The sequence below is a fragment of the Neopelma chrysocephalum genome, unplaced genomic scaffold, assembly GCF_003984885.1.
Source record: "Neopelma chrysocephalum unplaced genomic scaffold, ASM398488v2 Primary Assembly neopelma1_23, whole genome shotgun sequence".
In the NCBI taxonomy this organism is placed as follows: domain Eukaryota; kingdom Metazoa; phylum Chordata; class Aves; order Passeriformes; family Pipridae; genus Neopelma; species Neopelma chrysocephalum.
In genome coordinates, this window is record NW_020897691.1 from 5,273,113 (window position 1) to 5,345,201 (window position 72,089).

Genomic DNA, 72,089 nt, shown 5'->3' on the forward strand with positions numbered 1-72,089 from the left:
AACAAGATAAACTGGCTTCCTTTTGAGAGAGGTGCAAAAATACAGGTTGAAATTGGAATAGTGATTCCTTGTAATAGTCAACATGTGGGTTTTCTACTGCTTTTATATCTCACACCTAGCAAGATGTGAGGTTAAATAATGAGATGTGCTTAAAATGCCAGATTTGACCACATGACCTCAGGGAATGCCTCACAGAGCTGCAAACGTGATAGTATTAGGACAGCATAATGTTGCTGATGCAATGTGTCTAAAAAACATTCAAAAATAAGCTTGTATTGCATTCAAGAAGGGTGGTATCTCCTGGATTACAAGATGACTGCAAAATGTTGTGATAAAAAGGTAGAAAAATAGCAGAAATAAATGGTTGTGTTAGCTATCCCTCTCGGTCAGTTTGGTGCATACACATTCCTCTGTTTCTTGGAATGCAGCAAAATTACCTTCTTGGGGTCTTGCTGAACTGGGGTTGGTGCTTCCCATTTATTCCTGCTTTTCTGCTCTGGCTACTATCTCTGGAAGGCTTACCAGGCTTACATTCTGCATCTGGGAAAAAAAGTCCTGGGTAACACTTGCCCAGGGGTTCTATTTTTGCTCAAGCATTCAGTGTCAGTCCTGTCCTCATATAGATGGATACATTACTCTATTTAGTCACCAAACTCACATCCAAGGGCATTCAGGACTAAAACTTTTCAAAAAACTATTGTTGAGAATAGTTTATATTTCAATGCATGACTTGCAAAGAAAAATCTGCAACCCTTATTAGCCTCCTTTGTGAGAAGATTGAGGCAGCAACACTTTCATCATCAAGATTAATACCAGTAGCTTGGCAGACATTCACATGGTTTTGGATTGTTTAGAGGTGGGGCCTCGGCACCTTAATCACCTCAGTATCTTGGAGTTAGGTCTCTTGCCTCATCTCTAATAGGAAATTGCAGCCTCAGCTGTATTTTAATCACAACCAGACCTCACTAAGGGAGTCGCTGCACAGGTGTCCCCATTGTGCACCACAGGGCCACTGTCTATCACAGAGGGATGCTACAGCCCTAGAGCAGCTCTGGCTAATGTCAGATCTTTTTTGAGCTGTACTCTGAAGTTAATAAAAATACACCTCCCCTCTCTGTGCAGTGCCCTCCCTGCAAGGTGCTTCAGTCCTGATCAAGGGAGCATTTATACATTCAGATGTGTGCTCAGCACCTTGTTGATGCCTAAGGTGCTGCCATGAGGGCAGGAGGATTGATGAGATACCCCTATCGCTTAAAATTAGTGCTTTGAGATTGTCTGAAATAAATGTGCAATTGATGCTTCTAGCAGTTCTGCCCATGTTTCTCTGAGCTCTGATAACCTCTTGCATCCTGAGGGTTAACACAAGAGGCAAACAGCTTCCACCCAGGAGGCTGGGCAGATGGGCTAGGAGGGGTTTACAAAGCTCCTGGCTCTTGTAGGGTGCAGCAGATTATGTTAAAAATCAATGTCTCTGTTTCAGACACTTAGGACCATGTAGGGCAGAGAGGACTTGATGCTGTCACAGCCTCTCCTGTCCCCATGCATCTCCCCCAGGGTAGCAGGGGTAGGGACAAGTACCAGCTGTGCCCTACAGGGGCTGGGTGAGGAGAGGGATGAAGGGAAACCTGGGGGTCCCCAAAGAGCTGGAAAGCATGGCGGTAGGAACAATGGCAGCTAATGCCATCTTCCCTTTTTACTCCCTGGCCACAGCCCAGCCCCTCTGCAGAGTTACCACCATGAGTACTGGCAGCAATATGGCACCCTGGTTTCAGTGCTCCACTGAAAAATGCATGCTGAACCAGGAATGAGCTGAGCTTTTGTCAAGATGTTTGTGTTCAGCACCCAGAGGAGCCTGACATGCTTTACCTACTAAAGGGGACATTGAGGGATGCTCTTCTTCTCAGGGCAAGCTGGTAGCTAGCGTAATGTGGTCTGTCACCTAGCAGACAAAAATATAACAAAGTCCTACAGAAATGCTGCTTTTGGAACAATTAATTAGAAATTGTGTAGCTAGCCAAAGGAAACAGGAAATTTTTAACTGGTAACTACCATCAGGGACAGAGAATGAGAGCTGGGACGCAGTTTCTGTCAGACCTAGAATTCTGATCTGCTCTAATACAGCTACTGCAAATACATCTTTGTTCCTGTAAGATGTCAGGGAAGAGCATCGCAAGGGCCATTTCTACCTTTAAAATGCAGAAATGAACCTTTTCGCTCCACACTTGCCAATTGTAACAGATTGACTAGTTCCTATTTCTCTCTGTCTCTTTGCAGTGTACTTCAAAGCTTCCCACACCTCAGTGTGGAAGATTAAAAGTTAAGTAACTCCAAAAAAGCAACATCTCCTCTTTGATAATCCTTCTGTCAAATTATTTTACTCCTTTCTGCACATTGCCTTGTGTGCAGGCTCCTTCCCAGGGCCTGGAGCAGCCTGACTTGCCCCTGCCCGCTCCAAGTACTCACCATGTACCCCCTTCACTGGGGGGGTAAACATCTTTGCTGTTTACCTTTGGCCTCAGAGCAGCTGTGGTCTACCTTCTTGTGTCCCATTAAGGCTGCTCTCGCCTCACCACTCCATCTTCTCGAGGTGGGGATGTTGCTTGCAAGCCTTCCTGGGGCAAAGACTGCCTGCCTCCATGCTCTGTATGGGTCAGGAAAGCCACGGAGTATTCTCAGCTCTCAGCAGGGATCAGCAGTACCAGGTCGAGCTCCCAGGAACGAGGGGTATGATCAATCAGTCTTTTATATTGATTTTTCTCTTCGCTGAATGTGCAGCAGGAATTTGAGTTAAATGAAGTGTGGATTTTAATTTTTGCATACTAAACTTCAAACAAGGACTTACTGCCCAATGCAAATAGCATTAATCTGCAAAAGTAGCCCATTAAAACATTTGCGGGACTTAGTCCTAAAGGTGGTGATATACTTTGTTACTAGCATCAATATTTTTTGCATGTCTGTTCAGAAAGCATTCCTCAAATCACAGCTTGCAATCACTACACAAATTTATCAGATCTTTGCCCATAATCAGGAACCCAGCCCAGGAGTGCAGAATTAGGATTTGCTAATTCCTATCTAAACTGATACTACAGTTTGCCATCTTCTGTTTATGCAAGCATTCTAATTAATTTTTGCTCATGTGTGCCTGAGATGGAAGCTTTACAGTTGTAGAATAAAATGGCATTGCAGGCCAGAATAAAATCAGACTAATGCTTATAAGCCCAGCAGCAATGCACTTAAAAAGAAAAATAAAACCATTTAATTCCTCTAGATGAGCTATTAGTTTTTATAGTCATTACATTACTAGCAGCATGAACCTTGGCTGTAGAGAGTGCGGACAAGTGAATCATACAGTCCTTATATACCAGACATTGGAATTGGTTTTGGAAATAAAGTGGTATTCTTAGTGGTGGTTGCAGCTAAAGTTAATGGGCAGGAATGGGGCTTTCCCAGGGATTGCCTGTCCCCTCACCTAGTCCCATCATCAGTCCTTAGGGCAGATGGTAAAGTTCCTTCTACTCTCTTAATCTCACCTTGCCGCCTAATGAAATGGCCCAGGTATGAGAGAGTGCTTAAGGACAGTCAGAGAATATTGCGGGGAAGATAAACTCAGAAGGTTGAAAGGGTCCACCAGTCTCAAAAAATTAGGCACAGAGAAAAGAAGTCACAGCTCTATGTGCTACTGTAGATACTTGCATATATTTACAGTACACATAAGACTGCAAGACCTCTGGGATTAGCACCAAATGAATTCTAGGAGCTTTGAGCCTCACAGAAGAGTATGTTTCTCACTTTTTAAGGTAGAGAGTTCACTCTTCTCTTTCCATTCAGCCTGGAAATTAAAAAGGAAGGCAGACCCAGGGCCAGGGTCTTGAGACAAATCTACCCCTGTGACACTGACCTACACCCCTGCTCATGGGTCTGAACACTCAGTAAATTTGATACAGGAAAACTTATGATAACAAGCAGGAGCCTGTTAGGAGTTTCCAGGAGCTCAGGGACTATCTACACCTGGGGAAATGCCACACCATTTTCCTGATTCACAGGATATATGGTGCAACTGAAGTAACAGAGAGCTGCAGACTATAGGCAAAAGATGAAAAAGCTACTTCCATTAAACACCATTTTTAGATGACTTTTGGCAATGTCCCTGCTCTTCCTTCCTCTAACTCCTAGTGACAGGCAGTGAAGCCTGGCGAAACTGTGTGGTCACTTAGCAGTTTGCCAGGATGGTTTTTTCCTGACACTGGCTGTCAGCTGATGCACCTGCTCCCAGCCACAACGTCATTTGGCCCCAGCTGACACACGTGAGGTCCTATCCTTATCAGGTAAGGCAATTGTTCTGACAAACATGCATCATCACTAGCAAAATAACTGCATCACAGCCCTCATAATCAGTGGCAACGTGATGACCTTTGAAGATAATTGTGATAAGAAATCTGTGATAAAAAGCACGTAGAATGGTAATTCAGGAAGGGATGATACTAACACTGTAGGCATTAAAAATGACATAGATTAAGTACCTAATATGCATTAAGCAAGCATGTGACTTTGCAGAACTAGTCTCCAGGATTTCAAAAATTACTATTTCTGTTTGAAACAAGCAACATGAAGAGACTTTTTTTTTTTTTGCTATCTATAATCTTTTTGATACATCTACAACAATGACAGTTACTAGTGCAAAGAAGAGAAACCCCATTCATCTGTACTGGTGCATATCTTGAATAACACTGCTTCCTGTTATTTATCTAGAAGAATGAATAATAATGGACTAACATAAGGGCAGTAGTATTTTTAGCAACTTATGGTTCATCTTGGTACATTTCTGACTACTATTTACAAAACGAATTGTAATGCAGAGATGTAAGATTTGGCATTAGCAAACAAGTTCTGTGCAAGTTCCTATCTACCTGGAGGACAGCACTGTCCAAGTTACAGTGCACAAAAAGCCTCCCACTGCCTTTCTTCCCTTTTTCAAGGGCCCATCCCATGCAGACACCTGCTTACTGCAAAGCACCTAACTTGAAACTGCTTTGTGGGAAATAACAGGTAAATCTCCATCTGGTTCTGTGTAGGACAGTCTCTTACTGACAAAAGCAGAGAGCACGCACATCAGTGCAGCATGTCTCCCACACACCATACCTACATTGGCTGTCCATGCCTCCTAGATACCGCCATAGATGCAGAAATGCACATTGCTGCGAGCAGGACAATATTCTGGGGAACACACCCATCTTCTCCTTACACAAGTTCACGTCGGCTCCCAGACATTTTGCCAGAGACAAAATACTGTGCTAGACAAATGTTTAATGTAATCCAGAACTTATAAATGTAAGTTCTTAATGTAATCCAGTCTTAAGAAATCACTCTGACATAAGCACCCAACTAGATAACTTTAGTAGGGCTGGCACTAAAGCCGCAAACAACTCCAGTCTCTGAAGTTACCTACTTGAAAATAACTCATTTCAATCTCCAGCAAGTCTTCAGCACCCACACAAGGTGCCACTGGTGAACCATGGAAGAAATTCTTAGGGAAGAGGACATGTTCTCTAAGGGACAACATAGCTGTCACTCAACTCCAAAATCAAAAATCAAGTGAGTTTTTCCATTTTCTTTCCTCCAACACAATGAATGGTTGCCAGTTCTTTCCCTCGAAAGAACAATAAAATATGTTTATATTTAATAACTGAAAGACAAAGAGAGTATGGCAAATGTCAGTTATAGTACAGGAATAAAGCTATTAATGGTAAATAAGCTATTAATGGTAAATATGGATCAACTGAAGACAGGAGAGTGAGGATAGGACTCAGGCAATTCTTTTATGTGTACAGGTAATTTGCTTGCATTTCTAACTCTCTTGCAACTTTTGTTTCAGGACCATTGCTTTATGACCCATGCTCTCTGTTTGGGTTTACATGCACCCACTTCACAGTTTGCCTTGAGGGAAGAGGTGCACTTTATACTACATTATCTTGCATGATAATCTTTCTCCTTCTGATTTGGATTCCAGTTTTAACTCCTCTGATCTTATATGTGTTGGTTTCACCTGAAGATGTAAAGCTGCAGGAAATGGTTATCAGTGGTACTGATAACCTGCAATGACAGTTTTTCAGATTTCCTCAAATATTGGAGCAGTTAGCTCATAAGGACATGATAAATGCAATGTCACTATTTTTATTTGCTACATTCAGTCAGCATCCAAAACAAAAACAAACACACCTTGAATTGCTTTTTTTTAATAGTAATAACCAGCACATCCCTAAGCCACAATTAATATCAAGGTTAATGTAACACACTCTGAAATTAATAGTCCCTTCTTGAGCTGGGAAAAGCTAACTAAAGGATGTACAAATGCAGACAGGATTTCTGCAACGTATGTGCACGCACACACAACACTAAAGAAAATACTCCCACTTCATTGTGCAGGCAGGCAAAAGCCAGACTTTATTTAAAAGAACAAATACTCACCTGCATCACAGTATACTGCTTAGTTTATCGCTTCTGCTTTGAATTTTGTGCTTTCTTTTCACGTGTCTACATTTTGCAATTGTGTACACGCTGCAAAATTAACTTTATATATCATTTAACATCTGTGTATATCCTTTAGAACTTAACGTTACACGGAAATTGAAAGAAATCTTGAATTTTAAGGTACTGAAAACAATCAATAAGAGTCCACTGAAAAAAACCCAGTATAAATGTTTCTTGTAGTACAGTACTCTCAATTTTATGTCAGTGTCATTTTAATGCCATAGTTTTCAAATACTGACTGTATAAAGAGAAGATTAGGGAAAAAATATGCCATTCCTAAGTGTGTTAAACTCTGGTGATTTATGATAGATGTACAGTATATAAATATATTTATGTATATATGTACATATATATTGTTTAACATTCATTATAAATAGAACTGTGTTAACTTAAGCAGTATAAAAATAGCCACTTTCCTGGGAACATGCAAACACAATATGCTCTCACCTAATCTATAAAACTCAAAACAACTAAAACCTTTAGCTTTGATTTTCTATAAATATAAATTTTAATTGAAGACTTTCAGCTGATTTAACCTTAAAGTAAGTTTTTCCAGTAAAGATATAAAAATCTGTTTGATACTAGCTATAATTAAGCTCAAACACAGTATATTTTGGGTTATTTACTTTCAAGTATTTTTCCCATGTGCGCTAAATCTAGACACACTGCATTTTTTTCTTTTACAGTAAAATATTATTCAACTCTAAACACTAAAAGCCAAATTACAAGCAATCTGGCATGCTTGCACTGCAGGAAAAAGGCTCTCCTCTACACTGTTTCTATGTGGGAGGCTGTCCTAATATGGCTATTTGTCCTCCAGATCTTTTGTTCATTGCAAAGCATTATCAAGATTCCCATATCGTAAGATTTTTAAGGCCAGAAGAGAAAGTACTACAACCCATAAGTCTCATCTCATGCTCACTGAAATTCACGCTGAGGTCCCTGCATTCAGCACAGTGACTGGAAGCTGGACCAAAACACCTCTCTTGTTACAGCCAAAGAGGTTCCAGCTTCAGAAGTTGAGCAGGATCTTGACTTTTTAGTGACTTTTCCCAAGGGGAAAAAATTTCGGTTCCATCGGTTCCATCTGAACCAAATTTTTCTTTTTTTCTTGCCATATGAAAACCTGAAAAATTATTTTGCCCTGAAACATTCCCTTCTCCTCCAAAGTGGTCTGAGTACTAGTTAGAAAAACAAAAGAAGAAATAGGAGTTATGTTCAAAGGTGATCCTATTTCTGTTCCTCCACACCTACCAACAGAGAGCGCGCACTGGGTTGTATGGTGGAAGAAACATCACCGAGTCCTTCTTCTGCTCAACAGATTTCAACCATCCACTAGGAGAATGCCATAAGCACATGACTATGCCAGCCATGGCATAGGCTCTTTTCCATTCCATTCCATTCCATGTAGCTCAAAACTCACTCCTGATAATTTCAGAGGCCTGAATTGCAGCTGCCTTCCTTCCCTACAAGCCCATCTCACCCAGAACTTTGAATTGCTTTTGCTATCCCTCAGAAAAGAAAACAAATAGCATGGAAGACTGAAGGCACACTCTCTTCTGGTGATCAGATGACCTTTCAAGGAAGTAGGAAATTTAAATGCAAATGGCATGGGCAAAGGAGGGACCACAGTCTTGTTTTTTCACTCCTAGAATTATTATTTGCACCTGTAAGTTACTGGGTAATAATAGAGGGATGATCTTGATATTCCCCCCTTCAGCAAATCTATAGCTATTGCTCTGAAAATGTTTTCCAGATTAAGATGCTAGCTATTGTATTAAATCTGTGACTACACTTCTGACAATCAAAAGTGCATATCCCAATATTGCTGTCACCTAGTTGGAAAATGAGGCATGCAACTCAATGAGTTGGATGTCAGTGAAGGCCTACTTTCCTAAAGATGTTCAGCTTGTGCAAGCCTTTCTCTCTGGCATCTCTTAAAGTGGTACAACTAATTCCTTATCCCTCTAGCAAAATGGCCTAATGTTCCCAGCCACATCTTTTTTTTTGCTTTTTCCCAGGGTAGCTCCCACATTTTTCCCAAAAGTCTTTTCTAGTCAGAAGTGATAAATCCTTGTTAAAATAGCACAGTCTTCCAGCTTTTATATTTTCAGAAAAAAAAAAGGGGCTTTCTATTTCTTATAGTAAGTAGCATAAATGCACCGAAACAATGGTATGGATATACCCCTGTATTAATTGTTTAGAGAGCTGTCATTGGAAGTTGGGGACTGGGAATTCACAAAAGGCTCATTTGCCTTCTGATCGTCCTTCATGGAGGCTGCTTGGTCTGAGATGGAAGAGAAGGAGAGCTGGTCATGTTCCATTATATGCACTTGGTCCTCTTCCTTGTCCTTCTTCACATAAAACAACTTTCTAAACTTTTTGAGCTCATGAAGTTCACAGAAAGTCTCAAGAACCACCAACATTGCAATTAGGCCCATCAACAGATAACCTGAGTACAAAAAAAAAAAAAGAAAAAAAAAGTGGTTTAATTATTAGCAAACTAAGTTGGGGCTGGAACAGTTTTAATCCTGTAACTTTTCTCACCACATCATCTCTGACTAGTATGTTAATTTTCTTTATGACACAGTTTCAGAGCTTTGGACTGTCACGTCCTCTTTTTTTTGTTCTTTTTTTATTCCACAAGGAACAAGATCACACAAAATCAGAAAAAACAATGCTAGTGGTTTCAGTTCTGTTACAACTGTACAGAAGAAAAATGTATAAAGCTATTAAATGAAACAGAACATGAAAATTTACAACATGCACACTCCCCCGCTTATGACCTTCATGATTAAGTCCCCTACAAAACATTTTGATCAAAAGACCAAAAAGAAATTTTTCCCTCAATATTCCTATATGTTACAAATAGAAGTAAAAATACAGCAGCTAATTATAGTAATTTGTTGGTAAAAAGACAGCAGGTAATTATGGTAATTTGTACCTGTTTAGCAGGACAAATCACTTGTATTGCATGAAAACTTTTGAATTCTTTTCCTTTAAAATTATAAGATATCCAACACCCTGAAATGACTGGAAAAATGAAACAACTAGAAATGTGTACAAATCCAGTAAAATCAAAATGAAAAATTACTGTAAAATTGCTCCTGGAATTTTAAAAACCTGACAAAGTTGCTATATTTGATGACACCTTGAGGGTTATTTGAATGTTTTTCTAACATATATAAACTAAACTTGGAAGTGTTACTTAAATTATATTACTGATGACTTTAGCCATGTACTGACTGACTCTGACTCTGAAAGGTAATAGTCAGCTCTGATAACTGAGACGTTTGGAAATGGAACTTCCTATGATAAGCAGAACATGGTGCTCTATTTTTTCTTTCCTCTCCAAACATATGCATCTAAAATTTAAAGGAAGCTGTTATAATGAGCATTTATTAATCTCAGTATTTCATTAGATACCTATTATTAATCATTATATTTAATGACGAGCATGACTACTTGATTATTTTATCATTTCAATGAAGTAAATCAAGCAGAAGCTAAGCGTATAACTATTCATATAACATGTTCATCCAAAGGCTGAACATTAAATGTGCTGAAAGATGGGCACAGACTAATGATTACAATCTACATATGGTCACTGTTCTATAAATATTTCACCTGTAGTTACAGATTATTTACTGGCAATAACACTCTCCTTTTCCTTCCAGGAGTACTATTAAATCAATATTGCAATACCAAATACTGACCTAAATCAGCACTACAGCTAAAATTTATGAATTGTTTTTAAGCTTTATATCATACATCAAATGGGAACTATGCATTAACACCAAGGAAGAAGTGACAAAGCTATGCCAATTAAAAGGCATCTATAAATCTACACTGAGAATTTGTAATTATCTCTGAAACTCAGTCCAGTTGATTGCCAGTTGATTTAGAAAGGACTGGTGTTCTCTTAAAAATTCCTGAAAAGCCTATAGTACTACTAAGCATTTTCTGATGTAGAACTCCAAAATATCTTGAAGAAAATTTAAGTTCAGCGAGAGAAAACATTTTATTTGGTTCCTTGAATTGTTCATATGAGAGGAAGAAGAATAATTTAGAAGGTACAACCTCAAAACCTACCGAAATTAAATATTCTAAGGTCATCACTTTGCCTAAAAACTATTTTTTCCTTTTAGTATTTCCTGCAATTTATTTCCTAATTGTTTTAAAGTTTGAAAAAGGATAATCTGAGCCATAATCAGTTTTCTACTGATTTTGAATTTTCAGAATAGCTTGGACTGTAACAAGGCCTTTGCTCTGTGTGACTTTCCATTCACTTCAACAATTAGCACCCCCAAATCAGCTCTGCAGATCAGCAGGTTAATAATTAGAAGCTACCACTCGTAAGATAAACACAATGGGTAAAGGAAAAATCTCCTGCAATGGCAACAGGCCTGGCAGGAGAATAAAATAAAGTGTTCTGTTGGCTAGTTCAAGGCCCTGCTTCAAGGAATGAAAATTCAAGGTCCAATCTTTCTTTGCATAAAACAAAAAGAACAAGTCAACAGACACTTTGCCTGCATTACCATTGCTGGATCATGCACAGAAGCACAGTCAAATGCATACTGGCCTAAGAAATGGACCTGACAGGAAAGGTTTGTTTTGGCTGTTCAGATTTTTCAACTGGTGCGTCTGATGATCAAAGGACTGCTCAGACTGAAGCTGTTTCCAAAATGGAATGCTTCAAAACGTTGTCACTGGAAAATACTGCCATCAGCACACATTTACTCAGAATACCTACATAAAGATCATTTCCTTAGCTTCACTTTCTTAGAATCACTGATCACTGTGAGCTCTTCTGTGTCAAACATAATGAAACAATTTAAATTTAACATTTATGGTCTCACTTTGCTATCCTCTCAGTCTACTTGTCTGTCTTTGACAGTTGGCCAGCTTCAACTACCTTCTGTTACAACTGGAGTCAAAAACTTTGTTATTCTGCCTCATTTCCCATTGCTCCTTGATTCATCTCTGTCCACCTGTCATGTCACCTTATGAGATGACCTTTGGTTGCACGGATCATCTTCTTGGCTCTATGATGCACTGAAATTTTAGCCCAAGATGCTCTTAAACCATTCACGTAACAGTAATGTGAGCTTTTTTTCCCTACTATTAATAAGAAAGTGAGTAGTTATGGTTAGCATAATGGGATTCTGGTTTTAGCTTTTTTTTCTTAACTAAGAAAACTAACCTTACTTAAAAGTTTCCTCCTTACAGAACTACCTAAATTAATGCTAGTTTGCTAACCGACAACTTACAGAACACTCACTATCCACAGGATGGAGAAGGAAAGTCTTGTGGCCATATAGAACTGTGCAACTTAAGACTATGTAGCTTATCAGTGTAGCTTAAACTATGTAAAGGTCAAGAGTTTCTCAACAGACAGGAATTTCTCAAAAGATAGAGGGTGTCTTTATTCCGTAAAACAGAACTGATAAAAGGAACATAAAGCTAACAAACTAGTCAAAACTGCCCTTATGGTTGGACACTGTTCCAAAAGGCATGAACGCTGTTTTAAAGGGCATGATGATGTGCCAAAAGCAAGAGAAAAGGACAGTGTGAGGAAGACTGCAGAACGACCACCAGAGGGTTTTGAATGACCACCCTAATGGACCACCAAATTAAAATGGGAGGCACGTCAAGGGGAGGAACAGTTTTGGGAAATGGGAAGGACAGATCTGTGGAATCCATGAATTATTCATTAGATAGCTAAATAAAGATATGAAGCTTTTGTAACTTGGCATGCACGATTTTTGGAGGATCCCATCTCCTCGTGCGTCCAACATCGTAAATAAAAGAATGCTGCTCCCTAATACTCACGAAGAGTCTTAGAGAGTTCTTTTATATCCAGTTTGTGGGCAACAGTCTGGTTGTTGTTGGTTTGGTTTTTTTTTAATTTAAAATGCCTTCTGCTTAGTTGGTTAGTTTGACACTTACATGTAATTCCAATTTTATATAGCTCTCGGAATTTTTGATTGTAGCCTTCTCCTGGCACATAGTCACCGAGGCCAATGGTGCTCAGGGAAATGAAACAAAAATAAAAAGATTCCAAAAAATTCCAGTCATCTTCCAGGACCGAAAATATTGCTGCTGGGATTAAGAAGAAGCAGGAGACAGTGATGAACCCAAGGACCATAGCGTGGATGATTGCAACGACCTGCTTGGAGAAGCCCCAGCGAATGTGGAAATACAGTACAGGCCACCTGGTGACATATACTATGATGCGCTGCACCACTGCTGTCAGGAACAGCAGTGTAAATGGGATCCCGATGACTGAGTAGATGATGCAGAAGGCCTTTCCTCCATCAGATAAAGGCACTGTGTGTCCATAACCTGAAACAAAGCAGAGAGGGCATAGGCTGAGTTAAAGCTAGGAGCTCATGTACCAATTTGATAATGGCTATATTGAGTGAGAAAAATAAGCTGCACTGCACTGTTACTAATTCTGAATCCTCCTATTATTGACAAATGCTGTTCAAAGGTCTGTTTTAAGCAGGCAAACAAAGCCTCAGTGAGCTTCATTAAGCTACGTGAGCCTCAGCCATAACTAAGTAAAACCAAATATTTTTATATTTCAGAATTGTGAACATCATTGTATAAACGTTTATTTTGGAGAATGAAGAAATGCCTAGTCAGGAGCAGGAGCTTATGCCAGAAAATTTCTTTTTTATCTGGGTTTTCCTGCTGACCTTTTTATTCAGTTTTACAAAGTGTTGTAACTTCTTCTACCCACACTGTGAATTAGAATAATAGATACTTCAGAAAAATGTTCCTACATCTACTTTGTAGTAACACACTCCAACACCTTTTGTGAAAATCAATTAAATTACATAGAAGTACTGTAATCAACATTCCATGCTACCTACTTCCATGCTTCCACACATTATAATCCACCAAAGATATCTAAAAGCAGAACAAACATTTTCACAGCAAAACTCCTAGGATCTATCCACTGTGGCTGCATTTTTGCCTCACCATTTACACACTGGAAGTATCAATAGTGATGTATTCAGAGTACAGGAGTGTATCCACCAGTGTACAGGCTGATGAGGGCCAGCAATTTCAATGCCACAAACACATGCAATTACGCTTGAACCCAGTGCAAGGAGGTACACTGCCAAAGCACACTCTGACAGACAGCTTGGTTCTAAATGTAAATCGTAGGAACAGAAAAGAACAGTAAATCCAGCATAAAACAGGAATGCTTTCTTCTGTTTGCCAACAAAAAAAAAAAGAGTATTTTGTTTTCATTGCAGCAAGGAAGAGGAAATCTCTTGAAATCTAGTGTGGGCAGCCTTTACACTGATATCAAACCAAGGAAGTGCAGACAGGCTCTCGCAATTCTGCATCCCCAAATCAGCTAGCTCATTTGGGTTACGTCAGTGCTGTACAACAAGGCATTTTCCAGAGCTACTGCAACTGGCTGTCCTAAGAAGTCCAAGTAGAGCCTAGTGCATACAGGATTATGCTGCTTCTGATTTCTGAACTGGGCTCACTCTGCACTTCCCCAGCCTGCCCAGTGCAGCACTAGACTGGGCAGACATTCCACGAGGGCTCCTGGGAAACCCTCTGCCTGCTCCCCTGTGAAAATGGCTGTTCTGCAAGTCCCTTCATTTTATAAGAACATGAGAGATTTCCTCTCTACATTAATGAATTTAGTAATAGAATCATTGCTTTTTAAGATTTCTAGAGAAGTAAGAAAAGGAAATGTTATTTTTTATTTAAGATGCATAGAGACACTTCCAGACAATGAGAGGCAGGCAAAGCATCTTATCATTACAATGTACAAAGTCTTGGAGAAGAAATACATGAGGTGTAATTTCTCTGTGTTAGCTAACCTAAAATTTCAGGAAATTTCAGTTGTATTTGAATTTTAATGACATTATGAATAACTTAACCAAGCTTAGTCTTTTGAACCCTGGAAAATCATATTAATTAATGACTTTTTTTCTTGCTCACCTCCTGTTTGCTTAATCTGCTTTGAGATAAGAGAACTGGAACTGCATAGAGCAGTTCAGTCAGATTTATGAAGTTGCAGAGAAGCGTTCTACTCTGTTCCTAATAATGTTGGAGATTTCTGACTACCAACAAGCTGACGCTTTCTTGGCCCTGTCTATCAGAACTCTTGGATCTTGCATCCACCAGTGCTGATCACATCACTTCATATGTGAAACTATGACTGGTTTTGCTCTGAGCATGACTTAACATTTTATCCACATTCATTTTCAAGTGCCACTTTATTGCCCAGTTGCCCTACGGCTCTTGCATCATCCTTATTGCCTTATTGTCTTTAGTAAACTTAGTTGCTTCCCTCTTCCAGGCCTTAGGAATAAGTTGAACAGCACAAGCCCAACACAGGTCTACAAGGAACAACTTTTGTGACATTCCTTGGGTGAATGAATTTACCATTCCAAGAACTAACCATTTCTCCTACTCTGTTTGCTATCTTTCCATATCTCACATCTGTACAAGGACCAGTCCCAGTTGCTTAGTTTTCCTGAAAGTATTTTGTGAGACAATCAACTCCAAGTTTGGCAGAGAAGATGAGTGATTTTAGTATATCATGGGGTAACTAAAACTGGCCCATGTGACACAAACACAAAAGAGGCAACTGCAATGCTCCATCACATCAAGGTGTCTCCAGTACAACAGAATTATGAATAGGTTATTTAAATAAGATGCAGATCAGGCCTCATTTGGAATAATTTACCTCATTCTGTATATCCATGCTTAAAGAACAAATGCACATTGGAAGAAGAGCAGAGAAAGGTTACTGAAACCATCAAGGAATAGAGACTATTTTATGAGAGGAAGATAAAAGTGGTTGACTTGCTCAGAGCAACTGAATGGAGGTTTGAAAAGTAATGGAGTATCTCCCTGTTAATGCATCAGCATACAAGTATTACCGAAGGAAAAGAAATTCTTTAGATGAAGAAGAATAATAGTGCCACACAAACAAACAGCTTTGATGTAACATGAATAAATTTAGTCTAGAAATTAGAAAAAGGTTTTTAAGCTTCAGAGACCAGCTTTGGAGCAGCCATACACTTCCAGTACTGGGGAAAAAAACCCCAGCTATGTTAAAGAGGAGCCCAACAAAGCTTGGTAACATTATGGATGTCACAATATCACAAAGCCATACATGACAAGCAGAAATTGAGCTTGCAGATCTAGAAAGTCCCTTGCAAGTTCCAGGTTCCTACATTTAACTATACAGGAACTATAAGGCTAAAGAGCACTGATAGTTTTAGACTGAGGAGAGAGTTTATGCTCCTCTCAGCCAGCAGCAGTAAGATGACATCTTCCAAAAACAACGGATGAGTGACCTGTGTTTGCTTGCTACTCAGGAAACAGAGTCACTGCTTGGGAATGATTATATGGAAAAGCTTGAGCTAATACAGTTACAATTTATGAGGCTATGGTAAGTGGGGAAGAAAAGGATTCCTATTTTTCCCCAGAATGCAATTGCTTTTATGTGACTTTTCCTAACAATGCCAATTATCTTAGTCATCACTGTACAAAAGTCATCAAAAAAATAAAAAACAAACCAACACAGCCATAATTTAAAAGAGAGGAAATTATGGATCTGAGTCAGGAGATACTCTATGTCTGCTTTCAGACACTTGTGTTCTATTGCCTCCCATCTCTGCTCCTGCACCTGTTTGTAGTTTCTTTTTACTGTACCCTCTTCAGGGAGATGTCCACTCGTCTTTCTCAGTGGAAACCACCATGATCAGAGGCTTTACAATTGCTATCCTAAGGTATTATTTTGCTATGAGAAATGAATGCTCACCAAAAAGGGACTACTTATGAAGACATTTTTTGATTCCATCAAGGACACTTGCTATGGGTGACCAGAATTAAATGGCCCATGTAACATGTCTTATAGCTCTATTACTGATTATGAAGACAGACTAGATTTATTGAATGCTGTATCTTCATATTGTATAATGTAAATACCAAAATAACAATCACCTATTTAAAAGCACTGGCCTTTGAAAAGCCACACCCTAAGACAACCTGTTACTTACAGTGACACCAGTGATAAAAGGATATCACCCACAAATAATCTCTTCTATTGTCTATTCATAGTTCAGAGGTATCGTTCCTTCAAAAAAAGGAATCACAGAAAAGAACACATTCAAGACCAGGCGATTTTGCCAAACGAAATAAGATCAATGACCCATGTAAGGTCAATGTCTTAAGATAGACAATATTTGACTGATCATACAAAGAGCAAAACCCCACAAGATGTTTGCAGATGGGTTTTATTTCTGTTCACACATGGGGATTTTTTTCCTTAAAAGTCATTTATTTTCTTATGACTTGAAGGATTTCTACTATTATATACACTTATATAAATATACAAAATGTCTTTATCTGTTCTGATGTAATTCTGAATGTTGTCATATACTAAAAAAGTGTATTTTTAGAAATCATTTAAAATATTTAAGTATTTTTACATTTATCTTGGTGCTGAATTATACAAGTCAATCATGCATTCAGTAAAAATTTTTCCACATGCTGTCCTTCAAGTTGGTCTTTTGCTCTTATATCTTTCTAAAAAGGCTCAGTCATGACTTTTCTATACTCTTCAGTGGTTGTATCCTCCTGTGCAAGTTCCTCTTTTAGTTATTTTCTCTCCTGTCTTACCTGTGTCTAATTGTTCCTGTTAGATCACTTTCTAGATAAATACACGGAATTGATCACTTATTCCAGGTAAGATATATTTTCTCCCTCCATTTTTTATGTACCATCACACTTTGTTTTCCAGAGTCTCTCAGTAGCTTACAACAATATCCAATTCATAACAGCCTATGTCAAAGCCAGCATTGCCTATGAGCATTTTACCCTAATCTTCCATCCTGTGTTAGCTTGGCACTTGTTGGCACTCGGTGTTTTCTCCTTTCATCCTTTTCAGATACTGCTTTGACAAATCTAAGCAGTTGTGTATTATCTCTGCTTTGTCTTTTCACAGTTCAGTCCCTCCTGTAGCTCATTAATAGGTCCTGCACTATATTAAGAGGCAGTGGCTGCCTTACAGGTCTTTCAGGACCCTGAGTTGAGCATTTAGTGCCAGAGTGCAGAGGTGCCGCAATTCTGTGTTGTAACAACCCAGCCTAGACTTCCACACAGAAGTCCCCGGAGGCTGCCCTGAAGAATGGATGTTTGAATGTTGGATCTGACATAGGTGAGGCAAGTACCAGGCAAACAGAGGTGCCATAGCCCTTGGAAAGCTTCCCTCAGCCAGCCTCTCCCAGGCTATGGTGATGAAGCCTGGCAGGTGTGTACGCAGGCTGCGGCACTGCCTCTCTCTCTCGCCCCTCTGTTATGCTCCCAGGGCATCAGCTATCCATGCCTGCTCTCATGGGCTGGTCCCCTGAATGGGCACCACCGTCCACAGCATCAAAGCTCACTACTCTTCCTTCATGAATTAAACCATCAATTAATGGTTTTGTGTCATCTTGTTTCCTTCTGCCAGGTGCTCTTCTCCCTCTCTTCTACTACAGGTTTTGTCAAGCCACTGCTCCCTCTGGCCTCAGGTGACCTGTTGCAACACCACCATGCTCTACGTAGAACCATTGAGATTCTCAGGGTGTGGAGAGGGTTCTTCTCAGCACATCCAGTGTCGTCCCCAACACACCCATTCAGATGGCAAAAGCATAACACGCAAACTCAATGTGGTGGCATAACGTGACAGGTGTACTCATCCCTTTGTTGGTCTGAGTCGGTGTCCTTGAAGAGAAGTCAGCCCTTTAAATTGGCTCATAATCTCAAAATGCCCCAATAAATTAAGTGAATCATGTACTACGTATTTTAGAGTTATGCAAAAATATTTCATTCATCCCAAGCATAACTGGAATGACTCACTGGAATATGATGATGATGAAGATGGCCAATGATAATATTTATATAATTTCTAGACTTTAATTTTTATAAACCTTTCACATTTTACACTATGTTTAACATCTTTTTTTCTAACTGGTCTATTTTCTAAGATAAAAAAGGAAATATCAGGTGATGGTGGATCCATGTGGTAAAAGAATTTGGTTGCTGCTATGTTCTTCCTTGAAACAGAAAAAATACTTGAGACTCAGTTTTATGAAGCAGGATGTATTTCACTGTTACACAGAGTGGAAAAGTTCACCAATACAGTTTTGCTAAACAAATCCGAGATTTTCAGCCACACTGAGATAAGCTACCCTACATGGCAGAAAGGAGGAGGAAAACTTCCACTATGACAGGCATTTTTAAGCAGAGGAAATCCATTTGGATGCTACATTTTGCTACCTCCTCAGTTGAGTTAATGGAACCGATTTTGTGCTCATCAGAGGAAGCAGAAGGATGAGGTGCTGTAAACTAAGATGATGATCTGTGTTTAAAGGGGAAAAAAAGAAAATAAAAAAGATGGAAAGTGAGGAGGAGGAGATTTGTTTGAAACCGAGTTCATTTCACTAATAAAAGCTTACAAGGCAGCCCTTAAAGACTTGCACCAGCATAATTAGGAAGGTGTCGAAGGGTGTGGTAAAAACCTCTTAAACCAGTTTTGACACTAAAGAAAACATTCATTAGATTCATTCTCACTCAGCACCAGTAAGGGTTTTAATTTCCAGCTGAGGTGATTTAGTATGGTGCTGAACCAGCTCTTTTCAATAATATTATATCCCTCAAACCTCACTAGAATAAAAGTAGTAAAAACATCTTTAAACAATTAATTTAACCATGAGTTTTAGATCTCTGTAACAATTTCTTGCCTAATCACTTCTCAGAATAGAATTGTTTTGCCAGTTTCTAGAATCAAGGGGCTTCTTTCAAAAATACCAAACAAACAAATGAACACAAAAACAAATCCCAAAGAGATTCCAACACAGTGACTTACATGTATCTACTAATGGTACATGGTTTTGATTTCTTCTGAGACTGTTCTCTGCTGCCATTAGTCATCAAAGCTGAAGACTATTGATTCCTCAGAATCAATGTTCTGCTAGCTAGGTTTGGAGTTGCCCTGGGAAGGACCAGCATATTTCATATATGATTCATACAATCAGCTCACAAATGTGACCTGCTGCACCAAGAAAGGTTGAAACGTCTTTTAACACAGTCAGTTTAGTAATAAGGTTGTATGAGTAATTTGGCTGACTGTCAGCAATATCTGAATCAAAGAAACAAGGCGTGAATATGTTGGCTTCTATGTTCAAAACCAGTTTCAAAATCAATTTCTACCAAAGCAGCTGTGTGTCAGAACACTTATATCTTGCAAAGCATATGAAGTCTGGCACATCTGTTCATGCACAGGAAGCAATATTTCACCTCTCCAAAGAAACCAAGCTAGAAACTGCATCCACAGATGTTGGGAAAAGGGGATGCTAATGAATTAAACCGGGGAAAGTGTTTGTATGAGGACAAGGGATACTCCCACACTTTATTCATATTTGTGTGAATACACCGAGAAAGCCAGCTTACTCTCTGTTCTTATGTTTGGTATTTTTTAAACTGCCCAAGGATTTGTACCAGTGCTGGCAAAACACTGATGTTCAGTTCCTGTTCTTATATCTTCTGGGTCAGCTTAAATAACTGGTGTGAAAGGGGGTGTAGCTATGTATGGATATGTAACACATCCACATTCAAAAAACATGGCAACTATTAATAAAAAAAAGATAACCCCAACATATACTGGGACGACAATTAATGCTTCCAACTTCCTACTGAGTATGTTCTTAGTCCTCTGAAAAGTCATCCCCTTTCCTGCAGTAAGCCCATTCCAACTCTATGCTTTTCCCGGAAGTCCAACATGAAGAGACAGCAAAGGATCTTACTGACTAGGACCTTTGCACAGAGTGGCACTTCTGGTGGAAAACCACTTCTATAGTAATAGAATAATTACCCACATGGAAATACATTAAAAATTTAGTATTTAACAAATATTTTTATATAATATTTTAAAACAAATGTAATAAGCATTTAGAACTTAATACATAAATGTTTAAAACTAAACTAAAACTGATATGGAAGTATTTTATACATCCCACAATAATTATCACTACTGTTTATATTATTTTCAGTTATTTTATACTTATTGTGCTACCAATGTGGAATAAAAATATTTCCTTTCCCTCAAAATGTCCAACTTCAGTAAAAAATATAAGCCAGCCAGTGAACACGAATGGAAAGGTGGAAAAGGATGATATGACACTGGGCAGTGTGCAACACAACAGCACCCACACGCCACCTCCAACATCACTACTTAACCTACCCTTTCAGGTATCCACATACATTGATCAGCTCCCCCCTGAGCTCTCTCGTCTCCAAGCTCAACAGTCCCAGTCTCTCCCACACCTAGTAGGAGAGACACTCCAGTTCCCTCATCATTTTAGTAGCCCTTTGACAGACTCTCTCCAATAGCTCAGTATCTTTTTTTTTTCTTTTTTCCTTGCACTGGGGAGCACAGAACTGTATCCAGCACTCCAGGTGTGGCTCACCACTGCTAAGCAGAAGGGAAAGATCATCTCCTTCAGCCCGCTGGCAACATTGCTAAAGGACACCATTAGCCCTCTTTGCTGCCTGTGCATGTTGTTGGTTCTCCTTCAGTTATTAATTATGCAAGGAAAACAGAAAGGGCATTAAGTCTTTTCAAATGAGTTAAACAAGTGGGATCAGAATAAAACCATACATTACGTATCTATTTTCTTAACTAGAGAAAAATTACAGTACCATTTGTTTATAATAAGAACTCCTGTATCTTCTTTTGCTATTATAAGTCCATTTCCATTTTTCTAGAGTGTTACATACTGTCCCCTTCTGCAGCTTAGTAGTCTTGGGAACTCTCAAGTCCCAAAAAACATTTAATAATTGCAAAATTATGGCACAGAAATCCTTATATTATTCATTATTTACCATTAACCCATTTCCATGATCTCCAAGGAATATTTTCTTCTCAGCTAGGAAATGCGTTAAGGTGGTTGTTGCCTTTGTGCCAACCTAGCTGACGAGGCTGGAGAATTATCTGTTCAGGGAGATATTTCTGTATCCTGTACTGTATTTAGGTTGCTGTGCACCTTTGTATATAAACATGAGGCATAGGAGGTGGGAATATTAATATTGTGGCCTGGGCATGTCTTTCCAACTCTACTTTTTTTCTGTACCAATTATGCAGCAGAAGAAACTGTTGTCATCTTAAATATTTAGGACAAATTAAAATAACCTTTTATTTCTTTCTTCAAATTCTGACATACCTTCATATGAATTATTACACTTTTCTCTCATGTAGAGATTAAAATATAAGCGTGACTTTCAAAATAGAAAAAATCCCACATTCTTGAAGATTGATGAAAAATAGCTTTGCTTCGCTCCAACTGCGAGTTAGCTATTCTGATGATCCCCAAACAGTAATATAAAAATGCATGTTAAAAACATTTTTCAATCAAATATGAGTGAGAAAACATAAAAAAGTACAAGTACCTTGTTGTCATTTCAATCAGCAAGAGAAAATATGTGGTCAGTTCAGGGGGACCCCTGGAAATTACATATTTATAGATGGTAATTTTCTATTCAACACATGATCATTTTTGATACCCTTCACACACCACAGAGGCAGTAGGAGAAATTACATGATGTCACAATGAAGAAATGTTTTTGCATTTGGCCTGTCGGCAAAACTAGTTCTTTAAAACACGAAAATAGTTTAAACAGGAGCTGAGATCTTATTCTAAAAATCTTATCTGAATGTAATGAAAAAAGCAATATTTGACTGTATTACTTAAAGGATTGAGTATCTGCCAATTCTTGCCCAGAATCAATTATTCTGACCATTGGAATGCAGTGTATAGCCACAGGAAAAAAAAAAGGAATAAAAAGAATTGCATGGTCATCTTGTTTACATTAGTATTACAGCACAGTAAAAGTCGATCCATAGAGTGGAATACTTGGTACATGGACCTAAATTCATCATTATATTTAGGGAAGCCAGGGTTTGCTTTAGATTTGCTCTACTCTGTTCGCAAAGACTGGATGCCCAGTAATATCTGAGGTACCCTTCATTGCCCTCCGGGAGTGCCTCCTTCACATTGTTTAATTGAAAAGAAGTCCAGTCTGTATGCTCCACAAGTGTGAACCAAAGTGGGAAGTGGGAATGATCTGCAGTGCACTCTTGATCTGAGGGGTACACTACTACAGGGCCAAGAAATCTGGCAGACTACAGCTGCCTTCAGAGTTCGAAGCTGAAGTTAGCAGCGCTTCTCTGGCATCAGCTCCTCCACTTGCAGAGCTCATCCAGAGTGGCTTAACTGCACAGCTCCCCATACTATTCTACACTACCTCTCATCACAAAGATCATCCATGTATTGCTTACACCATCAAGCAAGGCAAGGCGCATCAGAGGCAGAGGCTACAGTCTGATGGGCACACAGAATGCAGCAAGCATTCTGTAAATGGACATTTTGTCCATTTACAGCAATTGCTGGTTTTGACAGTATTTACCTACAGTAACTATGTAATGAAGTAAATGAAAAATATTACAACCCTATAAGAGTGATGCCAATGATGAAGTCATTCCCGTATCAGCAGTTGAGATCCGGGGAGGGGTGTGGGGGGTGTGTATAAGGAAGTACTCAATACTAGAGCAGCAAAACAGTAGATAGAATCCACTGCACAGGAACCAAATGCAGACAAAATATTAAGTACAGAAATTAGTATGTCCCTTCCACATCTGAGATGATTATTAGTGCGTGTTTGGTGCAATTATCTCTTCTCAACAAAAGTACCGGAGAGAAATACAGCTCAAAAGATAGTAACTTTAACTGCAAAACGATAGCATTCTTTCATGCCACTGCCAGACACCAGATCTTGCTAATCCTGCCTGGATACATTATGTATGAGTAAAACAGGTATTATCAACCCAAGGGTACTGTCAGACCCTTTCAGCATAGTCTACATGAAAGCACACATTTCTTGCCACCAGAAAGATGTCTACCACGTGTTAGACAGGGTGGCAGGACTCTAGGTGAGGAACATACTCCATCCCAGGACTAGTAAATATGCCTTTAGAAAGGACGTGCTCTCCTCAGGAAGTGCTTGGGTTCTCCAGGCACTCAGCTGGCAGGCAAAGCTTTCCCACTTACCCTGCAAGAGCAGATTTCTCAAAGTCTGCCTGTAAGCTACACAGCTCCTACCAGACTGTCCATTGAGAAACTCCTTTTGGTTGTGACAGGCTAAACTTTCAGCCTAACATGCGGTTCTCGAGAGCTTGACCCATACTCCCACAGAGCCCTGACAACTTCAGTCATGTTTTTTGAAATGATGTGTCATTAAAGATTTCTTGTCCTCAGTGTGCTCAAGGAGTGATTTCAGCAGGCGGAGGTCTGCTAAACCTCTGTGGTAAAGCATTCAGGCTTTACTTCTATCACAGATGATGTTCAAAAGATACGCATGAATTTCTGGTTTGCCGTTCGGGTTAATTGTTTTTTGAAAGCTAACAGTACTTTGTTTGGGTTTTTTTAAACCCGAAGTTTTTATACTAGAAATCGGTTCCTCTTATTGTCATCCTGGATTTAAGATCCTATAAAGGTTAAACTGCAATCAAACCAGAATCCATCTGGTGTTGGGCTATTTCTTCCCCCACAGACCTGTCAATAACTGCACATTTCTAGAAATACCTATCCAAAACACAAACATCACATCTTTAGATCTACTTCTAGCAAACAAACTGTTATTTTGTTTCTACAGTTATTTTCTGTTATCTCAGATTCATTTTGCAATGGAGAGAAAAAAAGTAAAAGTTACAAAAGTCTGTTGAATAAAACCCAGCCAACACGTCAAAAGAAAGGTGAGACTTCCTGAGGGCTCCTCTGAGAATTCAGCCAGGAATAATCCAATTATTCTTTTATTGGTTTACTTGCCTGCTAGGCAACAGATGGTCAAAAAATCTGTATCAAAGTAGGGGCTCCACCAACAGACTACTTTATTATGAATGTTTCCTAATATAACAAATTACATAAGTCTCAGAAACTTAAATTTTATAAAAGAGTGAATTAGTTTTATTAGGAAAGTTTTACTTCTAGACCTCTGAAATATTAGAAAACAAGATGAGGTTTTGTGCTGGTCTTTTGTGAAGGGTTTTTGCAACGGTATGTTCAGCAACATGAATACAACAACATTACTATAATAATGGGGTTTTAAAGCCAATGATTAGGAAGATTAACAAGCAATCAAAGAAACAGGTTCTTTAAAAACCTTCCTAAGAACTTCAACACCAACTTCAAGGTATTGAAAGGGGTTGTCATGGTTTAACCCTAGACAGCAACTAAGTATTATGCAGCTCAGTCCTCCCTCATGGTGGGGAGTAGAACCAGGAACAAAAACCAAAACTTAAGGGTTGATATCAGAAAAGTTTAATAATTGAAACTAAGTAAAATATAATAATAATAATTGTAATAATAACAATAATAATAATAATAATAATGAAGATGAAAGAGAAAGGAATAAAAACCAAAACAGGCAAGTGATGCATAATACAGTTGCTCACCACCTGCGGTCCATGTCCATCCCATACCCAAGCAACAATCGGCCCCTCTCAGCCAAGTTCCCCCAGTTTATATGCTGAGCATGATGTTCTGTGGTACAGAATATCCCTTTGGCCAATTGGGGTCAGCTGTCCTGACTGTCTCCCTCACAGCTTCTTGTGCAACCGCTTGCTGGCAGATCATGGGAAACTGAGAAGTCCTTGATTTAGGGTAAGCACTACTTAGCAACAACTAAAATATCAGTGTGCTATCAACATTATTCTCATCTTCATCCTTAATCCAGAACACAGTATGAGAAATAAAAATATGGTTTTTTATATAAATAGGCATATCGTGAGGTTGTAAGATATCCAAGTTCCAAGACCTGAACTTGGGTATCAGGGTCTCTTTCGGCGGGATAAGGGAAATGAGAAAATTCTTATAAATTAAATCTTTTAGGGTCATTTTGTACACGAGGTTCTTCTTCTCTTTGGGCTAAGAACAAAGGAAGATCCACCACCTTTGACAGGGAATGGCTTGCAGCCAATTGGGATAAAGGGAAAGCCCCTTTTCAGAGAAAAGAAACCTTTTTAGGTAAAACGGAATACATTAAAACTTATCTGAAAAGGGTGGGATTTTGGAAGACTATAAAATGTATAAGTTGTACGCCCACAGGGTCTTTTCTCCCCGAAAAACTCAGTGAGAGAATGACCCAGCGCGCCGAATAAATTCTTTGTTTCTTTGTTCCCTGAGTTATGCCGTCTTTCTAAATTTAAAAGAGGGATTTTTCCCACAACAGCACTGCATCAGCTACTAAAAAGAAAATGAACTCTATCCCAGCTGAAACCAGGGCAGGGTACAAGCCTTTCTGCAGTTCACAGAACTGCAGATCCTGAGATTCACATCCTGAAATATTTGAAGTAGGAAAAAAATGGACAATATTTTGGCAGAGAGAAAATGTCGTTATTGACTAGATTTTGCCAGTAGCTTGATATTGGTCTTCTCCTTTCTTCTCATTTCTTTGGTAAAAGGCATGATGAGACTTTCACCTTGACTGCAGCATAAAGATGGTATATCTTTCACAAAATATTTTACACATCCAGATTTTGTCTTCAGTTACAGCAGTCTGTACCTATGGAAAAACTCTTTTTAGCAGCTAAGACACATTTAGCATCTAACTCACAGTGAAGCTCTGAGGACTCACACTTTTTGAAGAGACTGGCAGAAGATGGAGCTTTTTCTTTCCAGAAAAGGTCTGGAACCATGAATTCATTTAATACTGCACCTTTGTCTTTCCACACCCCTTCCAATTTTCGTGTAACAGGTTTTAAAGTTCTGTCAATTACTTCAGCCTTCCACTACTTGAAAGACCTTGTGCATGCACGGTGTACCACAGGGATAAGCCAGCTGCCACTGTTGAACCCAGCACCTGTGCACTATGGTACTCTGCTTGAAGCCTGGTACAGTTCATTAGAAGGAGGTTTCTAAAAATTTATAATTCGCACCTGTTACCATCCCAAATGTATCCTGGGATGTGTCAAAAGCTTTGAATGTGTTGCAGTGGCACTTACTGCAGTGTTTTAATCACATATCCAATTAGTGAAGAATACTTATCTAGTCTTGTTAAGTTACCATTTCTTGCACTGAAATGAGCCACAGTTTTTCTTCCTACCATCTGGAAATAAAAAGAAACTACCAGCTGCAAATTAGTATGCTCCCCACCTCCGCTTTGAAACAAAAATTGCTTTATTGCACCATCAGAAAGAACTGAGCATGAAAACAGTGAATGAAGCTTGTGTTGTGGGCAGTAAGGAATTATAACACAACATTAAAAAATTAGGCCATTTCATGTTGTGGAGTTAAAATCAAATCTGTAAGCAGCATCTTTGCATTAAAATGCAACTTCATGTAGAAGAAAGCATTATCTACTAGATGCAGCAGGGGCACAGAAATATTTACTTCTAATCTTGTTATCCATTTGACACATGGAACACAGAGAAATTACTAGCATCAACTGTTTTGTTTGGCAGAGGAAGACACATAGTCCTTACCTATCTTTGTAAGATATTTCAATATTTCATATGTAAATCAATCAGACATAATTCATTTGCATGTGAATAAATCGTATTATTGTCTTCTGTTTTGATACCTATTTATCAGTAACGTGAAGAATTCAACAGCATGCAAAGCAAAACAGAAGCAAAACAACTTAACACAAATTGCAAACATTCACTAAAGCAACTAACAAAAATGCACAGAACTGAAGTGCAACACACTCCACTTTTACACACAGCATATTCCATCTGGAATACTAATTTCTAACTTAAAAATAATAGTTAAGATAGATTAGGAGACAATACTTACACAAGGGCCAAAGTGATATAGTTTTAAAGATGAGACGGCTTATTCCAAACTCTAAATCACAGTCCTAAATGTGATGCTTGATGATACTCTGCCATCTGAATACGGCCCACCTGAATATGCTCACAATTTCAAGCTCAAAATAGAACATGAATTTGCAAAACTCAATGGGGAAATACTTCAACTGTTGTAAGAACTAGTTTACTGAACTATAAACAAATTTTATAGATACACTAGTCATATTCAATCATTCACATGTTTAGGGCATCTCACACAGCAAATACTAATTGTGGGAAACATAAACTTGATTTGTTACACTGGAATCAGGATACCCAGGATAATCACAACTGTATATCCTACCAATAAAAAAAGGGAAAAGAAAAGAACAACATTGCAATTGCACACACTATTTATGTTCACAAGCAAATGAAATGTAGAGGATTTTGCGTATCTAGAAGAAGTTATTTAGAAATAAATAGGGATGTAGCATCTAAGGTAAACTACATATACAAGACATTTAGCCAGCAATGTAAAGACACACACAGAGCAACTTAAATAATATAGTGTTTGAAAACCACACAGTATCTGTTTAGGTTTATGGCAATTTGTTTTAAAACAATGAACCTCTCTTCAATTTGTTAGAAAAATGTCTCTTGGTAGGATAGCTGATGATTCCAGAAATTCTCACAACTATAGGATGATCTTCCTAGTGAAAATACATCATTCTAATCTCTCGGGACAGAGCAAGATAGCCCTGCATAAAACAAAAGCAGGCAATATTAAATCAGTATGACAATTCATCAAAAAATACTCCAGCTCTCCAGTCACAATTCTGGACCCACCATGTCAGTCAAAGACCATCAACATTGATCAATGATTTTGAGTCCCATTTCCTTAAATCCCTTTCTAGTAAGGCAGCACACGTATCACAAATGCTTAGCAAGATTGAATCACACTAAGGTTTCATGTTCAGCACCTCCTGCTTACATTTGCAAACCATGACCAACATGAAAAAGGCTGGATTGATATGACCTGTGACTCTATAAGGAAAGTGTGATACTGTATGTAGTGTGTCTCAGACCTCAATATAATGGGAAGGGGAATGTAAAATTGGTGGTAATTCCAAAATAAAGGTCTAGCATCAAAGAGCCTGGGCAGCAATGTATAAATTGATAGTTAACACACCTTGACAAGGGAGAGGTTTCTTTGTAAGTGTCTGGTCCTATGAACGCATCCAGTTTCTTGTAATTTTCAATTATCAGAATCTGTAAACTAGTTACAGTGGTATGACTGCATTACTTTCTCACTAACTTCAAAGACGATGCGATTTATCACATAACACTAGTTACCCAGCAGGAAAAAATAAGGTTCCCCTTGAGATGTGTGTACCTGAGATACACAGGATAGAAATATTTTAGTGGTGGCATCTGTATTAACAAAGAGGAGTCCTATTAAGTTCTTTCAGCTTTGCTAGCTGACATTTTAATCCTGCTTGAAATAATGCTCCTTTACAAGGGACAGGCAGCAATTGTCAGATACGTTATCATTACAGGAAACATGTTCTTAGGTTGCCAGCTCCTATCTGTTGTTAATTTGTCCATACATTTTTGACTCTTTCTGTGCTTTTCCCAAGTTGTTACATGAAATACCTAGCCTAAACTCAGAGTTACTACTAGGAAAAAAATTGCTATGTGGATCTACCCCCCCTTTTGCATTGGTTGAAGTTTACCTAAATGCAATAACTCAGAGCAAACTAATCCACCAGGAAATGAATGTTTCTTCCAGTCTGACAAACTGTCTTGGCTTACTGTTGTGGTTCAGCTGGCAATAGACCCAGCACAGGGTTGGACCACAGGTGAGAATCAGGAATCCAAGACATCTTCCTATCGCTGGCAAAGCTGTTAGGTAGGCTCAGCCCATTTTGTTTTACAACACCCTGAGCAAACATTTAACAGGCAAAGAAAGGCATTCAGCATGCTAGAGAAGAGCAAATACTGCCTTCTTCTCAAAAAGGCTACTCATGTATTTGGTCAGTTACATGGGCTGTATTAACCAGCGCGTAGTTCGTTTTCTACAGAGTACACAAGTGAACAATTCCCTAGAAGGGAGAGGCAATGTTTCTGGAGTGTCCACTGAAGGAAACATACAGAAATGTGCATTGCATACTTCGATATGGCTTCAGTAATTCCTTACTCAAGTAGCTGCAATTTTCTCTAATATTGCTGAGCAGAAAAACTATTACCAAAGGAAAAGAAAAAAGAACATCCAATGCAAGAAAATAAAAGCACACTGAAGTGCCCCCCCCCGGATGGGAAATCAACTTACTGTATGGGAACATTGCCTAGCAGCAGGAATGGAGAACTGCAAGACAAAATTCACAAGCTCCTATTTTGAACCATACTAACGGCTCATACATGACCTTTCACAACTGTTTGTCTGAGTTCATTCTTTTGCAAAATACATACGGAAATGTCACTGGAATATCACAAGATGCAGAACATAATAGAAGCGTTCTAATCAGTAAAACAGTTTCTGGTATGCACACGCTTCAAGATCTTCCAATAAAAAGTGTTTCAGAAATGTGAAAGATTATCACCATCTCCCTCATGACATCTAAGGATATGGCATAATGCAAGGCTAAAACCTGGAGTTCAAACTTCTGTTTGAGATGTTGAGAGAGCTTCTATCTTTTGCTTTGGCTGAGATTCATGACTAATAAGAACTCCTAGTGTAAATGACGTTTTCCTTGAAGCAGCATACAAAATCCTGTCAGGTGGCTGTTAGCCCCAGAAAACCTGACCTGAACATTCAGCTGGCTTCACTGGGTACATATAGCTGCACTAAAAGATATGACTGAAACATAAAGACTTATCTTTGCACTACAGGTATGCATAACAACTCCAATAATAAACTAAGGCCTAAATCTAAGGCCTGAGATCAGCCTTAGATTTATTATTTTCTTATCAATATAAATTGTTGATTCACACAACACAACATCATGTAGTGTTCATGGTTCTTTGCTTGCCCAATCAGAGTTGCAGCAGTGGACCACAAGCCAGGTTGGAGTCCTTGATTTTTCAACAGATGTACGAATGCACATAGGTAAATTAAACAACCTCTTATCCTCACATAAGAGAGTTTCATTGCTAATTTCATTGCTAAATACTAATAATTCAAATTACTTACAGCACTTTGCATTACTTTCTGTGCACAGTAGCTAGGACTTTCAAATAGTAATACAATTATAAATCTTTGAGCCTTACCAATTTTTGCTATGGTGCTGAGTCAGCATTCCAACACTAACCAAAACTATAGCCATGAGGATCATAAAATCATAGAATTGTTAAGGTTGGAAAAAGCTCTAAGATCATCAAGTCCAACCATCAATATATGTAATATCTATAAATAAGTAACAAGACATGCTGTGAACTGTTTAAAATTTAATTGTCCATTAGTAAATCATACAGCCTAGAGCTTCCAAAACTCTACAAGAGATGGAAGTTCTTTAGAGTTTTCTCATTTCCTTTAGGCTGTAGGCGTCAAAGGGAAAGGTCTGTGCCATTCTTGTACAGCACACAGTTGGGAAAATAGCTATTTTAAATAACATACAGAGGAGAGATTCCGAGGCCGCCTCACATTAATCTTAAATACAACAAGCAATTTTTAGGGTTCTTTTCCCTTTTTGCGAAGGGAGATGTATAAGCTTCTATAATCAAGTCCCCGGGAGTTAAACATCCAAGCTATTTAATTTTATAGCGGATCTCCGGACATGTTGCTACTTCATGAACACAAGGGGTATTTTTCCACTTCAGCTTTCTTTAAAGCCACATACAGTGCAATCTCAGCCTATCAGGGAGGAGGTGAAATCAGATCTTTGTCTTGTGTTTGCATCTGATGACTCTAAAGTAATGTCCCCCTTTTCAAATTATCTTGTAAACAAAGGAGGATACCTACTCTAGCTTGCCTCTGGACTTTGGCACTAGTACTGCGCTAGTAGTACTACTGCAATGTCTAAGCCTGCCAATCACATTTTAAAAGCCTGACTGAGCAAAATATGTGTTCATAGTATGCCATGTAGTTTTAAAATAACATAGAAAGTAAAACACCAAGTGTCACATAAGAGAAAATTCAATACAGACTTTAAAATAAAATCATACGCAAGTTCCATTCTGGTGAGTGCTGCATCATTTGAGGTCTTCTGAAAGATCACCTTTGCCTCTTAATGCTGAGAAATCTTCTCACACTTGGAAATAATTGTAGTTTTATTATGTATTTCATAGAATCATAGAATGGTTTGGGTTGGAAGGGACCTCAAATATCATCTCGTTCCAACCCACCCTACCATGGGTGGGACACCTTCCACTAAACCAGGCTGCTCAAAGCCCCAACCAACCTGGCCTTGAAAACTTCCAGGGATGGGGCAGCCACAACTTCTCTGGGCAACCTGTGCCAATGCCTCACCATTCTCACAGTAAAGAATCTCTTCCTAATATCCAACCTAAACCTACCCTCTTTCAGTTTAAAGCCATTCCTCCTTGTCCTATCACTACATGTCCTTACAAAAAGGCCCTCTCCAACCTTCTTATGGGCTCCCTTCAAGTACTGGAATAGGTCATTCCAGAACCTTCACTTCTCAAGGCTGAACAATCCCAATTCTCTCAGCCTTTCCTCATAAGTGAGATGCTCCTAAAAACATTTAGAGTAAAGTTGAGCAAAGGATTTCTTTTACAGTCATTTTTAGCAATATCATACAGCCAGTACAGCACAGGCAATAAGTCATAAAATCCAAGTACTGCCTGAAATGTATTTTCTTTTGCAAAAGCCTCAGTTCTGAAGCTAGATTCATCTCTCATTAGAATCAAGCTTCTGCGTATTGAAAAAAAATGTAAACAATTATATGTCTTAACCTTATCATTTCAATATCTAATTCTGGTTGGTCCCTCTCCCCGTTTAACCCAACTTATGTATCTACTCTTGGAAACCTTTTGTGAAGCAGCTACTGTTAAAGAATTTAAGATTATTTAGCTGAGTAAATTTAAACAGTCTTTAAGTAATTGAAAGGCACAGAAGGAGGTTCATCCTACTACAAGTAGGATGAAATTCAGAGGTACATTTTAACCTTTTCATTTTAGCTTCTGGAGTTATTTTTAACATATTCAGAAAAAAACATTCAGTGTGTAGGACATGAAATGCACAGCAAAAAGAGCAAAAGATATGATAAACCCTCATTCTTATAATACCATGCTCTCAAATGCTCTCAAAAGCTGCATTTGCAATGGTATTAAATTGTGCTTGAAAACATTCTATATCGAGGTTCTGGTCACTCCAGAAGTTACACTTTGTAGTAGAGGACAGTAAAAAGACGCACTAAGCCTCTACTCCCTGTTATCATAACAACAGTCTGGACTCAGAATTCTCAGGAGAAAGACAGAATACTGATGGTAAAGTTTCCACTAGCAAATAGTATGAAACTTTGTCAGAGGGCATAGCCTCACTTTCTCACACACAAACAGAGCAGTACTCAAAAGACTACTGGATTGGCTTGTTCCACTTGCAAAACCTGTTTCCCAGCCCAACCTCCACCCTCAGCTGCTGCTAGGGAACACTGCCTAAGTGATCTCCCTGCTTTCCCATTGGCATTTTCCCAGTTCCTCAAAGATGATGTGATAACTTCTGAAGCTGCTTAAGCAACTGGCACAGAATCAGTTTAGAGTACAGACTATGGTACTACTTAGGAAGCATCAGTTAGTAAACGCTTGCAGTCTGGTGACAGCTGGTGTACCACTTTGATTCATATGTGCTTCTCGTGCGAGGAAGTTTGCATACTCTGTTTTCAGAGACGAATGTGTATCTTTTTCTTTCCAAAGGAAAGAAAATCCATATGTTCTTCCAAAAGGCACTCTGATACTTTCCTGAAGCACAGTCACTTGAAATGCTTTGCTTCATTCATTTCTTTCAGTTCTGCTTTTAACCAGGACCACATTGCTGTTTTGTCCTCACAAGAAACACAATCTGTTTCAGCTAAGTTCTTCAGTGAAAAAGTGAACTGACACATTTTTCCCAGGTATTCTGGGTCACATCTGTAACTACATTAGGTCTTCAGTTGAATTTTGTACAAACATCATAACTCTCAAGCAGCTGAGGTCAGATCCAGAGACAGTAGGAATTTAGGCAGCTAATTCCTAAGAAACTTTTTATTGCTATTCTTTAATCCTAAAGGCATCCAAACTGTCATAGGAGTCCTAATTTTTCTCAAATTGCTAAAATTCCACTTCTGCACACGCCAAGAAATATTTTGGTCTTCATATGGTTTCAAAGCAGCTTGCAGCCTACTTTATAATTAACCTGGAGCAGCAGGTAAAGTAGGCATTTCTCCATAGAGTATGATGTTTCTGTATCCAAAAGACCTCCACAGATTATTAAAATGATGATGCAGTGGGCCAAAGTTAAATAAAAAAAAAAAAACCAGCCAACAAATAAATGAAAACAGGAGAAACGACAGATTTAAAAGAAGACTTATTTTGAATTACATTCAGATAAAAGTGAAAATCCTACTAAACAATGGTCAGGAATTGATTGTTAAGTTTTAGAAGTCTTGCTCTGAGAATGTACGTGATTTTTAGCTTGGGATTTGATTTGTAGATGTCAGTAGGATAGTAACAAAAATTCCAGCGTTACAAAAGGATTAAAAATAGAAAATATTTAATGAAAGGTAATTTGGGGGAAGATGACTCTTTCTTTCAATAAAGATGTAAATATCATAGAATAAAGTCAGAGTATTGATTAGAATTAATAACAGAGCAACAGGAGACCATGTAATTCATCTACGACAGCAAATAATGGTAACACAGCTCAATTAGGAAAAACCAGAGAAATAGCAAAGGTAAACATTTACAAAAAAAACCAGTAAATTAATAAGCCCAAGGCAGAACACCAGTAACTCAGTCCTGACCCCAGTTAAACTCTGTGTATCATACTAAGTTCAATGGACTTGTTTTGTGATTACGCTTTATTTATTTTGGGGGAAGGGATAGCGGGTGTGTGTTTCAGCACAGGCAGAATTACCCTATGCCTAACACAGAAGGACTACTGAGGCAGCAGCTGCAGTCCTTCACCTGTTGAAAGCTGCTGGGATGGCTCCTCATCACTGATTAAATTTAGCAAGGCAAATGGAACCGCATGACACAGAAGCGAGGACAGATTTTGTAAGAAAGACATTCCGTCCATGAACAGCCAGCACTGCTCTAAACAATAATACAGTCCTGCTACTCCATGGCATATCCAGTTTCTGCCAGGAGATGGTTTTTACTACTCATTGCCTGTAAACCACAAACATTGGATTAGAGTGACTCTTGACATCCTTTGTTACAGCAAGCACAAGTAGGATTTTGGCACAGCTGCAGTCCCATGAGAAACCAGGAACTACCACCCTGCCTGGAACACAAGACATGACAGACTCAGATTTCCTCTCAGGTATTGCTTGCTTCAATGGAGGAAACAAGACCTTTGTCCTGGGCACACAAGAGATAAAGTGACCAATCTGCCAGCTCTAACTGTCATCTCTGGCAACTGAGTGGCTTGTGTCCTGAAGCACAGAGCCTAATATCCTTCCCAAAAAGTTTGTATCATTGTTTTTGACACATGCAGGTTTCTTGGAGACCTTCATACAACACATTTTTGGTTTGTGTTTTTTGGTGGGTTTGCTGAGTTTTGCTTTGTGTTTTTTGGGGATTTGTTGTTTGGTTGGGTTTTTTTTTAACTTAAGCCCCTACTTTTCTGCTTTAATTTTTTTTTTTTAATACTTCATTGAACATTCCCATGATTTTGTGTTGTAAGGCAAAGATACCAAAAGCACCCAATCTACTTTCTCAGTATTAGTTCATACATACTCAACTTCTCTTACACCTTCCCTAGATGTAGTAGTCTTTTTGTCTCCTCTTCCTAAAAACAGTTAGAAAACCCTGGTTCAAATCCTTGTCCTGAAAATAACATTAAGCCAAACTCAGCTGAAACCTCCCACATCTCAGAAGGCAGCATCTTAACCCAGGGGCCAGAGTAGAATATGACAGAAGCAAGTCTGGAGCTTCTCCATGGAGTATAAAATAAAGGAATTCTCCCTGAGAAGAAAGCAGACACTCAGGCAGACAGAATGACTCTTTGACTTCACGTTTATACTACTTAATGCAAGTGGTTACAGGACTGATGTATCTGGAGGCCGACAGCCTCGGGGACAGTAGCTGTGACTACTTTCCCAGAACACTCTGTAGCCTTCAACCACTTGGCTTCAGATCCAAACAGTTGGCTTATTCAGTGTAATCCTTCTTCTCTGGCATCATTCTCAACCTACCTTGTAATAATTTCCTTTGATTTTCTTAGAAGTACTCCAATATAAAAAATACTCTGTGGCAGGGCGGAGCACAACCTCACTTTGCCTCGAGATCATCTACAGCAAATTACCTTTTCCTGGAGATGTTGTTTTCAAGTCGTAAACAACTCTTGAAAGAGAAACAAAGTTCCCAAAGTTTGGCATTCTCACCCTGGTGAATAGCTGCAATTCATCGCACCAATTTAAATAATCTATGAGTGCTACAGTCAGAGCAACAGTACAGTGAAGCTTCAGTTTTCTGCTGGAGTCAGGAGTGACTACTAGTGAGACCAATCTGAGTTTAATCCATCACAAAGTTTCCATATTTTCATATAAGAAGCAACAGAGAATCTTATGACTGGTCTCTAGACATAAGTTTCGTATGAATTATGAAATGTATTTATTTGGTGTGTATTAATGAGATACTACAGGCATCGCCAGGGACACAGCCCACATATTGTGACAGCAGCAACATAAAATATGCATTTTACATTGAATTCAAGTATGAGACAAAAAAATCCACTTTCCCTAAAGCCTCTGTGAACTATCCTCTTTCTATTTAAGTCGAATTCACATTTTTCCATAAGGTATGAGAGACACAGGTAGTTTCATCCATCTGAGGGTTCTACTGTAAGAGACTACATATCTTATGATGTCTTTGCAATGCTCCATTGTGATGCTTTCATGGCACTACCTCATATTCCATGGATTTGTTAAGATCTGTAATGAACTTTCTTTTGCAGTGCATCCACTTACTCCAACACAACATCAAAGCCTGCTAATTTTCGTAAATAAAGGCACAGTAAAGTTTCTCTGGCAAGTCATTAGTAGCAATGCTTATGTGAGTCAGATCTAAGAAAGAACATCCTTATGAATCAAATGATATATGCATTAACTCTTCATACTGCTTGCCAGTAAAACTCCTGTAAGCTATTTAACGTGAATGCAAAACTTTCCCTGAAAGCCATGTTTCTTCTCTACTAGCCCTTAAACCAAGCACTTTCAAACTAATAGCCAGTGTCACCATTTATCTACAACTCCTGCGTACTCTCTTCAAAACACAACAAGCAGAAACCTGAATTCAGTACATCGTGGATCTTGGGCGACATTCCTTGCAGTGGAGCACAATACACTCATCCTCAGCGCCAACAACGAAACTGGTACAAGCCAAATTATGGAGGAGATGCTGCTTTACACAAACCACCCTGCAGACAACTACATTACAGGCTTTGAAAGTGGTTGAATACTAACAGTTCTCTTCTCTTACTGTCTTGACTCCTGTGGCTCAGAGGAATGGGGCCACCTGACCTCAATCAAAAGATTTAAAACATGCACTGCCATCACAGAAGATGCAACTTCTCACCCCTCCTCTGCAAATCCCTAAATCAGGGCAAGGTTATCCTAGCTTCCTTCTAGTGGATATCTTGCCAACCCTACCACAACAGAGAAGGATCTTTTTCAGCATCCTTCTGGTATGCAAATGTTAAGTGAAATCTACAGCCGTGTTTGTGTTTCAGATGAAGGCAAAAATACTCAAAGCTGGACAGTCCGAATAAGACTTATGGTCTGTTTGCATAAAGTTTGCATGGGACATTCCTGCACTGAGAAGACTCCTTCCAAAAACAAATATAAAAATATAGGCCTCAAGTTCCCAAATCAGCATTTCCTATCTTTCCCTATCTATTTTCCTTCAAAAAAAGAAGTCACTGTACTCTTCATATCTTGCAACACAGCCAATATCAACCAATATCTATTTCTTCAATTACTTCATTCTGCTTACAATTCATGTAGTGCAGTCTTCCCATATTGCACCAATATGGGATAAGAACGTAGACATTGCCAAGAGTAGTGAAAACACCACCCAGAAGAGTGAGTGCAAAAAATTACTTCATTTTTATTGTTAGTAACAAAAGACATTAGTACAGATGGTCCCACAACAAAGCCAATCAGAAGGAACTGCTCCAGCACGATGATTCATGACATCTAGCACTGAGACAAGCGACAACCACAGATATGTATAAGGTCATAAATTACAGAGAGTTTCCAAGACACACATTATTTAAATGCACACAGTTGTATAGTCTTACTGTTTATGTTGTCAATTATTAGTGACCTAATTGCTTTCTCTTACACATGGCTTGTATGGCCTTCTGCATGACTGCTTAAGTTGCATAGGGAGGAATAAAGTCTTTAGAAGAGAAATGTTCTGCCAGTCACTTCTACAATCTGCTGAAGCCTCACCACCAGCCCATTTCACTGCCCTTTGTTTGCCCGTCCTTCAGGCAGCTTGTGACAGTCCTGTGACAGCCCATGTGTGCAGCAACATAAACTGCTTTCAAGTAACAATTTGCTTTTACTGTGTTTATTCTGCAAACTCCCTCCATTTATGATTTTTTTCCAAATACTTAAATGACTTTATCACTTTCTTCAAGGATTTTCTCTAGTGAGTAAGAAGCCAAAGAATATAATAAGGACAGGAAGGAACAAGTGAAGTCAGGGATGCTATATTTAAACACTTTCCCTACATGTTTTATATAGAATACTAAAAGGCTATGAAAGAAGCCTTGTCCTCTGTGCAAAGGGTAGGTGTGCATTTATTTACATGATGAATGACAAATTCAGTAAGCTGAACATATGGAACATCCTGGTGCTCCCTGCAATTTCACTTATGCACAAGAAGCAACCCTCAGTTGGTACCACCAGTACCAGAGTTCTCTTTTCTGCTTTTGTTCTACTGTACTTGGCAAAGAGAGGGCATTTCAGGTGCACAGTTTGTAATAGTACAGCATTTTTTAAATGTTCAAACACTTCTGAACAGCTGTTTGAAGTGACCAGGCAGGTTCTGCTCCTTGTCTTCCGTTTTCATGGCCATTTCAAGAGCCTTGAAATATTTCTTGCACAGGTGCAGAGTTAATTAGGGAGAAAAAATGCACCTCACCAGAAATCTGCAGGCTCTGGGGAGTATTTGAATAAGTGTTGGTCATATTACATTGATCTGGATTTATACCTGTCTACCTTGTACAAGTTATTTATATTAAATAGGAATCAAGTGCAGCTAAAGACTACTACATAAAAGAAGAAACAGATTTTGTTAAAAGGGGCCCAGTGCAAAGGACTATTGGACATAGAAGGAAGTACCACCATTTGATCTATAATATTGACCTATTACATCAGTGATGACTAGATGAACTTCAGTTTATGAAACTGACAGAAATAATGATAACTCATGCATTTCAGACCTCTGTCTTTTCTGAGGATATGCCACTTAAGTGGAGTTCTCTAACAGGTTTTCCATTTGGACAATGGTACCTTGTGTCTTCTTTTCTTGTAGGGCCTCTATGATCAAGTCAGCCACACATGTAAGGCCAGGTTATGCCTTGCCCTTAAGCAGATGTGCAGTGGCAAAGAGATATCTCTGCCTGAACTATATTACTGAATTCAAACACATTAAAACATGCAGCTATGTATTACCAGGCAGTACTAAGGTGTTATGAACTCAGTCCCACCCCCACTGTCCTGATTGTGAACATATTTTGATTGATTCATCTCTGAAATCAATACTGCCAGATTTAAAAATAATAAACTGCAGGGACTGTGGATTGGATTTGTCTGGTTAAAAAAAAAAAAGAGAGAGAGAAGTTACATGCAGTACACTGTGCAAGAACATATAGAAAAGCAGGACCTTTCTCAATAGCTTTTTCTTTCTAAAAAGTGGGTTATTATAGAAAAAATAATTTGAATAAAAAAATAGCTCTCGGATAAAATAATTTACATTTCATAGTAACAGACAGCGTAACTGATTAGGAATGAGAACATAAGGTCAATTAGGCACCTTAAGTTTAAAGTGCTTTACAGTTTTACTGAAAGGAAAAAAATAAAAACAAAAAAAGTAAAAATTTGAGTGCTGAAGTATTACCACAATTCCATGTTTTTTCCACTCACAGTAATACTATACATTGATTAATGTTTAGAAATTTATTCACTGAGAGCGTTCAACTGTCACAAGCATGTCACTTTCTCTCTTCATACAAACTTTAACTCTAGTTATTAATATGCAGAGGGGGAAGTGTTGCGTTGACACCCATAACCCTGGTTTACTTTTTACAAACACAACCTCCTTACAACAAGCAGACACCCTAATCTCTAGACTCAATAGCAATATTCACAGGACAAGCATTGCCTGTTTGAAATCAGTCAGGAAGCACCAAAATAAGATCAAGCAAATTATTAAAGGTCATTATTAATATCTGCTGATTACATTTCCCATAATAGAAGGAGTGCTAACTTGGGGGCAGGGAGAGGGGAAAAAAAAAGAAACAGTGCATCTTTTATAGTAGTATCAATGTTTTGCCAAGACTCAAAGCCCTCTGGTTGGACAAATTTTAGGGTGATTCTTTTAACGCTTTTCTTATTCGACAAGCCTTTGTTATTTATTTCAGTGAGCTGCATTCAAATCACCAGAGCCCAGCTTCCCAGCACAAACGTCTCCAGTCATCCTTTAGGAGAAATCTGTCCACTATGCTCTTAAGTGAAATCTAATTGCTGAAAAAAAAGTGCTTATAAAAACTATGGTCAGATGAATGCTTCCTCAAGCTTTTCAAAACACCAATGAAAACTGCTATTTGGAAGAAAATAAGCATTATCTTTCAGTTTTTTACATGCAAACGTTAAATGGAAATTGACAGTAAAATATGAAACTGAAGTTTAACTTCATCAGTAGGCTCCGGTTAGCAGTTTTCCCCTCTCCCCCCAAATCAGCCTGAAAGAAACGCACAGGAGACACCCCTAAAATAATTTAAAAGTTCAAAGAAAGAGATGGCCATTACGCCGGATTTTCGAAACCGCCAATGATTTCAAGGTGGGGGGACCTGACAACCTGGCTCTTAACGCTGAATTAGGGCGGGTTTCAAATACGGGTGATGCATCCTACATAAAACATGCCTCTCACACACGAGAGTCTGGGAAGTAACGATTACTGGGGAGCCCAAGCGCCGCCGCCCCCGAACGCCCGGGGCCGGAGGTCGCAGCGGCCCCGCGGCCCTGGACATCCGGGGGCCGGCGGGCCCCGGCCCCTCTCCCACAGCCTCGGCCGCCCCCAAACCAGCCCTTCTATCTCCGCGGCGGCCCTGAGGGGGTCCGGGCCTCCCCGGAAGGCCTCCGGCGCCTTCCCCTTACCCGTGGTGGAGAGGACGGTGCTGGCGAAGAAGAGGGAGGAGGTGAAGTCCCAGTTCCAGTTTCCCGAGGCGTTGCTGAGCACCGAGACGCCGTAGTTGCTGGCCTCCAGCACCCGCATCAGGAACTGCTCCAGCTGCTGCTCTGAGAGGCAGGCGTGCTCCTCCAGGAAGCGCTGCTTCAGCTTGCCCAGCTCCTGGCGCAGCAGGTCCTCGTAGGGCAGCTCCACCGAGGAGAAGACCACGGCGCCGAACACCAGGTAGAGCAGGTAGCCCAGCACCAGCAGGGCGAAGCACCAGGCGGAGCGGTGCTGCTCCACCAGCCGCACGCAGGAACTGCCCGCCAGCGACTGCAGCATCTTCCCGAGCCGGGGTCGGCTTGCGCCACCGACCCGGGCCGGGATGCCGAGGGGGAGCGGGAGTTGAGGGACAGAGGGAAGGGAAGGGGGAGCGCTGCCGGCGCCTTCCCCCTGTGCGGCCGCTGGGTGACTTTGGAGGCGCGGAGCGGCGCTGATGTGGCGCTCACGTGGCCGCGCGGCGCAGGTACCGCGGCGGAGGGAGGGAGGGAGGCAGGGCCTCCTGCTGCTGATGCTGCCCCTGCTGCCGCCAGCCGCCCGGTCCCGCCGGCTCACCCGCCCCACGCCTCTGCCGCCGGCTGCCAGGGCGCCGGCGCTTTCTCTCGTTTCTGCTCCTTGTCACCGAGTAACGCGTGGGGAGCGCGGGGGATCCCCCGCTGGCGCTCAACGAAGCCGATCCAGAGCGCCCCGGCCCCGCGCTGCAGCGGCGGTTTATTCCCGTTTCCACACAAAGTCTCTGGAGATTTCTTTGCCTCGCTGCTCCCCACCCCCTACAGTAGGAAACTCCCAAAACAGCAATTCCTTCCACTATTGAGTTGTTTTATTATTACTATTTATTTATTCATTCACATTTCAAAGCAGAATAAGGTGACGCAGTGTGAAGCAGGAGGCTGAATTTCATTCAGTTCAGGACATGATGAGTTCAAGGAGAAACTCAGATGTCAGGCAATAATGTCCTCCCTCAGGTCCATAACTTCAAAATGGGGCCTTTTAGGGGGTGCAATTTGAACTAGCTGACCTCCAGCAACCCTCCATACAAGCTAAAGGAGTCTTTGCTACTGTGCTGGGTTTCTGGAGACACTTTTTAATTGTGTGAAGTGCCCAGCTAGTGCTCAAAGCAGCGTCCAGGATGAATACAAAGGCACTGTTCAGCCATCCCGCTGTGTAGTCACAGCCAGTGATCTTTGCAAGTTTCACTTTGAATGCTTCTTTCTTCGTCCATCTCAAACTCTGGCCAGCAACCACACAGTTAACTTACCAGATGGAAAGGATCAGTGAAAATTATAGCTTCCTAAAGTATCCCTTAGGGTGAATAAAGGCAGCTTCTGGTAAAGGAGAGAGACGAGATTCTCGGGTCACATCCCGCAAGGCTCTGCCAGTTCCCTTTCACCTCTCAGCTGATGGCATTTATACTACAGTCACAAAGTAGTAGCTTGTAAATTAGAACCCTACTAGGGCTGAGCCAATGAGTTTGGACAGAGTAAATCAAATCCAGCAACCTATCTTAAGCTCTGAGGCTACCATGGGAAAAGAGAGAAAAACGAAAGGCACAAAATAATGCTTTATGCTAGAAACTTAAAACAATGTGTCAACATTTCCTGTTATAGAACAGCTACATGAAACTGTGGGATTAATCTGGTCTGGCAGAACAGCTCATCCAATTCCCGGTCCATTCCCCATTGCCAACCATAGCTGAGCCATTCCAGGGACTTAAACATGGCCCGCACTCCCACTAGCCTTGTTTCATGATCAAAATGTAAATATGTTCATACATGCAAAAAGCAGCTGCTTGAATGCTTGGTCAGTAGTGCACTTGGGGGATGTGGCAGGTACACACGAGACAGGCCGAGCAGGCAGACTCTCGATGCTGTGCCGGGAACGCACACATGTGCCGGCCCACACATGTGTCTGTGCATCATACAGCTGGGGAGGGGGCACTGTGGACACCTGGGTGTTTTAGTAGGCGGGTAAAGTTTTCCCCCATGGCTGAACTGCTTGACTGTTGCAAGTGGTTCCAAACTATTTATATGTAGAAATTGTAGCACCCAACGGAAGTGCAGCACAATTAAATTAGGGCAAGGGCTTGAAATGAGGAGCTGAAGAAAATCCATGCTGTATATCCAGAAGTTAATTGACAAAAGGACAGACAGAGGCAGAGATGTCACATCCCCACACCACCACTTTAGCACCTTTCATCAGCATATTTTTGTAATATAAACTAGTGATGTGTAGGAAAAAGGCAATCTCAGTCAATAGCAATAAAAATTGATTATACTGTCTGAGAGTGTAATGCAGACAAGCTTTGGAAGGGAGTATTCCAAACAAATGTTTGATTGCATTGCACTAAGGCAGCATGTATTTAAACATTGTTACACAAAAAGAGGTCAAGGAACCTCATTGACTGATTTGATATGCTTAACTAACTCCATCCAATTAGTTACTCACTTGTCCCCTCAAATTCCAAATGGCTGAGTACCTCTACCTCTAATAGAAAAACCATTTAAAACAGTACGTGTGACATGCTGGGATCCATTTTGATCAAATGTACCAACTATGGTAGGTTTCATAATACAATTTTTAATTTATTTCAACATCTGGTAGGTACAGTTGCATTCGTGATAGAGAATGGTCATGTCTTTGCTATAAAACAGTATGTTCCCAACCTTCAAGCTAAATATTTGTTTAAAGGTTAGAAAATGTTTGCCTAAGAACACACCTCACTTCAGTGGTCATAGGAAACTGTGGCTGGGTAGCTGAACAGTTTTATTAACCAGCCTCCTTCAGTTTTCCATTTTTATGAATCACTCATTCTCCATTTTTAGAAGCCTCTCACACTTAGAGGCTTACTGGGATGAGAGAAAAGAGGACTCTGCTGAATAGAGCCTGCACTACTCTTCTAACTTGATTTTTCCCCCCACAGTTTTTTGGAGGCGTGGACTGAGGGAAACAATGGCAGAGCATCACAGCTGTGTCACCAAAGCATTCAAGTTCCACAGCAAACATCTAAACGGTCTGAGTTTTAGCCACCATTATTAATGTTGATGTTTAACTCAAAGCCTTTAACATACCTAATAATTTAATTACATATTTCTTTGGGATAGGTGTGCAGAAAGGTATCTTAATATTCAGTTTTCTGACTTCAAGTGATTGTATTTACCATGATAATATCCTATGTAATGTAATTATGTTTAATTCCAGAGTATGCTATAACCATTTTCACATTGTTTTGCTCGTCAAGGATCAGGCTAATCAAGGATTCAGTGTACTGAATTCAGTGTTATGTACTATATAACAGAAAGTTCCAACATGCTTCAGCAGGAACTGACTGAAGTTGTGGAGCAGGCTGCTACAGACCAGTCTTTTCCCAGCAGAAGTTTCATTCTACTGTGATCGTCCCTTTCAACAAAACATGAATCCAGTTTATTAATAAAGTGTACCACATCTTCACATCATTCATCCACCAGCTATGCTCAGTAACTGCTGGAGAAGTCCAGCTGCAAGCAGAGTGAAGAAACCCACTGTTGGTAGATACTGGTGCTCTCTATTGCACAACTCCCCTCTGAGCTACAGAAAATGCAAGTACAGGTTGCCTGTCTACAAGGGTAGAAGAGAAGGCAGACACTTTAACCCACCATTGAACTGAGACAGAAACCACAGTTGTGCCCTGGGGTGCTAGAAAAGCACACAGAAAGTTATTAGTCTCTGTAACTCTGCTGCCTGGGGACATAGGACAACTCCCCTATCACATCCCTCAGCTAGCAGCTTCTGTAGCATAGTCCAGAGGCTGAGAAAATCCTCTCTTGTACATAAGCGTAAGGCCCTCTGAGAACTGTGTAAATCACAGACATTTTCTGTTAGGAGAAGTGAAATTGAAGTAAAAAGGTTTTGTGTTCATGACAAGTCTGTTTTCCTCTGAGATTTTTGGATAACTAAAAGAATCTTTATACTGACACATTTCCAATAAAATGCTGAAGGGCTTGAAACACCAGAAGACAAGGAGATGGTGCCTAGAGGAAGAGGACAGCCTGGTGGCAGACAGTGACCAGAGAGGGGGACCACTGTACTCTAGTCTTCTGTCCAGTGAATGAAAATGAAAATAGATAAAAATAGTAGCTTCAGTGAAAAGCAAGAATAGCTCACAACAGTGCTTCAGCGCCCAGAGACTAACCTATGCTGAGTGGCATATGCCAAAGAGGAGATTTGACACTGAGGTTCGGCTGCTGTAATCACTGAGCTCTAGTCTGTGAGCAGGAATGAGTCTGAGGAAAAGGGAAACACCCATGTTTAGCAGTGTTACTAATATCAAGACTGTAAAATATTTTCAGCACTAAAAGAAACCCTGAAAGTGACTCATATACACAGGAAGTTTCAAGTTGACTGAAAGGATTATTTATTTTCCTTTTTTTTTTCCCAAATGAGTAGTGTCATGGCCAAATCACAAAAGTTTTTACATCAGTCTTGGAAGAAAATGTCCTTCCTCTTATTATATTGAAGAGTGTAAATCCCAAGAAGTGGGTAAATAAAATCAGTTACCAGGCAATACTTGTCCTGACAAACCTGTTCTGCTCTGGCATACCTACAACATGAGCTCACAGTACAGAGAACAGAGGAGGTGGTGTTGAGGAACAGTGGGATGAATCAGGACAGTGTGGGAGGCAATAAACAGTTACGTGGGGAGAACATGAGACAGTATCAAACCTGTGTCACCCTGACAGCTGAATATTGACTAGCAGTAGGGAACTGATTGGTCCTTCAGTATTTTTTCTTCAAATTTGGTGTGAGTATAAATTCAGTGGTTACAAGAAGTCTAAAGTCTGACTGATCAGTCCTAAATTATGTGTACATGAAGAAAGAGAGCCATAAATGTAAGATTCTCTGAATTCACTTCCATTAGTGCTTCTGCCACATTTAACTGTTCCACTGAATATTTTTTAAAATGAAGCTGAGGAGAAGTAGAACCCTTCAAGATTTGCTCTATCTGTTAAGTGAAGGCTGGGACATAATACATTTCCTATTATAGAAGTAAATATATTTGAGCAATTGTTTCTGAACACTCAATTTGTGAGCTTTTGCAAAAGTTAACATAAAGTTGGCTAGTAGCTCTGATTGAATGTCATGGCCCTGTGGGCAGGCAGGATGTGAAGTTATAAGAATCACATCCTCACAGGCACTGACACAAATGTAGTTAAGTTGAGAAGCAGTCAGATGGGTTGCCATGTGTTCTGTTTCCTGTGGGTAAGGTGTTCTATTTTGGCTAAACGAAATCATCTAGTTTTGGGTCAAATAATGTAAATCTTATAGAATTTGAAACAACACAGCTTGAATTTATAGAAAAAAGATGTAATCTTTGAAGAGGGGATTCATTCCCATCTTATTTGTGGCAGGAGGATGGAGATGCAATAGGAGAGTATAGGTCATTTATTTAGTATGGAATATTTAGGTCTTTAAAATTTATCAGCCAGCAAACTGATGAGGGTAGAAATATTACTGTGGAAGAAAAAGAGTGAAATCTATGTCCATGTTTATACCATTTCCAATGTCCTACCTGGCTGAATTCTACTTGAGAGGGAGGGGAGAAGGCTTGAGATTTAGTGTCTTCCTAACAAAAAATCATTTTATGCTGTTAACTTAATGGTGCAACACTGTCCACAAAGGTTAAGACCACTGATCTGTGATAGCGAAGGAATGAATGTGCCTGGTTTGGAGCTATATTTAGGGGAAGGTTTACATCATGAAGTAGTAACGTTTAGACTCAAGGAAGTTTATATGCATGGTCAGGAACAATTTCTTTCTTGAGTGAGTCATCTTTGTTTGATGTAAATGTGATTTTCCTTACAGTTGCAATAGGTATTCATATTTAACCAATGATCTTGGTGTCTAGGTAGAATAACTGATAGACAACTTTTTTATTAAGATAATCATTTTATGTCATGGAAAAATTAATTTCGTGTATACTTGCCATCAGGTTTACCCAATGACATTATCCAAAAAGGCATTTGGTTACTCTGAGAGGTATCAATCCAGTGGGGATGAGGGCTGCATATATGTACATAAATACGTGCATCCATGTATATGCATGTATGTTTTTATATAATTTTATATATAGCATGCTTCCTCAAACTTCTCATTATTATATTCTAAGTTGCGTCATATCTGTGTAGAAAGGTAATTACCTGTGATTTGTAGGATTGTGTTAGCACTAAAGGAATGTAATAGCTCAGAGAATTCAGGATGTCAACACGACCTTATTGGAACATTACATTAAATAAAATTCGTTGTTTTAAATAAAGTGACCTTGCCCTCCTAAATCCTGTGACAGCCACCCAGCAGAATTGGTCTTTTTAACCTCTTGTTCAAAGTGCCCAAAAGAAGAAAAATGGTTAATATACCTAATACTTTTTACTGAAAATAAGACTTCACAGAATATTTTATATGTCTTCCATCTTCTCTGTAGAATTTTTTGTACTTCTTCCCCCTGCTTGGCAGCCTGCTGTTAAAGATGGCTATGATGGGAAATAAGGCAGTAACTGAGGTGGACTCAAACAGCTGTGGGTGTCCAGGTGTTCCTCCTGATCTTACCAGCTCTGGGACCGATCTTGGCTTTCTCTCCGAGATGTGCTGGTTCTTGGGCACTCAGGAAATGATAGTGTCTGCAAAGCCTACCATCTTTCTCTGGGTCACTTTCTAAACACACAGCCCCAGAAAGGATTACACACTAAATGGTCTCTCTGTAATAACTTTTTCCATTAGTTAGGCTATATTTTCTTGGTTTCTGATTTTAGTTTACTGAGGACCAGTCCCAGTCATTGAGGAGTATTGGTAGGTCCTTTAGCCTGTTTTAATTCAGTTTGTATTGCCGTAGAATTTGTGTACTTGTATAATCAATTTAATGCACAAGCTGAGTTGAACTTGTGTTACAGTGGCAGACAAAAACTTGGATCCAGCAGTGGTGACATTCTCACTGACAGCCCACACACCCCTCTTGTCCGTTCACGGAATGGTCACATTAACTTGTCAAAGTAGCTTTCAGCTTCAGCTCCATTTGACTTCGTGTTCCTGCGTGCCAGCATGTGTACACAGCACAGCACTGCTCTCTGAGGCCTCCCTGCCCTGGGCTGTGAGTTCAGACGGAACAGTGTGCACACCTGGACTGCACGCACTGGAGTCAGCGTGCTGGAGCCGGGTCCAGACACTGTCTGCTCTTTGACTCTGCCTTGGGCAGTTGGACTTCAGAGACTGGAGGTGTTTTTGAAGTTGTCTTTTGTAACAGTGAACATCTGGATACCTGCAATGATCCTGGCCCATCTGAGACCTTGTGGAAACTACACATTGCCTCCGGGCCAAGATACTTTGCTAAAGTAGGGAAGTCTGGTGGTGGATGTGGATGCCTGTACAGGGATCATACAGGGCAAGTTCTTGGGATGACTATCAGATGCTGCCTAGATGCAGCCCATGAGGTAAGGGACCTTGGAAGAAGTAGGGTTGCAGCTCTGGGAAAGAATCTGTTTCCTGCTGCAGCCATAGCTGATAGCTAGGATGTACAGCAACTTGGCTTTTCAGGGCTCTAGATTGCTAGAGATTTTAAATTCTAATGAGAAACCCATCTTTGCAGTCTCCAATACATAAAATACACTCTAACCCAGAAACTCAGACATACCCGAAAACAACCCTTGTGTCTGACCTTGGGTATTTCCTGTGCTGATTGAATCCTACAGTTTAAAGGAGTTTAATGTTTAACTGTAGGGAGGCATAAGTTCCATTACTTTCCTACAACTGTCCTAGCAGGAGGGAGAACCGAGGGAACCCTCTTCCCTGGGCATAGGCTTTACAGCCAGCCCTTGGTGGGAGGTGAGCATTGAAACAGGCACCCTTCTCTCATCGTTCCTGATGATCAAATCCACCTCTTCCAGTGGTCAGTTCTGATAGCTCTGAGGCATAATAGTTCTTCACTGGGAATGCAGCATAAACCAACATACTGAACCAGGAACCCTCAGCCACAGCATCTGTTCCTCTTAGCTGACGGCCCGCATTATCACAGTGAAGTCAGCAGGAGTTACTATTCACTGATGAGGAAACACAGGCAAAACCATCTAATTTGTGATACTCCCACCTGGCTATGCTGTTTGGATAGGTTCATTTTCCAGGCAAACCTTCTGCCTCAATAGTGTTAAATTTTAAAAAGTGCAATTCATTGCCTTGTTGAACCAATGTCTGGAACAGCCCATGGGTACTATTGCCACATGCACCTGCTATAATGAATACCAAAGCCTATTTCAGTGACCTGAATCTTTCGAAAATTTAGTCCTTTATTTTTATCTACTTAGAGGGAGCATAAGCTGCAGTGTCCTACTTTTTCTCAACTGTGTCATCTGACTCATCAATCAAAATTGAGTTTGCATCCTATTATCACCCACTGATTTTCAATCAACCCAACAAACCTATCAGAAGTACAAAAGAATGATTTTTTCACTCAGCCCAAGACACCTTTGCAAATCTTCAGTCATCAGATATTTTAAAGTTTAAGAAAAATACAATTTCAGCAGGGCCAAATTCTACACTCTCCCCTGAAAAGATACACTTAGATAGAAAGAATATCACAGGACAAGAAAAAAACTTCTGTGAAGTAAGACAACTTTGAGATTTTATACTATTGGGTTGATTAATTTTTAACGTAATAAAATATTATTATTGTTTTATTCACTTCTGTCAGAGTGCACTGTACACTCATTTGACAGATATAGAAATATAAAAGCTGTCCGTCCTACAGGGTATTAAAAAAAAGGCTTAAAATATAAGTCTATCCAGAAGAACCTCTGTTAACAACCTGACAGTTTTTCTCCCTGTACTTTTAGAAATGCATGAAGCAATTTAAAAACAACATCACCCCACCACCACCACCCTCACCTCCAGAATCTGTTTTTCTTGCTGTAATGGCAAAGAAAGTATCAGTGACCTGATCCTATTCTGTCTGACTCATGAGACCTATATTACAACATATGCTAGAAGATCATTCCTTCCTTCCTCTTGAAATCTCTTTCTCAGAATCCAGCCTCTATCCTTCAAACAAGTCTTCAACCTTGCCAGGAATAAAGAATAAAATACTGAAAAACCCAGTTTCCAGGGGAAAAAAAAGACTAAACATTTCTCACAGTGCCACCATTTCTCTTCTGATGTCTCACACCCAATTTTAAGACAGATCTACTAAATGCTTTGAGGAGATCGGGTTGGGACCTAACAGTTGAAACCCTGTTGAACATTGCCAACTATGGATTTTGATTTTGTGCTGCATTGCAATCTTGTCTACCTCTTCCACTTCTTTGTTTAAACTAATCCTACCTGTGCCTCCATTTGCTCCTAGTTAAAAGTCCTCTTCTACTACACACCCCATAAAGTGAATTTAGGATTATATTTTCATAAACAGAAAAATGAAAATTAACACTATGTATGTTTTTCAAGCTGTCCTTTCATGGATGAAGTCCTAAGCATTACTTCAGTGCAAACAATTAATGATAAAATATTAAACCAGGCTGCAGAATTGACCATTAGCCTAGGTTTTCCAATGAAACTGAATTGGTGTGAAACTGATTTTGAGACAGTACATATACAACTTAGTGGATAAGAACAATCTTCCTGGCAGGTTTTATGCTTTGGATGAACCTCTGCTTTCAAGTCAATATCATATCCTTCATCAAAATAAACCAAATCAAAATATTAACGATCAATAATAAAGTTATAATTAATAGTAATCTGACATACTGCCATAATGACAATTAATTTTATTTTGTGTTTATTAAGTAAAGCGATGTATTTTTCTAGGCAGTGCACAGAGAAGGAAAAAAGAAAGAGAAACCCTTAATATTATTGGGTATTAGAATAACTTGTCATATCACTAGTCAATAGGGACAAATAAATTGTTTTCACATCATACTGATGTCCTCTGTTTCACTACAGTTGAATTCTTACCGTATCTTGTTTGGCTACAAAATACAAAGGGTTTCATATGCTGTGTGCCTACCTCACCACATAAAATGTTACTTTTTGAAAAAATTTTATCAGTGCAATTTACCTGCAATAGTACAAACCACTGTTGGTCAGAAAAAGTGAATCTGCTGATGAAATCCAGTATGTCCAAAATCCATTATTGAATCAAAAAGGAAAGTATTTTTTAGAGAAGGAGCTCATGGGCTATATACTCTTCTTTAGTTAATTTGAGTTTTGATTACAATAATTCACTATAAGGCACCAAGGAACTAAAATAGAGAAGAATCAGACTGTGATAAAAGATATTTTCAGCAAGATTTTTGTAAGAATGATGCATGGTGTTATATATTAAACATTAAGCTTCACTGATATTAAGCATTTAGGTTAGTGCTGAAAAGACCCCTTGGTCCTCAAAGGATTCTCAATCCAGTTACATAAGGGAAACAAGCATGAGAAGACAAGCAGAATATGCATCCGCAGGTAGAGGCTGAATGATCTCCTGTCAGAATTCCAGTAAAGACAAGTCTCCCCTAGCCAAAACCAGTGAAAGGCTCTTGTGATCTGCCTCAAACTGTTTAAGGCACCTAGAGGAAAAGTACTTACTACTTGTCAGCTAATAATAGTGACAAGAATCACAGAATGGGTGAGGTTATATATATACATGATGAAAATGATGATGGTTATTCCTACTATTCAAAACCATAGCAATTTCATCCAGAGTTGCAAAAACCTCAATATTTTATCGCATATTTATAGCCTCATGCTATTATCAAATATATTAAGCCACAAAATTTATCTAAGGTATTATATGATATTAGTGTGCCATAATTACTGAACAGCTTAATGATTTTGCATACTGAAAAGAGGGAAAGTTTCAGTGCTTTTAATCTCCTAGCAGCCTTTGAGTGAGGAAATTCTGTTTTCCTCATTTTATGCCTGAAAAATGGAGTCATAGAAGCAGACGATAACTTTTTGAACCCTGGTCACCATGAGATGGGGTGAGGCATAACGTAAACAGTCAGGAGTGCCATCAAACCTCTACTGACATCACTAGGAAGTTGATATGTACAGTTGATAGCAGTACTTTTTTGCAGTCTCACGAAGGACTTGCTTGCCTCCTAAACCTCTAATCCCCAGTGACCAAAGTCACTGCATGGAGGAGGAAACAATGATGGAATCAGTTGTTTGCTGCCAGCAAATAAGTCTGTGTACAAAGCGTAGGGAAAGTGTATTTTTTTTTTGTTACAGCATGTGGAAGGGATGATTTCCAAGTTGACCTCTGCCAGCAAGTTTTGTCCCCTGGTGGGGTCTTACCTTGCTCCTTTTCTGGGCCACATTCTTCACCTGTCAGTAATTCTTGCTGGATTTTCTGGATGTTTGTATCCATGTAGGCACGTCCAAAACTCATCCATGTACCAACTGCTCTGATCCCAGTCACCATCAACCTTTTCTTCTTGACATCCTCCCCTTGTAATGATGCAGCATCTCCCAAACATTATCCCCCAGTAAAGAACAGTAGTTGTTTTCAGTTTAAATATCAATGGATGAAAAATCCTTTTAGTGTCCAATTCTTACCTTTCAGCACAATGCCTCTGGCAGAGCTGGCCTGAGTGACTTACCGTGGTGTCCAGGCTGTGGTGGAAATATGTGACATATTTCCAGCTGGTGCTGTCTCCTCCCATATGGCAATATGTGGCCCATGTATGACATTTCTATGGGCAAAGGGGACAACAGATCTGAGGGACCATTGCACTAAAGGACCCGTAACAATTTAGCAAAGCCAGGGGTCTTGTGTTTAATTCCCTAAACACCAATTCAGAAACTTGAAGATAGGCACTCTAAAATTTTTTGCCACGGGCTTCTTTCTGCTTAGACATTCCCATTTGTATTCTGTGATAGATAGAAATTATTTTGGAAGAACAAAAGGAGCTATTACCACGGGATCATATAAATCCTCCCAGTCTTTTGGGAAGTTCAGGCTGAAAGAAAATCTAGATGTAACTATCCTAAAGCATTAAATATTTATGAAAAATATATATCACATCATTTTACAAACAATTGCACAATATACTTTTGTGACTTTTCTCCCAAGGCACTTGGGAGAAATATAATTGATGACAAATGGTGTGATGCTTTGCAGCAAGAAAAGATCTCCCCTTCAGCCCCCAAAATGAACTCCCTAAGACATATTTCTTCCGCTCGATGTTAAAGCAGAAAACTGCATTTTCATCTCATGATTTTCTATTGTAATGGTTTTGGTTATGAAAATAGAATAATCAAGGAAACTATTTTAAAAATAGCTTCACTAAACCACAGAGGAAATTATATTGTCTGCTGAGTTTGAAAATCTGTCTATAATTAGATTTAAATGTTACTCTTTTCAGTGCATTTTAGCATTTCTGCAGACTGTAGTCCTTATGAAGTGTATAGTTCCAGCGTATAGTCTTCCTCTTTTGAAAATTATGACCCTGTGGGATGCTTTCCGGAGAGTATGTCTTTATATTAGCTATAAAAGATAATCAAATAGTTCATGCAGTCTCATTCCTGTACCATAATTTGTTATCATTTCCTTTTCTCTATTTATTGTTGTGTATTGTAAGCCTATGAGGAAAATTATTCATCTGTAGCTAAGGATTGTACAGAATATTACTATAAATGTCTCTATTTTGTATTTTGCAAGTGATGCTTTTATATATGAAGTGCTTTTACTGCACATAAAGGGCAGTGGAATTTCAGTAATTGTAACATTTTCTTTCCTTCTGCAATCTTACTATATAGATAAAGAAAAAAAGTTATTAGTATGAAAGATCTTTATATGGCTGTGCTTTTGCAGAAATATGCCAACTGACCAGCTCTTTTTTGTTTTATTTCATTGTCTACAATAATACCAATCACTTATGAGGTTAGGTTTTTCACTCATCCACCTGTGGAGGCCATTTGCAAACTGAGGCTTGTTTTTTTAAAAAGATACTGAAGAGTAAAAAGAGACTCCTAAAGAAACTGTCTGGTTAGTTCATCTGGTTATCAGGACATTGCTATGCTTTAATGTCTTCTGGAGGCACCTACAGCACGTGTGTGAACAGGGTGGGGAGCTGGAGAGAGGAGAGGAACACAAGCAGGCTGTGGTGTCCCCTGGCCACCTGGTCTCTCTGCCGTGTGTCCTGGTGATGTGCACTTCTGTAGTAGCTGCTGCAGTGCTGACAAGCCTCCATGATCCTTTCCTCCTCATCTTCCAGTCCACTTCTAATATTTGACCAGCTCAGATATGCCCCCCAAATCAGTCTTTGAGCAGTGAGAGAGAGGGAAGGGAATGAGAAGAAAAGGTGCTCAAGGCCAGATCATTAGCCACCATTGATCGGAGTAAACAAGACCAATGTAGATGGTTTATCGTACCTGTGTTTCTGATGTGCATGCCTCCATCCTTGAGAAGAGTGGAGCTGACCCTCTCCTCCACTGTGTCCACCTCATTCTCAGGTGTTCAGCCACTGTTAGATTTGTGTTTAAACCAATTGAAATATAATGCAGTGGAAATATGTTCTCTTTGGGACCTCTGATTTTCAGAAGAAATAGTTCCCCTTGTTAGCCAGAAATGTACTGTAAAAATCACACCTCAGCCCACATGAATCCTGACTGTACCGGAAACTTTAACCTAATTAAACTGTTAACTTTAAACTCTGGCGTAAAAAGAAAAAAGGAACAATTTTTACATTAGGTAGGTAAGGCAGTATCTCCCATTTTGGCACATGTTGTACCGTACAATGTTGAGTTCAGATAGTTCAAATCTAATTAGGACATATACAGTGGACTTTCACTAACTTGTCATGTAAGTAGAGCCATCATTTCCAGTGTGAGCAGCTCAGGTGATCCAGCCTGCCTGCCCTCCTGGCTTGCAGACCAGGCTGTTGAAACAATACCATTTCTTTTATCAAAAACTCGTGACTCCAAAGGTCTATCACTGCAAACAGTTATGGGAGCAAATCATATGTCAGTTTAAAAAATCAATTTTGAAGAATAAATTGAACCGCAATAGTGTATCTGTCTGGTTATTTAAAAATAGATGAACAAAGAAAATGCAAAGCACAGGAAGCAGCCAAGAGAGGTTTACAGATTACTCAAAGGCTGAAAAATTGCAAAGAAACTCCCACTGAAACCAGAGAAGTGGTTCCTTCACTTGACTTTGAAAGTCTTATCAGACACATCATTTGTGTCTTCTCAAAACAAATAGATAGTACCTAATTTCCTTTCTTGCTTACGTGCTCATGCTAAGAGCCATTAACATCCTCCAAATAAGGTAAAGGGAAGGGTCTTGGGCATGTAACAATCTGGCCTTCAGACCATAAACTTTCAAGTAAATGGCGCACAGCAAATCTATCAACAAATAGAGTGAGCTAAGATTGTCCCAAGAGGCCTTATTAAAGTTACAGGAGAATTATGGACACATTCAAAAGGTTCTACTGAAAATTGCTATCAAAACCTCTGAACTGTTATAAATATCCTTTGGCAATACTCTTGAGTCTTCCTGTAACATTCTGCAGAAGATGCAATTCTCCTTTAAACTCCACAGGGTGCTTCAAAACTCTGCAAGGGTTATAATTTTCTAATAGATATCATTGTCTCAAACAATTATTTTAAAATGCTCTTTCAGAAAAAAAAGTAAGGAAAAGCAAAAAAAAAAGAAAAAGCACTTAGAAAACAAGGCTTTTTCACAAAAAAAAGTAGAAAGGAGACAGCTGAAAAAATTTAGTATGTATGTGTCAGTAAGTGTGAATATAGTGAAACTCAAGGACTAGTAAAGAAATTAATTATATTATTGAATCACTAGCAATCTACAAATAATTATAGATTAACATCTTCTAAAAGTGACTTGGTGAAATTCTAAGAAATATCATTAAACCTGACTGTCTCAATTACCTGCCAAAGCTAGAGAGGCCAAAAATTTTCCTTACAAATACTACTATAATCAACCTGTCCCAGCAGCTCAGAAGGCAGAAATGTTCCAGAACTAAACCTCTTTGCATGTCATCTGGATTTGTCATCTTGGACAACATCACAAAGATTGATTTGTGAGTCTTGCTGATTTGTGATTCCTGTTGAACAGCATGCATGTAGGTGTTAAGCTTGAGTGTAGAAGTAATGTAGTGGTTTTTAGAGGACTTTTGTGCCTGACCTGGTGAGACCTTCAAGTTCAATGTCAGGAGATATTGTCTCCCTGTGAGACAAGCTCAACTCTTTCTGTTCCGCAGCATCAAGTCTGAAGAGCTAAAACACCATGAAGAGCCTTATTCATGGTTCAGCATAGAGCCATGCTTAGTTTCCAGTAAGAGGGCAGCTTGCTGTCTACACAGTCTGAAGAAAAGTAGCTGTGATTAATGGATAAGCCTCACTTACATTTTGTATCCTGATATTCTACTGCCAGTTTGGGCTTTGAAACTCTTTCTCTCTGAGAAAAATTTCCCTTTTTTCATGGGAATGCCTGTGAGTATTAATGGCTCCAGGGAATAATAATAGCCACTGAAAAGTTGGTATTTGGGACTTGTCTAATTCCTGACAGTTTTTCTGGACAAACATCATCTGATAGGACTCACAGGAATAAACCTTGTTGGGTGCTATATCGGAGTGGGTAGGTTTTCTTTGGAAACTAACTTTGAAATGCTAATAATTTTGTTAAATTTATTTATGCATTATTGCTAGAACTATTCTGTGCAGCTGCTCCATTTCTCATTGTTGGGATTTTCCCCACAGGACAGGGGGAACCTGTGAGCTCCAACTTGAGATCAGTTATTCCTCAGAGCCTGGTCAGGCAGTTCACTATGAGAAGGGCTGATCTGATACTGGTGCCCTAAAAATTTTGTGCTCGAGTCAGCTCCTGGCTCAGTAGTTGCCAGAAGCTCTTGGCTGTCAGTGAGAAATTTAAGTAATTAATTTCTTCCTGAAGAGACTTTCCTGAAGAAGCTGGAATAAATGAGGTGTATTAGCTCATTTTAGAAGAAGTCCATCTTGCTTTTACTGAACTAATTACCCTGCAGTCATATTGCTGGTTATCTTTTTCTAATGCATTGTGAAATCTGCTGAATCTGGAGCCAGAGCAATTATGACACCTCAGGTTCATTTGTGATTGAAACCAGTGACTGTTCTTACAGCTGACATTTCATCAAAAAACTCAGAGCATTTTATGAACGGAGGTTCCACCCAGAACAGTTGGAAGAGTATATCAATTACTAGTAAGATATTCTTATACTTGAACATTACATGAGGTCTTTTCTTCTCAAAATGTTTTACAAATATACAAATACACTAAAAGCTTCATTGTATGTGGCACTATATACAGTATAGGAGCAACCAAACAGTATTTAAGGTAGGAAGTGAAACTGTAATTGCCAGAAAAAATGACAGAAACCAGTCTGAGATGCAAAAAGTAAATACTCAAGTTAGAATTTGGCTAGGATATGAAAGCTAAAATATGTGTGCTCTTGGAAATGAAATAATGCCATTTTTAATGACCACAGTGTCAAGAGTGTTCATTTACAACTGTTTTAACACAACTCCTATCAACACAATTCTGGACTTTATGTTAAAATAGGCTCAGAGAGATGAGTCATATACAGTGAAGTAATAGTGGATCATTGAACCCACGTCCTCAAGACTAGCTGGGCATTAATGGGGTGTGACTGCTCTGCTTAAGGTGATACAACTGCAACACTCAACAGAGACAGGACAGGTTTTCTCTCTGTTCACAGCAGAGAGCGTGTACTCCCATTCTAGGTCACGTAAAGGATGTACAAACGTGCAGGGGAAGGGAAAGGTTTAGGTAGGGACAGGCAGCCACATTGCTGTATTAGTTCTCAGGCTCTCTCCGGTATATAGGGATTTCAGATATGGGCAAACAGCTGATGTGGGGTTTTAGCACACGTGTGAGAGAAGGCAGCCATCCTGGCATCCTGCAAATGCCAGAAGTGCTAGTGCTGGGGCAGGGGAGGACTGTTCGGTGCCTGTGTGAGGGTGTGTGCCAAAGAACCTGCTGATTAATTGTAGGCTGATTGAACTGAGGCACAAGGAGGCTGAGTACTTTTGGTAGATCATGCCACTAGCTGGTAAGAGAGAGAGGATATTTTACAGGCAGAGAACTGAGACTGTGATGAGGTGACTAAATTAAACCCAAACATGTGAGACAGCTAAGAAATTAACTAACATCTCCATATTCCCTGCTCAGGTTCTTAAAGCAGACAGTGCTATGTGCTCCACTTTGTCCCTTTGCCTCTGTGAGAGTCTGTCTCTGCTGAACAGCCGTGCACTGCTTTGCATGCTAAAAAAATACTGTGCATGATGAAAGGCTTGGAGCCAACAGCTGTAGCAACCTTAATTAAAAATGCAATTAAACCCCTAGAATGAGTTACTGTTAGCCAAAGGGGCTAGGAGAAACCAGAAGGTTGGTCTGGGTGGTTTTTTCCCCTTTAATATACTGGAGTGGGATTGGAGCTAGAGAGATAACAGGGCAATTAAAAATGAGAAATGAATGAAATTAATGATGAAAATGGCTGGGAGAGGCTGAACTTTTTTTTTCCATCTGTCTACATTGTATTAAATAAAGAGAAGAAGTTTGAATAATCAAGGTCAGAATGATGCTGTAAAATTAATTGCTAATTAACAACATAGAAAGAGTAAATGGAAAATAAAGGATATATGATGTAATGGCTCCAGTGATACATATCTCTAAGGAGCTAGAGGAATTGTGCTGTCTGAATAGATTTGATGGGGTGCTGAAGAGTGTTTACATCATCTGGCTTTATGTGCCTAATGGCAGTTACAAGACTCACCCCTCTGTAGTCATGGTGAGGGAGTCGCCTCCAACATCGCAACACTCCATTGAGATACTAGAGGAAATAAAGTGTTTTCCATCAGGGATAGATGTGATGAAACATGATGATGATGATGCTAGTGCTTCACTCAGCTTATTACAGTGTTCTTATTACCAGGACTTTAGAGCCTTACTGATATTGAGTTCACGCTAGCTCTGTATTCCCTTAACTCCATCAGCTTCTGAAGGAAAAAATGAAGGAAACTCTCAGACAGAAATTAGGCATCTTCAGAGAGCAAAGCTGCCACTTCAGTTGCTTATACCAGCACTAAGCTCAGAAGGGTAAACTTCAAAGGGAGTGAAGCCTCTTTTCTTCAGCAACTAGATGAAGCAAACGTAACACATATCAAAACAGATTCAGTTTTTCTGACTCCAGAGCTAAGAAAACTACTTTTATGCATCTAAAGACTTGGAAATCAAAATTGATTCCCTTTTGATTTCATCCTTGGGCCTTAATCCTTTAATCAGAAATGATCCATGGCAGGAATCTGTTTTGTTAAGAAGAACTGGCAGAGAACTGTAGAGTTGGTATACACCCATTTGTAGGTTGGGTGTGGATGCTGAAACTGCTAAAATAGCCAGGGGGAGGAGAAGACAGCAAGATATCCAGAGATTGGTGGTTCACCCTTCCGTTGTGTACCAGCTTCACCTTCTGCTGAAGATTTATGCATCCTTGATCATTTGCATCTGCTGCCTGGGGTCTGTAAGCAGTGTGAAGTGACTATATGCAGGGTAGTCTGGAGGGAACATTCCAACTGTCACATAAGGAAACCGCTGGTGTGCTGGTGTACTGGTGTGAAAAGAGAGAAAACAGCTCTGACAAGCAGACCATGTATGAAATATTAAAGTGCTACTTACCCAGCTGCTGTAGTCTTGTATCCAGCATTATTACACCATGCACTACCAACGGGTAGCACCAGGGAGTTTAAGAAAGCAAGGGGAAAACTGTTGCATACAGGGTTTTTTCCTATCAGCTGCTAATTAAAACAAACATAGCAAAAAAAAAAAACCAAACCAGAAGAAAGTATCTTCTTCACTGCCCTGCCCCTCCTAAGCAACCTGACTGGGACAGAACTAGTTGCATGCTGCCATTTCCAGCAGTATGCTGTCCACCTTTCCAGCTCTGCATAAACATCCCAGAAAGCGCAGAGGGGTGGCAACACACTGGCAGTGTGTTTCAGTCATCATTTTGAGACAGAATAAGGGTAGAGATCTCAAATTCCCAGTTCAGTCTGAAAATAAGCAAAGAACCTCATCACTTTCCGTCTCCGAGACTAGCAAAAGCTGTCGGTGGGTAAGATGGAACAATAGAAGACCCCAAGCCACTGAATGGGCAAATAATCTATTTTAACTTGCGATTCCAGGGCTTGCTCCCACTGGCCTCCACTCTACCCATTAAATCAGCTGGAATCAGGCTGGGATCATCAAATCCCAGTGGCTTCCCCTAGATGATTCTTCTTAATGCATGCACGCAGAGGAAGGCAGGAGAAGCTTGAATGGCATTTTTAACAGCTTTAGCCTGAGGCAGCCATCAGTGGCACATTTTTTGCTTAGCCTTGAACTCCAGCGTTATTTTACAAGCAGCATTTTGGCATTTAGTCAGAAGGAAAGACTACTGCAGGCAAATGAAAGATAGATGAGCAAAATATTTCCATCCCATTCTGCCATGAACACTGGCTGGTCATCTACACATTTCTTGTTCAGAAACCCTGGGGATAAATTTGCATGAAACTGTATAAATGCACACTGAGAAAGCAAGCAGTGCACGAGTTGGGAAAAGCAAGGACCACAGCAGAAACATAAGCTTTAATCTCTTGGTCAGTTTTGTTCTAATACCTTGTACTTTAGGTAGATCCGCACAGTGTTTCACTAGCTCCTCTGACCTGGTATTTGTGTCATTATTCTCTCTTGTGTCAGAAGAAGATATGGGAAAACAGGCATAATTTCCACCTTCACTGGGTGTGAAATGTATCTGTCTCTGCCCTAATCAGGATGCTGTTTCCTAATGTGGTGTCTCTTCTATGTTCTCAGGGATTATGATATCACTTTTTAATGATCATCTGCAACAACCTCTGAGGTTCAAAGAACTTAAACTTCCCCCATTTACTTGTCACTATTGAGAGTTTTATGAAAAAACACTGGTAACTAACATTCTTGCTGTGTTCTCCTGTGCTCTTCTGACATGGGATGTTAGAGTGGACATAATCCTGCAATGTTATGCAAGAGGTCAAATACAACTCTGAGACTTCTACCCTCTATAAGTAGAAATCATCAGCACTAAACTTATGCATGAGTTTATCACCTGCAGCTCTCATCATTCAGGTGTATGTGGCATTGAAGCATTCAAAAATAAAACTCCACATAAAATTCATGCTACTAATCCATACCTTATTTTAATTCTACTTAGTAAATCCATAGTGCATATTGCTGTCCTCAGTGTTTTACCAGTGATGACTACTGTAAAAGAATCAGATACACTGGTACACTCAGGTTCCTTTATCAGTGACACAAAATAAATAAGAAAACATTAAGAAGAGCTTCTGATGCCTTTGCATTGCCTGATTATCACAAAATCATGGCTGCAATGCATTAAAAACCACTCCATAATCAGTATATTTAAAACCTATGTACATCCTCCTGTTTCCAACATGAAGTGATCATTTGTTAAATTGCCACATAAGGTTGCTGCATCAGCTTCACATTTCAACCTGATTTCACGGTGTAATAGGGCTTGCACGGTCACCCTCTGTGCTTGCTTGCAGGTAGGTGTGTCTGCACTTGTCTAATAACTGTTGTACTAAACAACCAACTTCAATCAAAGCTTTGGAGGTCTCGGAGGTATTCTGGTCCTGTAAGATTTATGACAACAGAAAAGTATGAGAAGGGAGAATTTTCAGTACATGAAAGAGTTGTAAACACCATTCACTTTATTAGATATAAGGGAATCCACGCAGGAGCCCAATTAAGCTTTATGGGTCCTCCAGTTTATCAAAGAATTCGTAAGTAACATGATTATCCCACATGTACAGAATCATTGCAAAATAAGGAAAATGGGGACCTCTGGAGGATTTCTAAACCAACCAACTGGATAAATGATACTGTGTCATACCTGATAAACATCTCTGTAACCTATTAAAGATTTCCAACCTTGGGGTCTCCCCAGGCAATTAAATGAGCAAATATCTTTATTCTGCACCATGTTCTACTACAATGGAAAAGTTGTAATACATTAGTGAAGCTCTATAAAATATGGTTCAAAGCCTGTGGTTCGTGGCTGCATTTGCATTTCAATTTACAGCAGTCTAGGTAAAGCAAGGAAGGTAAAACAGTGCTGCAGCATTGATTTCTCTCAGGGACGTGACAGCTGCATAAAGGGCTCTGCTAATTATAGCCACCAGCTATCAACCAGCTCCACAAAAGCCACTGCAGCTATTTGGTGCCTGCCACACTGCATGGCTCTTTAAGCTGAAAGCATCTGTCACACTTTAGAATTGATTTCCAAAGGTAATGCCCCAGCAGGCCCCTGCAATAAAGCAAGGGTGGACTTGACTCTAAAAAGTCCTTCTGATGGTGACTTGCTGCCAGAGCACTTTCCTGCAGCACACCTGGTTTTTAATTGATGGGACTTCTCAGAAGGTGGATCTATTATGCCTGACTCAGCTTCAGGACTTTTATCCCAGGGAAGTTACCAGCAAAGCTCCCTTAAATTTATTTTGGAAATAATGTGGACCATCCTTGAGAGCTTCAGAACTTTTATCCTAGGGAAGTTACCAGCAAAGCTCCCTTAAATTTATTTTGGAAATAATGTGGACTATCCTTGAGAACAGAAAGTGCAGAATTTTTAGGTAGAAATATGTTGTTCAAAAAAACGCTCAAGAATGTCATTACTTCTCAAAACATCAGTGTCTATTTTGCTAGTTAAATGGAATGAATCAGGATAGGTAAAAATTACTGTTTTCATGCAGACTTTTCTCTGCTGAAATATAAGGCTACATTTGGAGGGATGTGATAATTTTATACACAGTTAAGAGCAGTGCCTTGAGGAGGACTGGGAAATGCCATCGTCTCTCTTTTCTCTGGCTTGAGAGAGTCCCAACTGCTTACTCTCTTGCTCCCTTCACAGCTGACATCAAACTTCTACTCACCATCCATCTGGGTCCCTAGGCTCTGTCTATATACACTGTAAGGTTTGGGGAAAGAAGTAGAGGAAGCAATATCCATGAAAAACAGTCTAAAGAACTTTCCTTGACCAGACCTTAGCCCTATGCCTCTCCCAACCTTTCCCTGGGAGTGAAAAGTTCAGCATGAAATTCTCTTTGGTAAAAATCCTTGGTTCTGTTTTCAGCAGCTTAAAAATCCAAACAGTGATGCAGCCTGGCAGCAGCTCCCCCTACTCCCTCCACCACAGGGGTGGTTTCTATCAGGTTTGGCTGCCATCGGCCTATCAGTGCAAGAGGATAATTCCTCAAAGGAGTGAGATGACTTTATAGAACAAGGCAGCGGTGATGCAATTCATACCCTACTCTCCCTAAGCCTGCCTTCTTGCCAAAAAATGACAAAATATTTAAGCATAACATAACTTTTTAATTGTTTGTGTCACTTGGAGTTGAAACTCTAAGCAATAATTATGCTAATGAGAGATAAAGTATGTTCTTGGCAGCAGAACACTTTTTTTTGGCATTGTAGTTGATTTGTTTATTTGTTGCTTTCTTGTCATCATCACTGGCTTCTATTTGTATGCCATAAGTGCCATTTACAGTTGTCCTTGAGAAAAGTGCTGCAGCTCCCAAAAAACTGTTTTTCCATTTCTTTTTTTGCTTGTTTCAAAAGTAACAGCTTTTTGTCTTTTCAGGCCTTTGACAACTGCATGCCACAGAGCTGTTCCCTGAGAAGGATAATGACTTTCTCACCAGAGCAGTACAGCAGAGCACCAGGGGAATAGATGTGGGGACTTGCCATTACAACAGATAGGAGAGAAATTAAGTGCCTGTCCGCAGAGACCTCAGTATTGGGTTGAATGATCACATTCCCATTTCGGTTCTTAATTGCACAATGAGCAAGAGGAAATGGAGTAGATCCAGGGGGATCTGCAAAGGAAGAAAGCAAATTCTCAGCCAGAGCTAGCTGCAGAGAAGAGCTTGCTGCTCTTCAGCTTACACATTTTGAGCATAAGGAGCAGCTCTGTGTAAACAAACTAATTTTCACAGGGAAATCCCATGAAAAACTGGTGATTCAATTCTGCTTTCCTCCAAATATGGGTCTTTGCTGAGCAGGACCCAGGGAGAAGTGAGCTGGGGTGGGAAGGCGGGGGAGGAGAGGCTGCCGGGTAGTTGCATAGTGCATCCCTGCAGTGTGGTGTGCAGTGGCCATTGCTGCAAATGCTGGCAACAGAAAGGCTGTAGTCCACAGGGCTTCTGCCCTGCCTGGTTTAGGGCTGTGTACAGATATACTCTGCCTGTGGAGGAGTCTCACCTACTCATGAAGAACCTTTAGCATACCATGAGGAATGGAAGCATCAGTTCAGCTGCAAGGATGTTTCAGCCACTTAAGCAATGGGTCAGACAGCTGACCCATACATTAATGTGATCTGCACAAGCCAGAAAAGACCTAGCTGTGGGGGCTGGGTCACAAGCTCTGTGTAGGAGCGCTGTTGTTCAGTGACTGTGACATGGATCAGAACATGAGAGTCTTAAAACAGAGCCTTTAAAACGGATGCGAGGCTGATTTCCCAGTTTCCTGTCACACCTGTGGTGTGACACACAGCAGGATTTTGGCATTTCATAGTAAGATGCAACTGATTCTGCCCAGTGACTGAGTTATCCTATGACACTTCTTTGAAATAATGGAAATGGAAAGAGAAATCTATGCTCAAATTTAAAAATACAAATATGTGTTTGGCTGTTAGAAATGAGGAGCAGAACACAGAATGTCTGATGGATCTACCTACTCTGCACTGTATCTTTAGCATGCAATAACTAACATACTTTTCTTCTTTTTCTCTTTGGGAATATTGCCTGAAAAATCTACTACTTACCAGATCAGTGAATCAGTATGTTCTTTTTCTCTTTGTACTAGATCTGCACTAAGCACAGAAGGACAACTAGCCTCTTAGTGCACGGAAGTTCATGATTCTTAACACACAAAAAGGTTGCTGTATCAAAACTATATGTTTCAGCACTTTGTGTTCCACATCACCATTTCTACACCTTTGTGTGTACTTGGTGAACAGTTGAGTTTTGTGTTTTTTAATAGAGGATACATGATTTCCAAAATTACAGAATCTGCATCATGTGTAATTAAAAGAGCTACAGACTGATAAAAATAAACCTTGTTGCCTGCTTGAGATTATATTAGAAGCAGCTTTCTCAGAGCCTGGCACTCAGCAGGCATTCCTGAGAGGTGCCCTGATGCATTGTGAGCAGTTGCTGATAACAATCCTACCACCCCAGCATGTCTTCTGCTATGCTGACAAAGTCCCACTCTCTCTAATTCTGCTCCTTGCCAGAGGATCAGACCTACCCAGAGCACACTGCTGCAGGGAAAACAATGCAGTAAAGACATAAAATAAAAACAACTAGGAATCACGCAGATATATATAAGAACATACACTTCATGCTGACAAACGTCAATGCAAGCACAAGCCACTGGAGATTAAGGCTATACTCCCTGACAGATGCATTTCCTATTTCTATGTCTTGGCTTTGATTTTTTCATTCCTTATTGCTTTGTTCAGTGGTTATACCACACAACACACCTGTAGTGCTCCCAACATGAAAAACAAAACAAAATAGCGATGGAGGGGGCAGGTCACCAGCTTCATAACTTATTGTCACACGTACAAGGCAAAAGACACTTCCATGGGGCTTGGGTGAGCCACTGATATATTGCAATTTGTTTCTTGATACCCAGGTGAGCAGAAAGGAAGGGAGGAGTTAAGAAATTGCTGCCACATCAGTATCTGTTTGCTGCTAATACCCAGCCCAGGTAATCGCTTACACCCATGTTTAGTGTTCGTAAAACTCGTTTCTCCTGAGTAGCACTTCAAATTAATTTTGTACTCAGAAGAAGCAACCAGATGAGAGCTTAGGACCAGTGCATCTCTGCCTGCTTCCATGTGTCATTCTTGAGTAGCCCGACATTTCAGAAAACTCAGGATTTTTCCTTCCAGCTACCTGCAAGAGGTAGTTTTTGTGTTCAGCTGTAGGTTACTCAGGAGACTAGCCTAATCGGAGGAGTGGTGCCCCCTGAGCTAGTCTTTTGAATCCTAAAGGTGGCTGAAACAGCCCACCACCAATGATATATCAGGATTTACATTTCCTTAAATTTTGCTTTGAAATATATCCCAATTCCAGAACAAGAAGGTTACTATAGTTACTTGAAGATAAAAGAGAACATTACATCACTTTTAGAAAAGCAAAGAAGAAAACAGTAGTGTGGGACTGTGTCCCAAAGTCTGAATAAATTTTTAGATTGTTGTTGGATGAACATTTGGATGTTTGATTTTGCTGCACTAGGAAATTTTCTTTCTGTTTCAAGAGTCTGAAAATTGATTTTCCATAACCAAGCAGCATTATATCTCTTAAAGATCTAGGAAGTACTATACCAGGTTCCTTGAATGTATTAATAGGTATTTTTTTTTTTATTAGCCTAGAAGAAGAATAAGGAGGAAGCAGGAGGCAGTCACTGGACAAATAACCTTCATAATGTGGAAAATACTAAGCAATTTAAAAGATGCTGGCTGTAGCAAGATCTCCAAGCACTGTTGACTAGCAGGGAGATAATTCACACTCGGATGGGTGAAGCCACACTTGATTTGCGCAAGACGATGAAGGGGAAATAAGGCAAGGCAGAATGACTAAGAAATGCTAAGGTTAAGTCCAGGAAGTATGATCTTCAGAGTGGAGAAAATGCCTGAAAAATGCCTCCTGCTCCAGGTAGTGGAGTAAAGTCAAGGCACTCACACATGGGCCACTCAGCTTCTTGCTGCCTGATTTCTGCCTATGCACAGGAGCCCCATGAGAAGCAGGGGCCAGCACAGCACAGTATCACTCTTCAGGTGCCTGTCTGTGTTTTCACATACTATTTTTCCAGATGTAGAGCTGCAACATCTGAATGTTCATTAGTTGTCAGGGGTCATAAATGACACTGTTTCAACTTCTGCTTGTTTTGGCTATCTTTGCCTGTTGTTTTCTTTACATAGCTGAGTGTTAGCTAGAATTTTCTATATTTTTAAGATACCACATGTCCATTCAGGAACTTTCCTCCATCTCCAAAACAACACTCACATTCTAAGTCTAAATATCATTTGAAATTTTGGGACTCATCACAGAACTTTAATCTCTGGTTTATAACAGTTATTAAATTTCTGCACATGATAAAATGCTCAATTGAAATATGCCTCAGAATTAGAGCTGAGTGAAGACAGAGAGCTTTAATTCACAGAAGATTTAGATTTTTCAAAATCTATTTTTCTTCCACTTCCAAAGAGCCCCCTAAAGTTTCTACAAACTGGAAGGCTACTGCCTACACTGAAGTGGAATAGGAACCCCGGAGGCCAAAGTGACACTGCCCTACAAGTACCTGGAGGAAGCCAAACTCATGGCCCCCCGACGGCCATCCAGGAAGTAAAAACACAGTTTGTGTGTATGTCAGGTGGGAGACAACTACTTTCAGGTAGAAAAGTGACTTCTAAACAGAAATTCATACACTGATCAGGTTTTGCACAGAATTTTGTACATGATATTGATCAAAAAAGTGTCATGGCTGCCGAGATTATTTTGAACATATAGAAAATTGCAGTGCCATGGCTACTTGTGAAATCTACAAAAAATTCACTTCACTTGAAATCTATGCAGAATATTTCAGCAGTTTTCAGGTTTCATGATTGCAGAGTCCATTTGTACTCAGTACAATCTAATTTTTAATTTGGCTTATGAAATCGTAGATTGATTTTAAAGTGCGTATACAGCAAGTTATGTCTATCAAATTTTTACATACTGTAATGGACATGAACTTTAAACAATTAGTTTACAAAGAACATACTTTAACATGGAGAGGAATATAATGAAAGACGGAACCCTTTTCCTTGTGATTTAACCAAGCAGGTTGGATTTTGGTATTCATCTACTTCAAATGAAGCGTATCTAAGTCATTCATTCTGGTACCTGTGCTTCATTTACTAGTATGATTTTATATAATCTTGACAGCTTTAAATTATATTCAGGTACTTATACATACCTTTCAAAACATCTTAGCTCTTGATGTATGATGACCCAATCCATTCCCTGGCAGCTGGATTTACCATGTCAGAAATCAGAATTGAAGCATAGTTTACTTGGCATCTTCTCAGGAATTTCTGTGCCAGGTGCAAGTTTCCTGTATATATAAAAGTCCACCGTCTTTTCCAGAACATTCAGTTACATGTTATAGCTGATTAAAAGTGACACTATGTGAAAAAGTGTTACATATTTATTGCGTTATCCTTCTGCTCTGAGCACCCTGTACATGCCCTTTGCATTCATAGCAGGTCTTACAAAGATGTCTATTGGTTTTATAAGTAGCACAATAACCTCCAGAGAATTGTAGGTATGATTTGGACAAGAGTGTTAGGATCACACTTAGCAATTATTTTGAGCTGGATTTCATCCTTGCTGAAATGAGGACAGACTAATTAGACTTGGACTCTTCAGCGGAAAAGAAGAAACAGCTGAGAGGGGAGATAATAGAAGTTTATGATGATAACTGAAGTAAACAGGGAACAATTACTCAGTCTTCCACCCACTACGAGAATTAGAAGGCACCCCAATTATCGGGCAGCAGGCTTAAAACAAGGAGAAAGAAATGCCTTTTCCCCTTACATCTAATTAAACTGTGAAACTAACTGTTCATGGAGGTTGCAGAGGCTAAACTTATAAATTAATTAAAAAAGAGATGAGATAAATTCATGTAACCAGAAATGTTCACCGATGATGAGGGAATGTGATTGTCTGGATGCAACCTGTGGCTCAGGAAGCCCCTTAAAAAAACAGTAGCTGGGAAGGTACCACTTTGCATTTGCCCTGCTTTTTATGCTCTCTCATAAGGACTGTTGCTGGCCACAGCTGGAGGCCAGATGCTGAGTGGATCTTTTGACTCACACAGTATAGTTGCTTTTGTATCTTAATTACAGTCTTCATCATGTGGACATGGGATTATTTCAGGCATCCATATCATGAGAAATACAGCAATAGAAGAGCCGTGAGAGATTCTGAGCTCCCTGGGATGATGAGGAATAAGCAGATGAGTGCATCATGCCTTCAGCAGTGCAGCTGCCCTGAGCTGGGTATGCCCAGTCCATGACCCTAGGACCATTCATCTGAGCCCTGGCCTACTTTTGCACAGTGAAGTCACTGCACTAGAACACACATTCAAGTGTCCACCACAAAAGGAGGGTCACCACGACAGAAGAGTCACCACAACTTCAATCTCCTGCCATGAGCAGGATGGGCTCTGCAGGCTCAGCCAGCACTATAACGTAGAGAGCCACATGGCCACACACCCTCTTCTGGACTTTTATTACAATAGAAGACCATAAAAGCAAGCTATAGAATTGATCTCTTGTGGAGAACAATACAATCTAGACATTGGGTACACTGCAGTTACTGCCTCAGTCCTTACTTTTCAAAATCTTGCAGTTTTCTGCTGCTCCAAATTTTGGCGTGTTATAAACTGGAAAAGGAACATATACACACACAGAGGCACAGCATTCAACACATGCAACACATTTGCTTTCTTCTCAAAGGTCACCAACTGGGAGAAAACAGAAACTCTTTATCCGGTGTTATTGCTTTTTACCTTTTGCTGCTTGTGACCTCTTCCCCTTCTAAAAACTGTACCCACAAGACACAGTCTTCCATTCAGTAAAATTAAAGTTGTGAGATAATCAAGATGATGATCTCACATAAAAAAAAATAATTATTTCATTATGGGAATGAAACAATCTCTCTAGACAAAACAAAAGCCTATGTCAGATATAATACTACAAGAAAAAAAAAGTATCTTCTAAGCCAAGGAAATCACTGAGGAATGGAAAAGGCACAAATTTCAAATATGGGACTCATCACCTTACTGAAGTGATGGAAAGTGCCCTTCTAGGAGATCACAAATCAGAGAGGAGGGTAATCTGAAAGACACAAAACTGAATCAATATACTTTCCTCCTGAATGAAGGTCGGTTTTATTCTAGTTTTCTTTAAAAAAACCCAACAAACAAAACCAACAACAAAACACAAGGAGGGAAAATGGCAATAGAAAACCTCAAAGAAATAGCATAGCTGCTTTTCATCATAGTTCTTTCAAAGCTGATTTCAGATAGTAATTTGCCTGGAATTGCTTATTGAACATTCCCTTGGTTTCCTATCTGCTGTTCCAGTTTGAATGAAAGACACAGTTTCTGCTGGTAAAATAAGCTTTCTCTTTTGAAATTGTGCCAACTTGTGCTCTCTGCCATCAGCTCATGAGCCAAATGGTTCTTCTGGAGAAATATGAATTTCCAGGCAACTCAGCTGTTTGAAGCCTCAACAAAATAGTACCAAGGCAAAAAAGAAAATAATCCCCTCTATAGCATCCATAAAGACAAAACAGAGAGATCACAATTATATCATCATCCACCTAATTTAAACTGATGTGAAGAAAACATGCAAGGGGGTTTCAGGAAATTTCAAAATCACTAATGCTACAATTTATATTTATATTGTAGAAAATATTTACCTTTCAATCCAGTGTAATTCTATCAATAGATAGGTTGCAGGTGATACAATTGTCTGTGTGACAAACCAGATTACACACACACACACACACACACACACCCCTCCTTCCCCCTCCAAAAAAGGTGATCAGAGAGCCAGATTGTGCTGTCTCTGCCCACCTTCTGCCATTTGCTTTGCTGGAGAAGCTCCAGTCCAGCTTGCTGTTTGTGGGGATGGCCTGAGCCAGATGGGAACAGAAGCATCCCCACAGGAGCAGACACGGCAGGTGAGGCCTCAGGACCGCTCCCTGGAGCAGGCTGCAGAGGGCTTGGTGTGATTCCAGCCTCAATGGAATGTTTGGCCTCTTTGCCAGAGCGCGTTGCCCATGCAGTGGGGCTGAGAGAGCAAGATGTATTTCCAAACGTCCTAGAAGTCCTAAACAAACATTCCTTTATTGTAATTATTAGCTAAAGACCCAGATTTTGTATGGAAGCAACCAAGAGGCAAATGCCTTTAATTTCCCGTGTCTATCCCCCAGTAGCAGGAAGCAACCTTGGGAGGTGGAGGGGCAACTCCAGATTAAAAGCCTGGCAGGCAGCTGCTGGGTAGCCACGTACCAGCACCCAGAGGCGGCTGTTTGTGTCTGCGCCTGAGCTGCTGTACTAGTGGCAGAGATTAATCATCAGGCTGGTTTTCTTCTGCTGAAAAAGATGTCCTTTCCCTTTTGTTCTGTCTTGTTGAGGCACCATTTCATTTTGTCAAGGAATATGACAAAATACCTATCTTGGAGCCTACAGCATCATGTGAGAGAGGAAAACCACCCCCGGCCACCAAGTCCTAATTAAAACTCTACACAGCTAGAGAAATAGAAAGACGTGTTTTGACCTTAATAGTGTTACTGGAAAAGGCTTTATCCTGGTGATTTTGAGGCTTTCTGGCTGCCCCTTGCCAAGCAGAGCTGCAAAAACCTCAGGCTGTTATCGATCACACAGCAGTGCTCACGTTCTCTGCCAGCCTGCCAGGCAGGAGTTGTTTTCCAATCTGTACATCATGTACAGTGTGCTCCTGTGTTTCCACAAAAGCTGGAGTGTTTTGTCAGTAAAGACTTATTTCATAACAAAGTCAGCTACATGACAAGAAAAGCCAGGTCTTGGAGGGCAGCAGCCTTGGGTTGATCCAGCAGCAAGGGCTGTGAAAGACATGAAGCCTGTACCCCTGCAGTTCCAGTGCAGTGTCACCTGGGAAAAAGCTGGGGGCAGGATGAGCAGAATATAGACAGGATCAGCGGTTATCTTGGTCCACCTTTCTTGGCTCTGGCAAGCAGAGCCTTGATCTGCATTTGGGTTCTTGGCAAATGCAAGTTTCATGAGGATTTTCTACAAAAGTCCTTGCACAAGCACGATGTTGTAATGCTAATGGATGGCTGCTTTTACAATATAATACTGACATATTGCATTACAGAGAGAAAAATCACCATAAATGAGAGAAGTCATGTACTTGCCCAGGAAACTGTTCAG

At 39.9% G+C, this 72,089-nt stretch overlaps 1 protein-coding gene across 1 annotated transcript; it reads right to left on the reverse strand.

Annotated features, from left to right (window-relative positions):
• Positions 1 to 6,219: 6,219 nt before the first annotated feature.
• KCNK1 (potassium two pore domain channel subfamily K member 1) lies at positions 6,220 to 41,459 on the reverse strand. The gene is made up of 3 exons (XM_027685327.1): positions 40,939 to 41,459; positions 12,478 to 12,873; positions 6,220 to 8,980 (listed from the first exon to the last, which is right to left on the reverse strand). Exons 1-3 carry the CDS (start codon positions 41,291 to 41,293, stop codon positions 8,721 to 8,723), a joined length of 1,011 nt encoding a protein of 336 aa, XP_027541128.1. The 5' UTR covers positions 41,294 to 41,459; the 3' UTR covers positions 6,220 to 8,720.
• Between the last annotated feature and the right edge of the window lie 30,630 nt (positions 41,460 to 72,089).

Excerpts from the sequence above, each read along its gene's own strand:
- KCNK1 (XM_027685327.1), bottom strand. The coding sequence starts at position 41,293 with ATGCTGCAGTCGCTGGCGGGCAGTTCCTGCGTGCGGCTGGTGGAGCAG. Across the intron at positions 12,874-40,938 it reads CACCGTCCTCTCCACCACGG|GTTATGGACACACAGTGCCT; the intron begins GTAAGGGGAAGG and ends GCTTTGTTTCAG. Across the intron at positions 8,981-12,477 it reads ATATAAAATTGGAATTACAT|GTTATCTGTTGATGGGCCTA; the intron begins GTAAGTGTCAAA and ends TTTTGTACTCAG.